The following is a 72089-nucleotide window of genomic DNA, read 5'->3' on the forward strand; positions in this document are numbered from 1 at the left end:
TGTTTCACAATAAAATTCAATATAGTATGCGTATGCTCAATATGTACATGTATTTATTAGGAGATTGGTGTGATAAATTTATTTCTTGTTTACTACTTTTGTAATTTCAATGTTTCTTATCTTGATTGACATTTTTCTATGCATGCATGCTATCACATACTTGATATTTGACAAGAAAATTCAATATAGAACATGTGCACTCAATATGTATGTATACATTAGGAGGTTGGTTTGAAAATTTATTTCATGCTTACTACTTTTGTAATTTCAATGCTTATCATCTTGATTGATAATTTTACTTGTGCATGCACATTGTCACATACTTGATATTTGACAAAATAAAATCAATATAGTATTTGTTTACTCAATATGTATATATTTATTAGAAGGTTGGTATATTAAATTTATTTCTTGATTATTGGTTTTGTAATTTGAATGCCCCTCATCTAGAGTGACGCTTTTAAGTGCATGAATGTAATCACAACTTGATTTTGACAAGAAAACTCAATATAGCATATGTGCGTTCAATGTGTATGGACTTATTAGGAGATTGGTATCAAAATTTTATTTCTTGTTTATTGCTTTTGTAATGCCAATGCTTCTCATCTTGATAAATAATTTTGAGTGCATGAACACCATCACATACTTGATGTTTGACAAGAAAATTTAATAAATTACATGTGCTCAATACATATGTATTTAATATATTCTCTATTTGTGAAATTGTTTGATTCTCACAAAATATAAAACATGTATTAGTTTACATATATTTATCACATGGAATATTTTTACTTGTCAAACACACTTACACCAAATTGTTTTGTCCAACATAAATTGATAATGAAATTTTTTATTTATAGAATAGGCAAATTGGAACTTATAAAGAAAAACATCATTCTATATATTTGTCTTCATCTATTTCAATATTATCTCTCAATTTTTGTGTCACATACTGATCTTTTTCTTTCATAGTTATGACATTATATTATATAGGAAAGCTTGATTAGACTTTTAACGGTGTCATGTGTTGATCTATGTGTGATGTCATGGATGACAATTATATGTATTTGATTTTGATGCATATGTTAGATTATATGATGATATAATGCACATGTATCACTTTGTCTATTGGTTTATGCATTGATGTGAAATTCAGTGCAAATGAATGTAGGTACAATGTTGGAGTAAAAAATATGGCCAAGGTAGGGGTGTTTAGCCAATTGGCATATTTGAATATGAAGGAATCTTGCGCACACCATATAGATTTAATCATTCTTGCATTGCATTTAGTTGGCCAAGTATGTCTGTGAATGTATGTGGTGTTTGATTCAAAAATGGGAAAATAGTTAGTCTTTATGCATTTAAATGCGTTAGCTTGATTTAAAAAAATTAATATTATGAAAAATTAAAAAGGATAAATGTCTTCTTGTTTGACAAGAAATTTGTTTCTAATATATACTTTAGAATAATGAAAGCTATTATTGTGTTATTTATTATTAAAAAATTAAATGAAAAAATGTTATAAATTAAATGTTTGAATTAAAATGTGTTATTTCAATTTTTTTTGTAAATTAAATGAATAGAAAATAAACATTAATGTTTATTTAAATATAGATTTCTAATTGAAACATTTTATTTAATTTTTTTTAAAAATAGAATTTAGATATGTAATATTTTAATCATTATTATATTTAATATTTAAAAAAGCTTAACTTTGTTCTTTATATAAAATATATTATAATATATGTTTTTAATATATAAACTAAAATTTCTTTATTTAACTCTTCAAATTTTCGCCCCATTATGTAGGGGGACATCTCGAAACATGGCTGGGGGGATGAGGCGATTGCAGATCCTCTACCACCTGTGGATCCCTTTGGGATGCAATTGGGCCACATTCCTTAGTGGGTTTTTCGAGGAGGGCAATGGGTGGATATGGTGATTCAAAAGGGTTCTCGACTTGGTAATCTTCAACATGGTGTTCCACATGGTAATGAGGGTTTGCATTGGGTGGTTGATCAGTGGAAAGATTTTTCATTATTGCCCTGTTTTTGGTTATTTCCGTAGTTTTTTCTAGCACAAGGGCGGACATGGTCACAAGTTTGTCAATAAGGCTTCTGGTGTTCGATGGCAAGGTTTCGGTGCTAAAATTTTTAGGGCTTCCAATGGTGACATTAAGGCGAAATCCAGTTTAAATGTGGTGCCACATGAGGGGGCTAGGGTTTCCTCCACTAAGAAGACCCCAGTTGAGTTCCAGACAGTGATAAGCCCTAATATTTCTTCACCTCATATTTCGGTTGACCTACTGTTGGCAGTGGTCATCCTTTGGCTAATCCAGAGGTGGACATTTCAAAGCCACAGTCTGGTTGGCTTCCAGTACCCTCGATTGATGCCTCTATTAATTCTTTGGGTAAAAAAGCCTGTGATCTTTAGGCGCTTGCACTCATCTTTCAGGTTTGGGGTGATGATATTCCTCTTTCAAAATTACAATGCAGGATTCATTCGCACTACTATGGTACCTTGTATTTTCAATTTCTATCTGCTTGTTCTTTCATTGTTGTTTTTGATTCTTCTAAAGCTAGGGATAAGGCTTTAGAGGTTCCATTTTTCTAGTTGGGAAAGAATTTGTTTTTTGTAGAAAATTGGAAACCTCTCTTTGAGCCTTCTTGGGTCTCCGCCAAATAGGCTCCTCTCTGGTTTAAACTTCCTCAGTTGCCCTCTGAATTTGTTGATTTTGATATCGTAAAAAAAATTGGGGATTCCTTTGGCAAGTTCTTACTATCTCATTTGGTATTTGAGGATGGTTTATTTTTGGTTAAAATTTGTGTGTTAGTTACTTCAAATATTTCCCCTCCTCGGACCTACAATATTAAGTCTTCTGCTAGTATTTGGCGTCAAAACATTGTTAAGGATTCTATTGATTTTGCTCATTCCTTGGTATCTATGGATTCAAATTTATTTTTCGATATGAAAAAGATTAAATCTGCCTCTAAAATGATTGACTCTTTTGATAAGAGGGACCTCGAGTCTCTTTCTTGGACTAAAATCCAGACTGTGTTGAAGAATTCTAATATCCCACCTTTTATTCTTCCTTTGGATAAGAATGCCTTAGTTGGTGTTGGCCCAGATAAAACTAATTGTTCTGTTCCTATAAATTCCTTGGATCCTCATAAGGTCATTTGTGCTGATAATGTAAATTCATTACCCACTGGTGTTGTTAATCTTTCTTTGAAATCTATGGAGTTTGACAAGGTTAAACTTGTAGATAAGGTTAATTCTCTATCTTTTGCAGTTGTTAAATCTGCTAACCTAGTTAAACCTTCTTATGAGCAAGGCAGATCAGAGTCTATTAAAGGTTTGGATAGTCCTCTTATCATGCCAGATGATCATCTCATTGACCAAGTGCAAAACATTGTTAACATGAATAATATTGCTCTTAACTCTGAGTTGGCAGACAAAGTGATTACATCGATTGATAATGATTTAGTGAAGCTGGATAAAGATTTATCTTCTTTTCCCACAAATAATCCTTTTGAATTGCTTGATCTGGATAAGGATATGAGTCCTTATGTTCCTAATGTTCCTTTGGGTTCTAATGGCTTTGAGGGTCTGGATCAAGATAAGGATAGGGTCCTTGATGGAGTTGCTCTTTTAGGTTCCAATGGTGGATTGCCTTTGATCCAATCTCCACTCTCTCCTATATCTCCTTTTAATACTCTCGCAAAGAGGGGTCGTAAACCTAAACATATTAAAACCCAGTTGGAAATTGATGCGGGTATCCAATCAACTCTTCTTTCTCCTTTGGATTCTTCCAAAAGGAAAAGGAAAAAGAAGCCTTTTAGTCCGCTGGTTACAAGAGCTTTGGCTTCTAAAAGGAGTCTCTAGAAGGATTTTTTTGAGGGAATGATCTCTTAGACTTCTTATTGTGAAAAGAGGGGAGCCACTACCTCCCCTCCAGGCCAATGAAGATCTTATCTTGGAATGTTAGGGGCTTAAATGACCCTAACAAAAGATGCTTGATTAAGTCTCAATTGGACTTAATAAAGTGTGATATTGTGATGGTGTAGGAAACCAAGTTAAATTTGTCTTTTGCTGAATTATTGTCTTCCTCTTGGAAGCCCTGGAAAATTTGCATTTCTTCCTCTATGGGGGCTACGGGAGGGCTTGTTTTTCTTTGGAATGATTTTAGTTTGGATATCTCTTTGGTTTCCTCTTCAACCAATTGGATGCTTGGGTTAGTAAATAGTAGACTTTCTAATACAAAATTCTAGCTTTTTAATATTTATGGTCCTATTAGCATTGTTGAGAAAAAGAAACTTTGGGAGAATTTAGGTTTGATTGCTTCTCCATTGTTGGGTGCATTTTTGTTTCTTCGGGGTGAATTCAATGCAATTTTATGTCTTGATAAGAAAGTTAGGGGTATCATTCCAAACAAGCATATTATTGCTGATTTTTGTCATTTTATCAAAAAATTGAATTTAGTTGATTGTAAAACTCAAAATGGCCCCTTCACTTGGACTAATATGAGAAAGGATTTCTGTCAAATTGCTGAAAGGTTGGACCATTTTTTGGTATCGGAAAATCGGTACAATTCTGGTTGGGATTTCTTTTCCTTAGTCTTGCCTTTTACTGGTTCAGATCATTTCCCTATTTTATTTTCTATTCTTGAGGATAGGGCCCCTAGGAAGCTTCCTTTCAAATTCGAGTCGATGTGGTTTAGGGACCAATCTATTTTTCCCGTATTGAAAATGTGGTGGTTGTCTGTTCCACATGTTATTGGATCTTAGATGTTTCATATAGTTAAGAAATTGGCTTTTCTTAAAGGCAAGATTAGAGATTGGAATATTTTGCATTTGAAGAATATTTTTGGGGAAAAGGCTAGGATTTAGGAGTAAATTGAGCATATTAATGAGGGTATTTTGGTTTCGAGTATGGATTCTTTGTCCTATGATAGGCTTAAATGTTTGAAAGCCCAATTTGAGGAAGTTTTGGCTTGGGAAGAATCTTATTGGAGGCATAAATCTAGGGATCTATGGCTATCAGAAGGTGATAGGAATACTAAGCTTTTTAACTCTTCAACTAAGCTAAAGAGGCACCGTAATAGAATATCTTGTATTCATGATTCTAATGGGAATTGTCTGTCTAATGATGGTGAAATTGCTTCAGAGGTTGTTAAATTTTTTAAGTCTTTGTTGTCTGCTGAATTTGTCTCTTTAGTAAATAATTTTGTTAATTCAATCCCTTCCCTTGTTAATAAGGATGATAGTAGGATACTTATGGCTCCTTTTACTGTTGATGCAGTAAGAGAGGTGGTCTTTTCCATGCATCCAGGGAAGGCTTCGGGGCCAGATGGGTTCACACATTTGTTTTTTCAGAAATGTTGGGACTTTGTGGGGAATGATGTTTTATTAGCCCTTGAAGAGTCCAGGTGGAATAGAACTATTTTGAAAGAACTAAATACTACTCTTAATGCCATTATTCCTAAGGTGGACAATCCTAACTCTTTCTCTAATTTTCATCCTATTTCTCTTTATAATACTTTGTATAAAATCATTACTAAGGCAATTTCTATTAGGTTGGCTAAGCTCCTTCTAGGATATTGTCTATTGATCAAGGTGGTTTTGTTCCTGGAAGGGAAGCATTGGAGGGTGCAATTGTTTCTCATGATATTCTGCATTCCATTTCACTTCAGAAGACTCTGGCTATGATTCTTAAACTTGATCTGCTTAAAGCATATGATTGGGTTGATTGGCATTCCTTAGTTTCTGTCCTCAATCACTTTGGGTTTTCTCATAGTTGGGTTAAATGGGTCTTTTCCTGTATTTATTCTACTCATTTCTCAGTTTTTCTTAATGGTTCTCCTACTGGTTTTTTCTCTTCCTCTGAAGGGGTTAGGAAAGGGGATCCTCTTTCCCCTTTTTTGTTTATACTTTTGGCTGAGGCTTTAAGTAGGGCCATTTCTGATGCTAGATCTTCAGGTTTGTGGAATGGTATTAGAATTGATGGGTATCCTACTTCACAATCTGATTGTCTTTTTGCAGATGATACTCTCTTATTTGGTTCATCCTCTTTGGAAGAAGCCAGAGTTATCAAAAAGATCATAAATGACTACTCCTTTTCTGGGTAGTAAGTTAATAGTCTCAAATCAAAGGTGTTTTTTCTTAATGTTTCCTCTCTGGTTAAGAAACGATTGACTCATTTTTGGGGTTTTCAAGTGGGGTCCTTCCCTTTTAAGTATTTAGGCATCCATTTTTTTGTTGGTTTAGATAAGGTAATGTTTTGGGATAAAGAGGTTCACACGATATCTTCCAAAATTTATTCTTGGAACCATAAATGGCTCACTTTAGCTGGTAAAATTCTTCTGATTAAATCAGTGCTTAATGCCATTCCTATTTATTTGATGTCTATTTTGAAAACTCCTTCCAAGGTTCTTCATGATCTCAAGGTGTCTTTAAGATCCTTTCTATGGAATGATAATATTGGGGGTAAAAAGAAGATTCATCTTTTAGCTTGGGAAAGGGTGTGCCTTCCTAAGGAGTTGGGGGGTTCGGGTATCAGAGACTTAGTTTATCAGAACAAAGTATTAGGGAATAAACTTGTCTAGAAATTATATATCGACCCTTCTAGTAAATGGGCTTCCATTATGTTTGCTAAGTATTAAAGGGGGCTCTTAGAGAACGACTTTTCACAACCTCTTCTCTCCCGAAAGGATTAGCTTTTTGGAATTTTATTGTTAGTTGCAGATCAGTTATCCTTCGTCACCTCTCTTCTGTAGTTCATAATGGGAAGAAGGCTCAATTTTGGGATGAAGTTTGGAATGGTAATGCTACCTTATCTTCAATTTGGGATTGGTCTCCTTTTTCTAATATCTTTTCTGGTTTCTAGGGTGTTTTTGTTGCTAACTATTGTGATATTGATACTTCCGGTCTTTATCCAGTCTTTCGATGGAAATCTATTGATTTTTTGCCCATTAGTAAAGACCTCAAAGTTTCTTATGAACAGGAGCTTGAAAAAAGATTTCTTGTGTTTCAAGATCAGGGGGATGCTTTGGTTTGGACTAAGAGTGCTTCAGGTTCTTATTCTATAAAGGAAGGGTACAAGGTCTTGTCTCATTCCTCTTCTTCCTCCCCTTGGCCTTCTTAGCTCTTTTGGCATTCAAATTGTCTTCCTAAAGGTGTTTCTTTTGCTTGGCTCACAGTTCAAGATAGAGTTCTCACCAGGTTGAGATTAGATAGGCTTGGGATTACTGTGGTCTTTCCTTGTGTATTTTGTGGTTTCTTTATGGAATCCATGGATCACGTTTTTTCTGCATTGCCCATTTGCTTTGGAGTGTTGGTATTGGCTATTTGGTATGCTTGGATGGTCTTCTTTCATTGGTCCTAATTTATTATCTCATTTTTTGGCTTGGCCTTTGTTATATTCATCCTCATTTTACTCTTCTCTTTGGGTTGTTGCTCCTTCTATTGTCATTTGGAACATCTAGCTTGAAAGGAACTCTAGGATCTTTAAACAAAAACAAACTTCATTGTCGGATGTGCTTGAGAAGATTCAATCTTCCATTTTTGAGGCAGTTCTTTCTTACATTTATAAAAACTTGGATCATTTGTGCTCCTTTTCTCACTGGGATAATTGGGTCACATGAAAATGGAATTCACTTTGACTCATTCCATCTCATGGGACTGTAGCATCAGGATTTTCCTCTCTCACCAAGCGTAGGCTTGCTAAGTGGTCTCCTCCCTCACAATTCTCATTGAAATTAAATTTTCATGGGGCTGCTAAGGGTAATTCAGGAAAGTCAAGGATTGGAGTTGTCCTTTTTTATCACAATGCTAAGATTGTCAAAGCTATGTGTAAATTTATTGGTGTAGGTTCCAACAATTCTGCTGAATTTCATGCTTTATCTTTTGATCTTGATTTAGCCATCTCATTGGGCATTAAGGATATTATCATTGAAAGGGATTCAATGCTAGTTTTTCAATCGGTCTCTAATAAGAAATGTGTTTCCTGACACTTACAATACCTTTTAGATCAAATTCTTACTCAATTAAAGTGTTTTACTTCCTTTACTATTTCTCACTACTATTGGGAAATAAATTGTCTTGCAGATCATCTTGCTAATAAGGTTGTAATTGAAGGTGTTGAGTATTTGGAAGTCTCCCCTCAAGATATTACCTCTTCTTGCATGAGTGTTCTTTTTTAAGCTTTTCGTTGGTTCAAGTTTAGGATCAGGGGTCTTGTTTGATTTAGTATGGCAAGTGTATTCTGATCTTTAATGGATTGATCTTTCCTTTGGTTGGGTGTTTTTCCTTTTTTGATTGACTGTGGTCTGTGGCTTTCATCACATTCCTTGTTGGTTGTGGATTTTCTTTTGTGTATTACATTAGGGAGGATGTTGTCTGGCCTTATGGAAACATTTTCACTAATGGCATACTCGGTAAGTACTTCCTTAATGAGTAAGGAGGGTCATGGAGCTTCATCCATTTGGTTTGGATCTTGTCTGTGATGAAAAAGTTGTTTTTTCTCAGGCTTTGATGCCCTCACACACTTGGTTATTATCAGTGACAGGCACTTTGTTTCGTAGGTTAGATGTTTTTTATTTTGGTAATCATGGTGGGAAGCTTTCCTTTATCTTCATAACACTAAGGTGGATGGTAACTTTATTTGATGACATGACATGTACGACAAGTTTCTATTTTTTTGACTATCTAGTAGATTGGGTTTATTTGGCTAATCATACATTTGATGCCCAAGGTATATCTGGCTAATCATATTTGCCCACACCTCTCTTATTCATTTGTTCATTATTTCGAGTTGGCATTTGCTTAGCTAGTTTTGTAGCTGGCTTCTTGATTCGGTAATCATGGTGAGGTGAGCTTGGGTAAGTTGGCTTGCGGCAACTTCTCTGTGATATACCATGTTTTGGGCAGTTATCTTTATTATGGGTGGCAATCTACTTACTTGATTGACTAATCATGACTGGTTGTTCTTTGTTCACTCCCTTGGCAAGTGGGTTTGGTATTTATGCTTCGATATGTTAATTCTTACTCTTTCCATGTTGTATCATGCTTTTCCATGGTTGCATTCATGATGATCTTTCTTGCTCGGTTTGGCTTATATACGGGCTCTGGTTCTTCTTTTTCCATGCTTTTCTTTTATGTATTTTGGTGGTTCTTCTCATATATTAAGGTGATCTGTTTCATTCAAATGATTTTGTTAAGAGTTGGAAGATGGTGGTTGTCTTCGAGGCCTTGGAAATTGCAGGTGGTTCGGTACATGTGGTGGTTTCTCATCTCTCTTTTGCTAGCTTGGCTATTTCTATGGGCTATCCTTTGGCTTGGCCTCATTTTGGTTCCATCGGGTTTACAACATCCCCTCCTTCTTCTTATATGGATTATTCTGTGTTTGCTCATAGTTTTTGTCTTGGCAGGCTCACTTGTAGCAGTTTCTCTTCTGGTTTTTTGTCTCATGCTAATTAGTGGCTTGGAGACTTTTTCTTTATAGGCAGGGGTGGTTCGTGGTCGACTTTTTTGGCTGCTCTTCCTTTTTGTGGTGGATGTTGATCATCCTACTGATTTGAATGACAACTTATGCTTGTATGCATCCCATGGGAACTTCTTTTATGTCTAATGAAAATATTATATAATATGGGGTGGGTTTTTGGTGGTATGTGCCCAAAAGGCTTTTGTAATGGGTAGGTAGGCTTTATGATTTTGAGCAATACTGAAGGGTTTTCTTACTAGTTCTTTCCCTTCAGTGCTCTTTGAACCAGACACCTTGTAAAAAAAAAAAATATTAATATATTTCAGTGGTATATCCACTTTTATCAAAAAAAATAAAAATTCTTTATTTAAATAATTATATTTTAATATATATATTCATTTATTTTAAAAGAATGAAATAAAATAAAAGTATTGCATTTTTAAATAAAAATATACTTTAACTTACAAGTAAAGTTTTTTTTAGAAATAAAAATAATTCTTAGTGTTGAATATAATAAAAACTTTCAAACTAGTATGATTTTCTTTAGAAAGAAAACAAGTCTATGCATACCAGTAAGTGAAAGTCTATGCTTACTTGTAAAAATAAAATAAAAGTAGCACTTGCACCTAAATGAGGTGCAATGGTTATGTCGATAGTAATTTATATAATTACAAATTTGACAAATGACTTATAATTGAAAGTATAAATACTTTATCAATTTCTTGGCATTGACATTGAGACTACTCACATCATACGCCAAGAGATATCTATTGAAGAGCATAAATTTTTTTAATCCTAATTGAACCATAAAGCTAACTCTATACCTAATTGAATCTCAACCCTAATTGAAAAACTAATCAAGTGTAAACTCATTTTGTGTATATCTTGCATGTTGTTTTATTTGCATTGAAGGCCTATTTACATCAATGGTAATAAATGGCATAGAGGGAGCTCTCTCAACACATGTTGTACAAACATCATTTAAAATAATATGAGAATTTTATTTAAAAGACACACTAAGAGATATCATTATGTTGATGACTATATTATTTATTCATTATTCCACTAAAATTAAATAATATGTCATATCGTAGGTCTCAAAGATATAGAATTTGGGTGGATTTATCCTTTTTGAACCCTTAATTTAAGAAGAATAACTTGTTTATGAACCAAGGAGTGCAACTGTCTCTACACATTTTTTAAAGTTTTTTCTAGTATCCCATTGTAAATGCATTTATGACACAAAGGATTTTCTTCTATTCCACACAAATTATAATGTCCACCAAAATGTAGAACCCTTCATTCTTACCTTTACCTTTGCATATCTAGATCTCAATTCAATGCCTAAAATAAAGGTAACACACTGTTTGTTAATGGCAATTGAATTCATTCCAACTTTAATGATATTTAACATTGTGGAAAGGCAAATCCAACCTCTAAAAGTTCCATGGAACACTCGTCTATGTCTTTCGAATTTCCTAGCTCTTTGGGTTCAATTTCATAGTACTTGGGATTATATGTTATTATGTGCTTGAAAGTTTCTAAATCATTTTTAATAGTTCTTTTACAATCTCCAGGCTTCCATATTTTACATGTATACCATTTGAGTTGCAACTACAACATTTGAAAAAAAAATCTGTATGTTATCATTTGATGGAGGCCCATACCCTATTCCAAACATGCCCTATTGGAAGAGGGAGTAAGGATGATGGCTAAGGTTGTGGAGTTTAGGTTTGTGCCTACCAAATTACATTTGTTTGAAAGTTTTTGAAGCCTTCTCAACAATTCACTTTGTTCATATTTTGCAATAGTTCAAGTCCATGAGATCATAGTTATTTGATTATTCTAGCAAATAAGTCGCGTGCCTTGTCAATAATTCTACATTTTGTATACATCTACAAAGAATTTTTAACAATTATTTTTGACAAATATCCTCCCATTCATTATGCTTTGATGGATCTATGTATATCTTGTTTGAAGGCTTCCACTAGTACTATTGTCTCTAGAAATAGGGTTCACAAGTTTATCTATGTAAACAAGGAATTAAACCTATTTCACAAGAATCACATTAAAAGGAGAATGAAATCAATAGATTCAATCTCAATTTTATTAGGAATAGGGTTGAAAATAGACTGAGTTATACACTACTTTTTATTGAGTTGAAAATGGAATTAAAAGGATGTAATTTGAATGCTAGATCTAGGGCAAATTATGGAAAATTGGCATAAAATAACATAAACAATATTTACAAATGCAGTATGTAGAAACAAAGTTGGATTTGAGGTGAGGGAATAGAGAGGAACCTATGCCTAAAAGTACAAGACTGAGGAGCTTAGGTGACCCTATCCTCCAACTATCGGATGCGGACAAACAATAAACTATTAGAAGTAGAATGCTTCGTAGAATATATGTCAAAACTTGGGGCAACTTGTTCTAGGACCGGATTAATTGGGGTGACTCAATCCAAGTTCAAGTCACTTGGGGCTACTCAGTTCAAGACTAGGTCACTTGGGGTGACTCAGTCCTTGACTTGGTCACTTGGGGTGACTCGGTCTAGGACTAGGTCACTTGGGGCAACCTAGTCCTTTTCTTTTCACTCCTACAAAATATGGATTTGGTCATCTCTATCTACTCTACTTGATTTTGTAATTGCGGCTCCTAAACCTATCACATACACATAAAAAGAGAAGAAATGGTATTGTTGATAGGGTTTTCCTAAGTCAAACTTAGGTTTGGAATTAATTCAAATTGAAATTGAATTGAAAACACTTGAATTTAAATGATTTATTTAATTGATTATACTTCAATTGATGAAGCAATGTATTTAGGGTAACTCCTCTATGTGTTGATACAATAACATGATAAATCACATAAAATCCATCATGAAATCAAAATTAAAACATAATTGAATTTCCCTAATGTAGTTTTCTGCTCCTTGAATCAAATCTACTCTTGAAGTGTTTCTCTTGAATTGGAAAGATAGCATAATAATGAAATGCAATAATGAGATGATGAAATGAATTGAGAGGAATGCCTTATATAGGGATTTCATAATAAAATCATCTTTAGACTGACTTAGATTCTTTAGTTTTTTTGCATAGAGCTAGATTTGGATAGGATAGGAGCTCCTTATTATCCCCCCAAAATTTGGGGAAAAAAACCTCAAACTGGGATGCTTGGGATATCTTGGTCTTGACAATTTCAGCCTAACTTTGTGAAATTATTGGATCTTAATTACAAAAATAGGTTTCTCTGAATATATATAATTTTTTAGATGGGGGAAATGTGTCTTGAGATTTGAAATGGGAAAGATGTATAATAAATTAGGATAATAAAATATAAAGGGCATACCTATAATTGAGGGCTCAAATAATAAAGTGTTGATGTATTAAAGTGGAATAAGACTCAATGTAATATTTAATTAAATATTAATTAATTATAACAAAGTTCTTATAATTCATAGGGAAATGGAAAATACTAAAATGGGTGCTACGAGAGTGTGAAATTAGACACCCTAATTAAAGATGCACAATTTATGATGCTACATTTAGCCCCCACTTTAGCGGAGTATGATCTTATGGTCATAATCACAATAAAGTACAAATGTAGAGATAGAGAATTTGAGAACAAGACAAACTACTTGGATATGAGAATACTAAATCTGATGATTGATCAAGCTCTCAAGAATAGGATCCTATGAATCCATGCAAGTAACCTTCAAGTATACAAAAAAGAAATAAACATTAGTACTAAAACAATTCCAAGCCAATTAGTTAAAAAGACCTCAACATCAAAATGTCTCAACCGTTAATATCATTCTTGACATATTGCAAGAGAAAAAGTGGATTTATAGAAAGAACACTTGAACATATACCAACTTAAAGGAGATGAAACCATGATCCAATGCTAACAAAGTATGTTATGTTATGGGTTCAAGGGAGATAGAGAAAAGAACATGGATTCCATGAGGTAGCAAGTTATGTTATGTTAGGTGATCCATGTGGAGAGGAAGAGTCGAAATAGTCTAGCAAGTTGTGTTATGCTAGTTCCACTCACCCTGAGAAACATATGAAAGGGTTGTGTTATGCTAGTCAACCCACCCTAAAAAATTGACAAGAAAGAGTTAAAAGGCCAATCAAGATGTGTTATTCTAATCAACTCATACTAAATAATGGTGAAAGAGAGTTGAAAGGTCTAGCAAGTTGTGTTATACTATTCATCTCTTCTTGAATTTTAGTGCAAATTGAATAGGGAGAGTGTTATGCTGATCAACTCAATCTCTTTATATAATATTGATAGTTTAAGGAATAAAGTATGAGGATGCAACAATACCGTGTATGATAGTTTGACAAAGATAACTGAAAAATGCATCTAGGAGACCACATATATACCCCCCCTTAAGATGTCAATGTAGTCGTATGTTGATATCTTAAGGTTTAAAAGAACAAGGAACACATATAAACACATTTAACATCAAGGAGATATCATATAAGCAACAATGTACATGCAATTCAAGCCAAAGAGGGCATAACTCTTTTGAGGAAAGGAAGAGAAAGTTGTAAAAGGGATATCTTGCAACAAGTGTAAAGGGATCCTTTTGAGGGATTCATAATTGAAAAAGGATGAAGATATCTACCTCCTAGAGTAGATCTTTAATAAAAGACAACATCTTCAAGAGGGAAGGAGACCAAGAATGCACACCTTCCCAATTGCTAGGAAAAGTGGATTCTTAGTGAAGGATTGCATAATTTCTAAGGAGAGATCATTCATAAAATACATATCATTTCAAGCAAGGAATAGGTCCTAACCAAGAGACATATATGTACTCACATGATGGATAATTTTATGCTATACAGGACATCAACCTATGAAAGATGCAACTCAACAAGGAATAGATTGCAAAATGGCTTTAATTGAGATGACCTACCTATAGTTTGGAATAATTTTATATAGATTTCAATGAGATACATTACCCTTGAAGGCCACTACAAAAGGTTCCATTCTTACCTTTTTCGTATGGTAAATCACTTCAGACATAATGTTAAGATGAATATTGTATTCTAGTTGTTTTCCTCTCTTGATTAGTCCATTAAAAAGTTATTTCTAGTGATAAAGCCCTTCCCCTTCACCAAGGGTTCATTTATTGTCTTTATCTCTATAATATATCTCTCACCTTATCCCATTTTATTTTCCCTCATATCTACAACCAAACTCTAACCAAGATAGAAGAGGATCCTACCCTTAAGAAGTTGAAATATAAAAATCGATCCCCTAATGGGATTCATGTCACTCCATAAGAGGATCCTATTATTGTCCACTTTTTGGACTCCTCTCCTTCCTCTTTAGGGGCAAATAAAGTTTCTTTTGAAGATCACCTTGAGGGTTTCAATTTTTTTGTGTCCAATGAAAATTCTACCTCACCTACTATCCTAGTCAAGAATATGTCCCTGATTCCCCTCTAACAATTTCAAACCCTCTTTTAACCCTTCCCAATGCATTTTCACATTAGAGAGTCCAATCCTTCTATATATCTAAAATCTTATATATGCACAACCCCCACAAACCCAAACCTATAAGTCCTTCTAAGACCTCTAAATATTTCACTCTTTGTACCTAGCTCAGTGAAAAAATGAACAACCTCTACAAGGTGTACACCATTCAAAACGATATCCTAAAATGGAAATTAGCCTAGTGGTATGTTGCAAAGAAAATGAGATCCATAAATTAGAGTCCCTTTTTTGGTCTAATTCCCTGGAGAGGCAAGATGAGGAGATCAAAGATGGTGCGTGAGATTCTTTTTAAAATATGGGTACTAAGTTCGACAAGTAAGATCAAATAGAAAGGGAGTTGGTATATATGATGAAGGTGATTGAGAATATTGATGAGAGGAGAAATTTTGAAAGAAATGTGGTGAATCTTAAAGGAAGATAGGAGAATATCCTCAAGAACGTGAAGAATATTATGTTTATTACAAAGAATATATGAAAAATACTACCACAATATGCAAGTATTTCAATCTTAGCTTGAGAAAATAAGAACCAAACATAAGGTGAAAGAGTCTATTGCTCAGGCTTCCTCTCCAAACTCTACTGATAAAACTAACAATAAAAGTGAGAAAGAAAAGGGTAAAGCCTTGGTACAACATGATATTCCTCTTGTTACTAATGAAGAATTGAATATTTTTCCTAAAGAGCTATTATTTGAGGAAAATTAGACTATCTCAATAAGGAATGGTGGGCAATCAAATACCTAAAATTTCTTTGGCTATTTTGTATTGGGTTTGGGCCCTTTCCCATGTTTATCTTAATCAAAACCTTAGAGTGTTTTATAATTTCAACTAATTGAATTATTTTGTAGCCACAAACTCCTAATTATTAAAATTGACTTTATAATGTTTTACAAAATTTTAATTGGTGGTGGGGCCTGTACTTTATCTACAAGCATTAGATTAGCATATCCTATTCAAAGTAAATTTGTCGTTATTAAGTTAATAATTGTCACTGATATTGACAATGGCAATGTTTTCTCTCTTTCTCTATTATGTCCTTATTACTATTACCATATCATATTGTTTAGGAAAAAATGTTACATATGAAAGAAATAATTTGTGATGTGAATTTAAAAGATTTCTAATTGTTTAATTGTTAAATATAAATTAATTATATTTTTAAAAAATTGCAAAAGCTATCAATTTATATGAAAATAAAAAACAAAAATTATTAAGAAAAAAAATAAAAGTTATCATCAATAAACATAAAAAATACTTATTAAAAACAATAAATATGTTTAAAATATTATAAAAAATAAGTATTTTCCATATTTGTAAATATCATATTTTAGTTTTATAGAAATATTTAGAAAATATAATTTAAATCATTCTATCTTTGAAGTGAAATTAGCATGATTGATTTATTATTATATCACTTTTATTTGTCCACCAAATAAGATTAGAAAAACATTGACTAACAAAGAGTTGTAGTTCAATTCATTGAGAACAATTAGTGAGGGTATGGTATGGTCATTGATTACATCATCCACCAAGACTCAAACCTCCATAGATATGATAAAAGAGATGGGATTGGGGTTATGTCTTGAATCACTGGCAAAATGTATACTCTAAGATTTAAACCTCATAAATATAATATAAAAGGTGAGATTGAAATCATGTCCAAATAAATTTGATGAAATGTATACTCTATCTCTAAAAAAAATATACTCATTATGAATTAGACAAAAAAATATCTTCATATCATCCCGGATAAGAAACAAGAAAGACAAGGATAAAATGGTTAAGATTGATGACCCCAAACACTAAAATTCAAACCCTAAAATTCAAATGTATATTCTACTATAAAAACATGCTTACTACAAATTAGATTAAACAATCTCTTCATCCGAATCTAATAGACTACTCAAATAACCAGATAGGCTACTCAAATAACCAGAACATTCCTGAGAAAATACGAAAAAATCAAATTTGTTGTTTCTGTGACTAGAACATTCTAGAGCATTCAGCCAATGTCTGTGAAATAGGTAAGCACCATTAATGGTGCACATGAGCCGTGTAGAAGAGGTAACATTATGTGACCTGTCAGATATGCTGTCTCAACTCTGAAGACGACCTCTCTTTCAGATATTCCAGTTAAAAGTTAATTAAACTGGACAAAAGATTTTGTCAGGTTTTACTAGTGTTAAGCCATATAACCATGAGCTAATGATTTCAAAACTGTGGCGGCTGATTGAATAAGTATTTTCCATGACTAAGCTAGTAAGCTGGACAAATAAAGAAGGTTGGTGAGTTTGAGGGATGAGCCTCACCATCTTAAAATCAATACGATAGATTTCTATCAAACAGTAAAAGCTGTGTATTCCCATCACAATCAATTTAAGCAAGAAATTCTTTTGTTGTTTCAGTGTATGAAATCTAAATATTTAGGTTTTAGGATCATATTTTGTGTCTGTAGTTTTGTAAATGTAAAATCAGGTGTATAAATTATCGTTCTTAATTTAAAAGATTTTTATTTAATCATTTTAGATTTTTCTTAGATATTATATTTTCACATTTTACAATAAAAAATCTAAAAGCTTTTGGATTAAATATGGTATGTCTTCTTTTTGTGATGGTGCATCATTGAGTGTGATCTAAAATTCTGATATGAAAACTATCACAATTAATTCAAGAAACAATCTTTTGAAGACTAAATGGATTGTGGAAATCTTATGCCAACATCATACCTTTTTTGTCGGTAAGTTTGCAAATGTGATATCAAGTGTATAAATTATTATTATTTTTAAATTGAAATACAAATTTGATGTATTCTAATTTATTTAGAAGGCAATTCTAGATTTCTTTGAGATATTATTTTGTGGGAAATGATGTTTTATTGGCCCTTGAGGAAGCTAGAAGGAATAGGTCTATTTTGAAAGAGCTTAATACTACAATGATTGCAATTATTCCTAAAAAAGAGGTTACTAAGACATTTGCTGATTTTCGCCCTATTGCTTTATGTAACACTTTGTACAAGATTTTTACCAAGGCTATTTCTTTAAGGCTGGCTAAAATTCTGCCTAGGATCATTTCTTTAGAACAAGGTGGTTTTGTTCTAGGAAGGGAGACGATAGAGGGAGCTATGGTGGCGCATGAGGTTCTACATTCTATTTCTACTCAGAGAATCCCGACCATGATCCTCAAATTAGATATGATGAAGGCATATGATAAAGTAGAATGGGGGGCTTTGTGTGTTGTTCTACTTAAATTGGGTTTTTCCAAGGCATGGGTCAAATGGATTCGTGCTTGTATTTCTTCTGCAAGGTTCTCGGTTCTAATTAATGGCTCCCCTTGTGGTTTTTTCTCCTCTTCTAGGGGTTTGAGGCAAGGGGATCCCCTGTCTCTTTTCTTATTCATTCTCCTAGCTGAAATGTTCAGTTGGGCTATTATAGCCGCTAAGATGAGAGGGCTTTGGAAGAGAATTAGGATTCAGAATGTTCCACAAAGAATTTCCCATTGTTTGTTTGCAGATGATACCTTGTTATTTGGTCAGGCTTCTTTGGGTGAGGCAAGAGTGATAAAGGGGATAATACAAAATTATGCATCCTTTTCTGGTCAAAGAGTAAATGTTGATAAGTCAAAGATTTTTTTCCTTCATACTTCACAATTGGTTCAAAATAGATTGAAGATTTTTTGGGGATTTGCATCTGGAAATCTTCCTTGTTCTTATCTTGGTATACCTTTCTTCATTAAGCAGGATAAAGTTGAGTTTTGGGATAAGATTATTTCAGTTATCTCTAGAATGGTTAACTTTGGCTGGTAAGATTGTTTTTATTAAGTCTATCCTAAATGTTGTTCCTATTTATCTCATGTCTATTTTGCAGTCTCTGAAAGCGGCTATTGTTAGTTTGCAAGATACTCTTAGGTCCTTCCTTGGGAGTAATAATAAAGATTGTAAGAAGAAACTCCCTCTGGTAGCATGGGATAAAGTTTGTTTGCCTAAAAACCTTGGGGGCACAGGTATTAGGAGTTTGGAAAGTCAGAATTTAGCCTTAGGTGCTAAGCTGGTTTAGAAATTGTATGAGAGACCGTTCTCCTTTTGGGCACATATTATGTTTGCTAAATATTTAAATAACGGACCAAGAGAGTATGTTTTTCAAGTTTCTAATTTACCGTCTGGTTCAACTATTTGGAATTTTCTATGTAAATGTAGATCAGTGATTTTGCCTCATCTCTCATGGATTGTTTATAATGGTAGAAAGGTTAGGTTTTGGGAGGAAGTTTGGAATGGACACCCACCTCTGGTGAATACAAAGGATTGGTCTCCTTTAATTTCCACTCTTTCTTCCCTTTGGGGTGTCTTTGTGGCTGATTATTTTGAGATTGAGTATAGTGGAAATCTTAAGGTGGCAAGATGGAAATCAATTGAGTTTTTAGATATTGATCAAAATGTGAAATTGGAATATGAAAAGATGTTGGGGGAGAGAGTAATAATTCTTTTTGATGCTAAAGATGAACTTATCTGGACAAGAAATATCTCTGGTAAGTACACAGTTAAGGATGGCTATAATTCTCTCTTGGTTGCTAAAGATTTATCTACTTGGCCATACAAGTTGTTTTGGCATATGGCTTGTCTCCCAAAGGCTGGTGCTTTTGCTTGGTTAGCAATGTAGGACAGGGTCCTTACAGGTATGAGGTTGGACAAGTTGGGTATTACTGCAGTATTTCCTTGTGTTTTTTGTAATAAAAATTTAGAATCCTCTGCACATTTGTTTCTTCACTGTGATTTTGCCTATGCTTGCTGGCAGTGTTTGTTTGAAAAGCTAAATCTATCCTTTTTTATTGGTAAGGATCTCCTTTCCCACTTCAGATCGTGGCCTCTCCTGTTTGCTTCATCTTTTTATGCATGTATTTGGATTATTACTCCATCTATTGTGATTTGGAATATTTGGTTAGAGTTTAATAATAGGATTTTTAAACAAACAAGTTCTTCCTTGGCTGAGGTTTTATTTAGGATTGAATCTTCCATCTCTGAAGTGGCTTTGTCTTTTATTTATAAGAATTTGGAAAATCTTACCTCTTTTTCTCATTGGGATAGTAGGGTAACTTGAGTCTGAAGGATGTTATCAGTTTTACCTACTCATGGATCTATTTTGAATAAGACTAATGCTATAAGTAAGAGAAATTTTGCTTGCTGGAAACCTCCTCCGCAAGGGCACTTTAAATTGAATTTTGATGGTGCTTCTCGTGGGAACCCTGGCTTGGTAGGGGCAGGTATGGTAATTTATGATCATAAGGTAAGATTTATTTAGGCTCGTTGTCATGCGATTGGTTTCAAGACTAACAATTGTGCAAAATTCTATGCTTTGTCTTTTGGTTTGGATATGACTATATCTTTGGGAATTAAGGACTTGATAATTGAAGGTGATTCTATGGTTATTAAGTGTCATGAAAAAGAAGTTGAATTGTTGACAATTACAATATATACTTGGTCATATTTTGCAAAAATTAGATTTTTTTGATTCCTTCTTGATTTCCCACTGTTATAGAGAAGTGAATAAGATTGCAGATTTCTTGGCTAGCTTAGCCATTGATAGTGATGCTAATATGCGGGAGGTAAGTGTGGAAGAGATCCCTTCCTTGGTTTTGAAATATTTGAAGTAAAGGAGGTAAGCTTACATGGTAAATTTAATGGTTATCTTCTGACGTAACCAATAAAGATGGATAGTGATAAGGTTTAGGGGTGGCGGTGTGTGTGTGGTTTCTATTTGATGCTTGTCATATCATCTTTGCTTAGCATTATGGTTAAGTGGTAAGTATGCATTGGAAATGAATACGGTTACCTTCTGATGTAACCAACAAGGATGGTTAATGATAATGATTAAGGGAGGGCGATGTGTGTGGTTTATTTGATGTTTGTCTTTTCATCTCTGCCTCACACGTTTCAATTTTGTTTTGTTAGGAGTGTTGAGAGATTTTATTTCACTTCGTACCAAGATCTGTCTTTTGAATTTGGGCTTATAGTGGCTTGCCATTTGGTTGGTTTTATTTACGTGTATTTTTTAGAAGCTTTGATATGATTGTGGGCATTATAATAGGTGATCTTCGGCATTAATTATATTTTGATCAGCCACCACTGTATGTTTCCATTATGAATCAGGGTGCCTTCATTTTAAGTCGAATATGTCGGCACGAGTTGGTGAATTATGGTCCAGATAAGGGATTTTTTGTATGATTATTCTGAAATGGCTATTTATTCTTATCTACAGTGTCTTTGGTAGTATAGTGTCATCGATTTTAGAATTCTGTGGTGTCTCTATGGTTTATTCTTCTGCACTAGTTTGGCAGATGTCATCGATAATTATGGGTTTAATTTTGAGAAACTTAGCAGAGTTTTTATTTTGCATTATGAAGAAATGGAGTATGAAATTCGTAGGGTGGTGGGTAATAGTTGGTTGCTCTCTCATGTTTATATCTCTTTTTCTGAAGTTTGTGTCTCGTTTCTCACTGTATGCTTTGATGTGTAATTGGATAAAACACTGGTTTGGCTGTTAGCAGCTACATTCCTGGCTCCTCCATTTCACATTTTGGATAATATTGAGTCAGCTTTGGATAATTACATGTTTGATGTGGGTTCTTTCCCTTATGTTGGTTTTCTTCCTTGTCATGATCTATTGGATAATGGGTGGTGTGGAGAGCTGTTATTTGAAGTTAGAATGGGGTTAATATGTGATAGCATAGATAATGCTTTGAAAGGTTTGAAAAAATTGTGAGATTTTGTTTCTCCTCATATTGTGTATAGGGCTCTCGATGTGTTAAATTTTTGTTTTGTTTCATTGGCTCCTCCTCTCCCTGTAGCTCCACTATAGGTTCCTCCTAATTTGCCAAGCACTCCCTCGGAGGAAAGCTCGAGTTCTTGGTATTGAATTATGATATAATTATGTTGTCTTCAACAGTTTCTATTTGACATTCTTTTTTGGCAGGATGAAAGATGGTGTTGGGAGTATGGCACTTGGAGTTTCCTGTGCATTTTGGTTTGATCTGCATATATATATATATATATATATATATATATATATATATATATATATATATATATATATGGCATTGAAAGAACTCATATGTTGCAGATTATTGTATCATCCCTTAGAGGGGCTGAGTGTATATTCTCAATATTTTGTAGGATTTAGGGTGGGGGTTTTGTATATTTGAAAATCTATGTAAAATATGGATTTAGACAGCTTTTGTATGGGGGATCTTTGGTCAGTTTTTCTTTTTAAGGGCCGTAACCAGAGGTTTTCTTGTGGGTTCTTTCTTGCCAGAATGCCCTTTGAACCCGTTGTAAAAAAGTATATTTTGAATAAATAAAAAATAGTTTAGTGGTATGTCCACTTTTATTAAAAAAAAAATGAATCTAAACGCTTCATGTATGCCTCTATTTCTTGATGATGGATCCTTGTGTGATCCAAAACTTTGATACAAAAACTTTCTAAGTTAATTTTAGAAGAAATCTTTTGAAGACTAAATAGATTGTGGAAAACTCATGTTAATATCATTCTTTTTTTGTCTGTAGTTTTATGGTAACAAGTATATAAAGTATCATTATTTTTAATTTAGAATCTAAAAGATCTTTAATTTGTCAAATTTATTTAAAAGATGATTCTAGATTCTTTGAGATATTATATTTCCACAATCTATAATATTGAATCTAAATGCTTATAAATTAAATTATGTATGCCTCCTTCATAATGATGGATTGTTAAGTGTGATCCAAAACTTCCATGCAAAAAGTTATATAGTCAATTTTAGAAGTTATCTTTTAAATAATAAACGGATGGAAAAATCACACAACTAGCATTGCATTACATGGGAGGGAAATTGTTTTTTTATGCAAAAATTATTGAGATGGAGCTCTTCAAACAAATGTTCATATTCTTAATAATGATCACTGGGTGTGATCTAAAACATCCATGTACAAGGTTTTGGATTTTATTCCGTTATCTATCATCACAATCACACTCTCTGATCTATCATCATCTTCTATCTCTCTTAGCTGAGAGACAAAAAATGATGATAGATCAAAAGTATGATTCAAAATGCCACATACATTCTAATAAAAAAATGACAATAATTAAATTATAAATTATCGAAATCTGATATACTAATCTTTTGAATCAATAAATTAAACTCTCCTAATAAATACTCCTATTCCTAATAACAATAGATCGCTGAATACGATCATCCGAAATTACTATACAAAAACATATACATAAACGATCTCTTGAATACCAAATCTTGAACTTTGTTTTTAAATAGAAGTTAAACAGGCTCAAACCTTTTGACTGCCAGAATTAAACCGGATAGATCTAATTCTGTCAAAAAGAAAAGAAATGTTATGAGATTTGCAGAGCCATGAGATAACTTTCCAAGTGGAGAGTAGGAACGTGTAGTTGACAGACAAGTTTTGCAAGTGTATATCTGTCATTATCAACTGCGTTGACAAAAGTACGTGCGCACAGTTTGTGTAAAGCCATTTTATAGTACGACAGAAATTTGTGGGCCCAATGGGCGAGGGAAAGAAAGTGACAAGTAGCGAACCCAGTCATCTGACACGTAGACGAGACGATGACGTGGACGTGGCGGTACGGGTTTTCTGTAACGGCAGGGAGCGCGGAATGCATGAATTGTCCGCCATTTTAGTGATGGTTCATCACGCTTCAATCATCTCTTTCTGCTTTGCGGAAGAATGTTGCTGCCACGTGTCACCGCCATTCTTTTGATCTGCACACCGCTCCAAATTCCATTCTCTATAAATGAATGATTAGAGTGCTCCAACTATCTGGACTGCGCATTCTTTCTCTTCTATTCTTTCTTTTTTTTTTAACTCTCTTCAACTCAAAATTCATACAAATGGGAATTTTCAGCCTAAATCATCCCATTGTTTTGGCCCTTGGCCTCCTTGGTAACGATTAAAGGATTTTTTTTTTTCTTTGTGTTTCTATTGTAAGTTCAAGTTCAAGGAAATGAACTGACTTTTGTTTTTGTGTTTGATTCTCAGGGAATATCATTTCGATTATGGTGTTTCTTGCTCCATTGTAAGTTTAATTATAATGAAATCCATCAGTTTTCTTTTATGTTCTTCTGGTGAACGTTCAATATTAATATGCATTGTCTTTCAATTTAGTTTTGTCAGTGTTTTTATCAAAATCTATGATTTGTTATCAGAAGGAGAAATTCAGATCATTTTCTGATGATGAATTATGGAATTTGATCAGAATTTATTTTTCTTCTCTGGCTTTCTGTTTCTGATGATGTCACTTTCTCCTTGCTGATGATAGATCGTAGAGTTTGATTAGTATGCATTGTTCTTTTTTCTCAATGCTTCCAATCAAATTTTGTGATTCATCATTAGAACACAGAAAGTGGGATCATTCTCTGTTTTCTGATCATAAATCATTTTTCTTCTTTCACTAGCTGTTTTTTGAAAAAAGATGGACGGTGGTGATTAAAGTTTGATTAGTATGTATTGTTCTTCTGTCTCAATGCCTTTCAATCAAATTTTTTGATTCATCATTATGGATCATTTTCTGGGTCATACAGTTTGATTGGAATTCATTTTTCTCTTTTCTTGTATTAGCTGTTATCTTGTTCTATTGTAAGTTTCAGCACAATGAAATTCATCAGTTTTCTAATGTTTTTTTGGTTTTCTCAAATTTACACGTTTAATATTAATATGCATTGTTTTTGGGTCTCAACACTTCCAATCAAACTCCATGATTCATCATTAGCAATGATAGATTATAGAATTTGAGTAGAACCAACTTCTCTTCTCTCATTTTCTGATTCCTAATGATTAATCATAGAACTTATTCCATCCAAACGAAATAGCATCGCTGGCCCAAGCCCATCCATTTGATTTTCTCTGAGAACCTATCTAGTATTTTCTTTCTTTCCTGTCCAGAGCCATAATAGTAATGATAAAAAATGCCAAGAAAAAATATGAATAAAAAATCACAGAAAAAGATATGTATGCTGTATGATGGGAAGCATTCAATTTTCTTTTGATCCTCTGAATAGAATTAGGATTTTTATGTGGTCTTACTAATATTATACTTTGACCTTCTCTTGGTTTTTTTTTTCTCTTTTCAGGCCAACTTTCATTCGGGTGTACAGAAAGAAGTCCACTGAAGGTTTTCAGGCAATTCCATACGTAGTTGCATTGTTCAGCGCCATGTTTTGGATGTACTATGGCGTGATGAAACCTGACTGTACTTTAATTGTGACTATCAATTCTGCTGGTTGCATTATTGAGACTCTCTACCTTTCCATATACGTAGCCTATGCTCCCAAACAAACCAAGGTATGTATGCATATACAACAATAACTATTTTGCATTTTAACAAAATTTTGAGAAAAAAGGAAAAGATCTGACAGATTTTGTGTGTATACAGATATTGATTGCAAAATTGCTCATATTTCTGAACATGGGTGTTTTTGGATCTGTGGTATTATTTACCCTGTTGTTTTCGAAAGGAAAGAGACGAATCGTCATAGTGGGTTGGATCAGTTCAGCAATATCTGTCACAGTATATGCAGCTCCATTGAGCATACTGGTAAGTCAATCAGAAGTCTTCATAACATAATTATTCCATTGAATACCCAATATTTTTTGAAGGAATACCTGATGAAGTTTCCCAATGTTTGTTCATGGCAGAGATTAGTAATTTGTACAAAGAGTGTTGAATTCATGCCCTTTTATTTGTCCTTCTTCCTGACTGTCAATGCCACAATCTGGTTTGCCTATGGACTTCTGATCAGAGACATGTTTGTTGCAGTAAGTATATTAATACCAACTTAGCCTACACAGTATATATCTACTTATTTTTAAGATTTATCGGTTTGGGTTATGACCTAATGAAATTGTTTTTGCAGCTACCCAATGTGTTGGGATTCCTCTTTGGAGTAGTGCAAATGGCAGTGTACATTTTATATAGAAATTCAAAGGAAGTGAAAGATGACAAGGCAACGGATCTTGCAGGAATTAATGGAAAGATGAACCCAATAAGTTTAGCAGAAATTCATCCCATTGACATTCCTCCCTGCAAACATAATGGTGATGAAAATTCAGGAAACCCAGTGCAGATGAGTGTTTGTGAGGTTGACAGAAAACAGTCAGAATTAACAGCTGTTTAAGCTGAAATTAGTGGCCTCAATGGCTATCTGAATTTTTAATGATGCTTCCATCAGGGAAGACAATCATAACTGCTGATCCAGCTTCATTGGCAGAAAAAAATCATAATATGCAGATCTGGTGATAGAAAATTGCTTCCAGGGGAAGTGCTGACCATGATTTATGTGTAGGGTGTGCATATTGGCTTCTTGGATCGTTTTTTTCTTCATTTTCAGTGGTTCAAGTATTCATTGTTTTAAAAGTTTGCAATAGTTGTGATGGTGGTCACACCTCCATCAGAAATCTAATTCTAAATCTACTCTTTGATTGAGGATAAATTTGAAAAGAAATTAAAAAAAATAGTTTGACAAAATGGTATTAAATTTTCTATTTTGATCTTTACTTTTAAATTTTTTGAAACAATCTATAAGATTGTAATTTAATTTAATTTTTTTATTATTTTTAGCATTTTATTGTAAATGAAATAAATTTATGTGTTTGTAATGTTGATCACTTAAGTCACCTTTCTTCCATAACTTCTCTATATTGACGCATCTTATTTTTTCAGAAAGAGTTAGATAGGCAGACACACATTATTTAATATAAAACTCATAAGAAGGGGGACTTAAGTGATCAACATTGATTGATCTTGAAAGTTAGCATGGCTAAATGTTGTTTTCAAATAAAAAATGCAAGGAAATGTTTATCCAAATTTTGGTATGTAATACGGTAATTCTAAACTATTAAACCATACAACAATATTATACAATAGTACGCATTAAAGTGATCAAAGAAAGCAACCACCTAATAAATATCACCCAAAGTGATATTGAGGCTCAGTTAATCCTTAATGCAATATTGTTCTCAAATGTTTAAAATCTTGTGGACCAAATGACACTTGGTAATTACCACATCTCATTTCTCCCAACCACATTTAAGGGGATTCCATATGAGACAAAGGCTCAACATCATGAGTATAATAACAAAATCATATACTTGAACCTAACAAAAGGTCTTTGGAAAAGCCTAGAAGGATGAAGAAACATCAGAATGGGTGGACAATAATATCTTAGAGGGATAGCCCATAGTGATGTTTACTTCTATAATGGTGAAATGGAAGATGCTCAAAATAAGCTAGAAGAAGTAGAATGCAAGGTTGTTGACCTCAAAACAAAGTGCAAATGATGTTGCAGAAAAAAATAGCCTCTAAAAAATGTGGGTATCTATTGACATCACAAATGATGTCTAAAAGGGACCTTAAGATTCGTAGACTAGAACATGCAACATTGAAATAAGGTTTGGATGTAATTAGGGAGGATCATAATTTGAGAATTTATATTTCAAAGGAGGAATCTTACAATTTGACTAGTTTAGACAACTCTTATGTTGTTACCACATCCTTATGGACTTAAATAAACAACTTAATTAGAAGCACACTTTTTATTTAATATTTCAGTATGTGATGAAATTTGTGCTCAATATGTGAATGATTTAGCAATATAACCAAACAAAATACAAAAATCAAACAAACACTCAAGATGAGGCAAAATAGGTTAGACAAGAATAAAACTTAATGAAATGAAACTATATAAAACTCCTTATTGTGTAGATTTGCCCTTGATGTTCGATTTATATTTGTGCTCACTCAAGATTTTGGTAGCATAACAACTTCCAATGTAAAATGGGTGATATAGATAAAATGGTTAAGGGTTGGATTTATAGGATTCTGGATGAGATAAATGGATGGTTGATATTTCTTGATGAGGATCAAGGGTTGAGGATGAAGGAGAGGAATAAAAGAATTAAAAATTCCTTTTAGGGCACTTGAGGGGACAAGCCCATGTGCTTGTGTAAGAAGTCCATGTGCTTGATGTGATGGGAGGAATTGACCTCACTTAATCAAGGACTAAGTGGTTGCACATGCTTACTGGAGTGGGTTAGGTGGAGACTATGATTAGAATTAGGATGGAAGTAAAAATGTAGAAGGATGCAAGTGGATGAGGGTAAATAAAATTTTTGAATTAATTTTAATTTCAAATTGGAGGAAAGGGTAGATGGGGATTTGATTATATAAACATGAAGTTTTATTTAATTAAATAGATGGTCTTAGAGGTAGTGCTGAATAGGTAAATTAATTAAATTTATTACCTTAGGAAATAGACTAGAAAATAGAGTCCAATAATGATGTTTAATTAAAATAATGAATTATTTAATTAATAGAAGTAGCCAAAATAGATGAACATTGGGAATAAATTGCTAAAACACAAGTGATCAGTTTTAGGTGTCCACATTTTTCCCTTCTTTGAGAGAGTGCTATGAAGTAGTATCTTTCAAAGAAGATTAAGACATACTCGAGTGAAGAAAGAAGATGTGAGTGTTGAAGGAAAGGTTGAGTTGGATCCATAGCCTCTATTCTCTCCTTCCAAAAACTAATCAGTGGTGCACTGTCTAAGAGGGAGAATTGAATGCAAATCTAGTGTGCCCCCCACTCATGTTTTGGGTGTTGAGATGTCCTCAGCATGGCAAAGTGTGGGAAGATCTTTTGGGGAGATTTTTGGATGTTTTTGGAGGTCCACAACATAGCTATTAATTGATGTGCATCTATCTAGAGGAGATTTATAGTTAATATATTTTGTCTCTAGATTGATGTAGTGGCTTCTCTTAGGGGGGGCAATGATATGGTTGCAGTTTGATGAATTTCTCTTGGAAAGTTGTGCAGTAATTATATACACATAAAATTGGCTATGAGCAATTAAATAAATATTTTATATTTATTTAATGATTATTCTTCTGTTAATTAATTGAGTTGAAACATTTAATTAATTCATTCATTTATATCCCTTTCTTCTAAGCCAATAATTAAATATCTAATATTTAGTTATCTCCTATCTACTATCCTATAGTCTCATCAATTAAATAATATCTTAATTATTTAATCTCCCTTTTCCAACTCATCTCATCTCCACATCATCTTCTCCTTTTCCAACTCATCCATCATGTGGCTAAACATATTAATATTTTTAAATATTAATACATCATTATCTTCAACCTTCAAATCTTTCTTCAAATAATGTGTACATACACGCATTTCTCAACTTCCCTATATTTTCTCCAACCTTCCTACATCTTTGGAGGGAGTTGAGTCCACTTGTCCTCTTATCCCTAAATCTTCTCCAGCTATCCTAGATTCTCTTAGTCTTCATCCTCAGTCAAGGTGAGCCTTCTGACACTTGGCTTTTCCTTCCACCTTTTCCTCCATTCTATAGGTGTAGGAGGAACATATTCCACCTTTATCTCTCACATCTCAACCTCTTGCTCATAGCCATCCAAATTGCAAGATTTAATCATGATTGTTGATCTCTGCCACCTAAGCTTATGCACTGAAAAATCTATAAATAGAGGTCTCCTAAGCCATTTTTGAAACTAATAGCTAATCTTATAATAACTAGAAGTATTAATCTTTGCATCCATGAGTTCATTTGTTTAAGCATTTTTAGAGTTTTTGAGAAATTTAGCATAAATCATTTTCATAGCATTAGCTTTTGCATATCATATCATCTATCAGTCCATTCCACACTTGCCATCTTGGAAGCCCCCAGTGTTTGTCTAAGAGAAAATCATATGCAACCAAGGAAAATGGGGTTAGGACACAATGAAACATAATCCATGTTGAAGGTATAATCATTTTATTTTCTTTTATTTCATGTTGTTTCATTAGGCTTGAGTTTCCTGTAGTTTTATATTTTCATGATGGACTAACAAGTTGCAAGCTACTTTTGAGGTGAAACTTAAGTCAATACATTTTTGGTGCCCACTATGGGGCTCAGGCCTCACACATCATTTTTCTAATATCATGTCTAATTCTCGTTATAACATAATAAATTAACACATTTGTAAACCTATTTCACACTTGTGTGAAATGTGGTAGCGCTTTTACAGCCTAGGTTAGCACTTTTGACACCCAAGTTAGCGCTTTTGTTCAATAGGTTAGCATTTCTATCATTCAAGTTAGCGCTTACACTTCATAGCTTAGAGTTTTTGTTTCTTAGGTTAGCGCTTTTGTTGGAGAAATCACACATTCATTATGTAGGGTGAAAGCATAGTGTTGTGTCGCACTTTTGGCTAAGTGGAAGAGAAAAATAAATCCTACTTGGTCGAGTCTGCGTGGTGCCACATGGCGCCTACGTGGAGGATGGGTGGTGGGGTCTACTCGGTCGAGTAGTACTCAGACCTACATATACCTGCCGACTGCACTTAGCCCCCCATTTGTATAGTTTGAAATAGCTAAAGTGGGAGGGGACCTAAGAAGTCTTTTGGTCGAGAAAGGTAGGGCCGAAAGGCTTTTTTTAATTTTTTTAATTGTTTTAATAATTTATATGTATAGATCTTTACTTTTTTAATTGTTTTAATAATAATATATGTATATATATTATTTTAATTTTTTTAAATTAAGGTTAGAGGGATTTCAAAAGCATCTTCCAACAATAGTAAATACATTCAATGATTTTAAATGGCTCAATAAATGTATCCTCAAATGGAAAATACAACCAAAAAAGCATATAATTATAAACAATATAAGAGAATATAATTTACAAACAATCTTTCTAATTACATTCAGGCATCCATGTATACCTTCCAAGAGTTTAACAGATCTTTTAGTTTCATGGAGTACCAAAGAATATCATATTTAATAAAGGTAAGTTTGATAAGATCATATTTGAGACATCGGGATAATGTCAAGGTTTTGGAAAAACATACACATAATTGGGAAGTAAATTGGACTATACATCAACCCATCACCTTAAGATTGATCAACAAAAAGAGAGTGAACCAAATTTTTGAGGACTTGTGAACAAAAAGATGGGAACTTACTTACCATTAATGGAGTTTGCATATGATAAGACTAACCATAAACACACTTCTCATTTCTTAATTGGAGGTTCGTAAGCTCAAGTATTATATGCTTAAAAACTAGGCTCGGATATGGTAGTTGTGGATTCAAATGAACTAGAAAAGATGAAAGACCAAACTTGATTGATTAGCAATTGGGAAATGTAGTGGATTTTTAGAAAATTTATAAATGACAAAATTATATACATCAAAATAGTCATGTATCGGAGAGAGTGTTTCTAATAAATTAGCCACTAACAAGCTTGATTAATTTTTGTCTTCGAAACTTGCATATCATTTTGTGGAACCTTTTGAGATCCTAGAACCCTTTGGTACATTAACTACTATATAGTGAACTTCGTCATTTCAACTTATAATTATAACTTTAGTTATCTAAGTCTTGGCTCCATATATCCCCTACTTCTCTCAAGTTCTACCCCCAAATCATGATTCTAAATGTTGGTTCCCTCCCATTAATCATTATTCTGATTAGAATTCTTAGAACATTTTAATAGCTTCATTGACATTTCCTAAATGTTTTTGGTCCTTTGATCTTTGGTTCAATCCTTTTGTGTGAGTTTGATTTTGTTTGTCATATTACCATGGTTTTGGGAGTAGGCTAGTGGGTTGATTGGATAACTATAAGGTAATATGCTAGAAAATGGGATTTTTTTTTAACAAATATCCTAAAGGGGAGAATTTTCTATAGCTGGGGTAAAGATTTGAAGCACTTATAGATAGAATATTAACATGGTGTAAAAATGTGAAATGTAAAATTTTATATCTAGTTTTAAAATGTTCTTTTTTGATCTAATACTTAAATGATAATATAAGGTATTTAGGTAAAGGAAATAAATTTATGATATTTTTTCAAATTACATCATAGGGAAACACGTGCATGGTCGCCACATAAAAAGTAGTAATTTATAAAAGTATTCTTCAAAATTACTGTGTAGATATGATGTAGGAGCATCTCAATGTAGCTTATCACATTTCACCACATAACATCACTTTGGATTCTGATAGTGAATAAAAGTTTAGCAATAACTCATATGAATTATATCCAAAGATCAAGAGTTTGGTATCAAATTGTGAAAAGTTAAACTAGATTAACTAGATTACATTTTACACTAATGAATTTGCTTATAAAAGCAAAATGGAAACCCTAGATAAAGGAAAAGGAACCTAATTAATGATTTATTAATAAATTAGGTGATTGTCTATTTTACTCCAACATTATATACCTATTACAAAATTTAATATTTGAAGTACAATTATGCTAGAGTGATTATTATTATTGATATTTGGCATTACTTTCTAGTTTAATAAAATGATCTCATAATAATTATCTATAATGGTGTAGTCGCATATGCATATTATAATTTTTATGTTAAATAAGTTCATGTGTATGTTCATGTAATTAGTTTTGCAATGTAAATCTTTAAGTTTCAATGTCTATAGGTCGTAGTTCATTTAATTCATTTTGTTTATAATGTTTAACTCAAGCATATTTCTACAATGTTTCATCTTGTTTGTGACATACATTGTATATGAACTTGTTTTTTATTCAATTTAATGTATACATGTAGATTCACACACACACACACATATTCATACATTTCACATCACATCTAGATATGGCTTCTAGTGGTTCACAATATTTTTCTTCTGAGAAGAGTGTGCATCTTGATCCTCAACAGACTTCACGTAGGTCTGAGACTCTTGAGAATTCAGAGACTGCTCGTACTCATACTATTTTGAGAATGCAATCCTCTCTAGCACAGTTACAACCGACTTTAAATAACACTCATGTGTTGGCCAATAGAGATAAATTAGAATGTATTAGAGATGAGCTGATGTGTATGATTGAGCTTGCTCGATCATACAACCCATATGATGACCCTCACATTGAGCATTTTTATAGGACTTTATCTCACACTATCTATGGCATGGTTAAATGGAAAATAATAGATAGAGATGTTTCTGCAGTGAATGTGAAATTCATGCTCCCATTTTACATGGAAATGGTTGTGGTTAGAGGATATTGAGTCACTAGATGTGAGGATCCTATTGTCGCACCATTCATATATCCTAGATGGTTGGAGACACTTCAAAGGTGGCCGTAGAAGGATGAGATACCACGATATTTCTGCAAACAATTATATATAGAATTTCATCTAGGATATGATGTTGATTACGCAGACTTTCCACAACATGCTGGGCAGGGTAGGGGAAGATTTGCAAATAGATTTAGACACCATGATACACATCCCCCTAGTAAGAGGGCAATGATGGGTCAGAACCTTTTGGTTTTTCTGAAAGGTTTGGATTTGGTCATAGTGTGGATGTAGCCCATCTTGGGTGAACCACATTAAATCTCTATGTTATCTGTGTTATGCATTTTTCTTCATGTTTTGTTTTTGTATCTGCATATAATTGTTAATTTGTATTTGCTCTGGATCTGCCTAAACCCTAATAGATTTGTTGAAATTTTCTTAGATCAATTTCCTTTGTATTTTTTTTTTGTAAATTAGACTTGTATCAAGAAATTTTGGCTAATATTTATATTAATTTGGTTGATCACTGTCAGAGTTTTTGGTATTTGATTTGGTCAAAAGTCAACTTGGATTTAGCATCAAATGTCTCACATCAACTCTATTTTTGGCATGAATTTTTTAGATCAACTTTGATCTATTGCCTTTAGCATGATCAACCTCATTTTGGTATCAAACTGTGGGACTTTGGTATTGAATTGAATTTCATTGACTCTCCCTATCATATCAATGTGTATTATAGTGTTCATTTAGCATATTCATATAGGATGAGATTCACTTTAGCATAATAGTAACAATGACTTGCATAGTCAACTATTTACAACATCCTTATGTGTGAGAAATCAGATTCTAGAATAGTAATGCAAACTAAGATCTCAAATCTCCATTTGTGCATATAATTGGGAATAATAAATTAGGTTCAACTGCAATCCTAGTAGGAGAGTTGAACACTAAGTGGATTTATGACTCCTTTTGATTTGTAATGGAGTTGAGAATGTGCAATGTATATAAATAAATTAGATCGAATGATATGACATTAATAAAATTTAGCATAAGCAATAACATACGAAACTAAAAATTGACACAATAGTAGAGATTTGAAATTAGGAGATAAAGAAGAACTTGTAGCTACAATCTAGAGTAGAATATGTTAAACTAGTCTATTGGGTGCACCAGTCTTACGGCGTGTTCATTAATAGAAGGTTGCATATTCTGTATTTATTGGGTGAATATTTTATAATAAACTAACTAATTAAAAAATGGTTATATTAGCCACAGTATCATGAGATTAAATCTCTCCTTTCAAAAGGGGAGGTTTTTATTATTATTGCTAACTTAAACAACTCGTACTTAATTAAGTTTATGTATACTAAACTATTCATTGGGTGTTACATTCATCCTATTCTCTTTTTACAAAACAAATATCTCTTCTTTACAATAATTTACAACTACAATCCCTTGATAACTATAGTGTGTAATTGTAGCATCATAAATTACAACCCTATGAAATTTATTGCTCAACTAGGCCCTCTTTGGGCATGTATGGTCTCCCACATCTGGTCCCCTTATCCATAACTCAATTCAATATTTCCTTTCAGCATCTCCTTCCCAAATTAGACCCTAAGTCCCACTTTGGGGCCATGTTAAGGGGAATATGTTGAGTAGAACAACCAAGACCTGGGACTAGACCGATCAGTTTGACCCAGTCCCCAATGTTTGGCCCCAAATTTGAATCACATAACACTTGAAGTGGTTGGGTGGGAAATATTTTCCTGTGTAGGCCTACTCTAACTTTTCAACCCCAAAATGCTTGAGACATGTATATAAGAAAGTGATGCAGGAGCATCCCTGGTTCATAGCAATCTTGCATCAACCAAAAACATTTTCCTTTCTATTTTACTTTATGTTTGCATTTTCACTATTTCTTTGTGTGTGCCTCGGTTTTGGCTCACCAGATCCTATGGAGTTGGATTCTACTTAAAGAATTGATCATCTTCCTTTTTCCCAAACCACAAATCATTTGGATTATTTTTTGGCAAGTTATTGCTATCGGTTTCCATGACAGTTTCCTGCTACTGATTGCCTGGACTTATTTGCATTTCTGATCTACCGGACCACTTTCAAAGCTTGTGGAGCCCTGATTGTTGATTATGATGTTTCTTGGTGCGTGATCGACCTTTTCCCATGATCTACAGTTCATCCTTTTGATTTTATGGAGGAATCTCTTAGCGGAGGCTGACCTTGTTGGTTTTAAACATTAGGTCTTGTTCTTCAGGTTTTGATCCCTTTTTGGGCCGACTAGATCCCTTGGATTGTATAAATCATTGTATTCAGCATTAGAATGTAATAATCAGGTAGTTAGATTGAGCGTAGAAGATGGATCTTAAGATTGAAGGTCCCAGTTTTGACCTATTCTGTACTTTAAGCATGTTTTAGCAGGCATGTGAGCCGGTTTCTATAACCCGGTTGGTTGTAATAATTTTTCACGAAATAAAACAACCTATTCTGCATTGCATCCATCATATCTTTGTGTTTTCATTATGTTTACTCTTTCTGAATAGTTTGGATTGATCTCTTTGAGGTCCCTTCTAACGAGTGACTGCTTCAAGTGGTATCACAACGAGTTTGTTCAAGAGGTTGCGTAACCTGAGATTTTTGTTGTAGGGTGGCGGACTGTGGATCCAACCTACAGCTGCAGAGGAATGGCGTAAACGATGGTGCAAAGAGGAACTAGAAATGGTGGAGCGCGTGGAAATGCAGACCCTATTGTGATGGAAATGTTGTGAGGGATAGTAGCCCGGTTGGAAGCCGTGGAGATAGCCTAGAGAAGAGTCTGACACATCAAAGATGTAAGTGAAGATGAAGGAGAAGAAGCCTCATTAGAACAAGTAAACCCACCAGCAATTGATCCAAATGAGAAAAGGTTTGTTGTTCACCAAATCTGGTTAACCCAAGATCACCTGCAAATCAATCTATGAGAAAGCTAATCTCAATCAATGAAACACTTCAGGGCTTGGACAACATAACATAGGATCCTAAATGATCCTCCTGCACTTCAGGTTTTGCTAGAACTAGGAGGGACACCCTTTTGATGCACTAAATCAAACTCATTTACTCACCATGACAGAATCAATGAAGCAGATAAACCATTCCACAAACTCAACAAATTAGATAACACATACAGATTGGCTAGATCTTGTACAAATAATGGGTGAAACAATGCTTGGGAAGGATAGAACACAAACCCCTAAACATGAAGGGAAATAGATTTGTCTTTGATTTGTATAGATCTGAAACTATCCCCAAATCTGCAAGACCAGTGCCTTGTTCATTGGGCAACAGAGTCACACAAAGAATTGCAAAAGTGTATCCTAGTCACAAATTGGTTTTCCTTAAACAATATTCCCGCATTAACACCTTATAATAATGCATTACTCAATTCCATTCATAGAATTATCAGATCTGGGACACATTCCATTTATTCATGACTGATTATAGAGTTTAAAACCTTCATTGAAGGATACCTATAGATAATCACACAATCTCCTTGAAATTGACAAATTTCATCCTCCTTAAGGATTCAATTCATAATAATGGAAATACATACACAAAGACAATAATGTGGGAAATTTACTCACGCCTGACACAAGTAGATCTACAACTAGAAAACATCTCCAAGACTGCAATGTAATCTCTGTACCCTAAAACAAACCAAAGAATTTTACAAATTTGGGTCAAGAAGTTCAAAGCTGGAAGCCATGAAAACTGGAGCACTTCCTCCAGAATTCTGGAACCCTTACAATGAGAAGAAAATTGGAATAAGAAGGAGAGGGAAAAGATTAGGTTTCATCAAAACAAGCCAAGTGTCCCCTTTCTCCAACTGAAATTCATTCTCTACTTCCTTCCCATGGAAACTACTCTCAAAATATCCAAAATTTGTTAAAACTATTTGCATGATTGGATTCCTTATCCCGAGAGCTTTCCGGTGATATATGATGCTTGGTATTGACTTCCGTACTCCACTTTACACTTGCCATACTGCATTTGCTAAGAGGTTTTCTACTTTACTAGACACCATACCATGTAGAGGATTTCATTAGTTTCTACGTGAGGGAGAAGATGTCTAGCAAGGGAGCTCCACCTTATCTCCAACTCACCCATCGCGTGAACTTCCAATTTGCATTTGCTGCAGTCTGCTGATTGCATCGCTTGAGTTTTCAGAAGTGTCTTTTACCATGCCACGTAGAAGATAGGATGGGAGGATGTTGTTTGCATTTAGTGATAATTTATGCATTTTACATGCCATGTGAGAGGAAGTTTTCCATTTAAATTGACAATGGCATTTAACTTGTTTCAACGCTTCCCTCCACCATACAAACCATGCAAAGGCTGCCATTATTGCATTTTACTTGAAGGTTTTACTGCAGCTGCTTAACCACATGCCACGCAGGAGGAGTTGAAATGACATCAACACCACTTGCATTTGTTTCAAAAAAATTGTATCGCTGCCCTCCAAACTCCACATTCTATTCCATGCAGGGAGGAGGCAACAAGGTTGTTTGCATTGGCTGAAAGCTTCAATGCCTACCATGAGTATCACATGGGGGAAAAGAACAATGTTTCTGTTTGCACTTGAAACCTTAATGTTTTGTCATCCAGACTACCACGCAGGGGACTAGCAAAGGGTCGTGGGACTTGGTTGATACCTCTTCTCCAATCTAAAGAAGAGGGAGAAGAATGGTTGTTTACATGGTTAAAAGTCTCTGCATTCTTTCAACACAAGGAGGGAGGTCTGCATTAAATCACTCATTTGCTTGGAACTTTAAACGCCCTTCTCCAAACACCAGGCTCACAACAAGGAAGAATAGAGTTACACCTAGCAATTGCAATTTACATTAGGTTTCTTTTAATGATGCCCTCTCTAGCATCTGGTCTATTCTAATGAGGCAGCTGTTGTTTCTATTGCACTGAAAAGTAGAACAAATATTATTGATTTGATGTCAAGACTATCATCAGTCTCAGCCATGTCCAAAAGGGCATCCATGACATCTTCCACAATGGACTTCTGACTACTCTTAACATCACCATGTTTATCAATTACATTTTGAATAAGTATATCAAATGAATCGTTGGCCTCCCTCCAATTTTAAGAATATACTGCTCTGGTGTGAGGTCAAATTTTGTCCCCAATTGTAAAGGAAATAGTTGGCATGCTCGACATTTTGTCACAATAGCATCCCCCCTACAAACACAATTTCTCCTCCTTCCTTGTTTTACTTTATACTTCAATCATGCAAACATGTGGTTTAAGATATCAATTTAAATCTTGATTCAAAAAGAACATCGTGAAGCAACAAGTCGGGTCGGGCCCCTAAGTGGGTCCGACTAAATTTTTTTTTCGTTTTCATGCAACTGACCTTCCAAATGCCTCAAGAACCTTAAACTTACCTCTAGAATCGATCAGCATCATTTTCGGATCATCAGACTGAGTTTTGCAACTTTCAGGCACTTGCGCCACATTTTCGCATTTAATCGCGAAGACGTAATTTTCAAACCTGTCAAAACACCTTTCTGGACCTCGCCATCTGACAGGCGTGTACTCTGATATACAAGCATGAACTCTACCAAACATTTTTTCACAACAAATCCTGAGCGAAGAGATATTAATTGTCGAAAATGACCAACTGGCTTTGTCGACACTGCGGACCTGATGAAGTCAATGTTCAGGCAACTCATGATGCCTTTCTTAAAAATATCGAACGACCTCCGTAGACCCTCAAATCTAAGACATAGGTACCTTGAAGTATATATCAAACCTTAGAACACTTAGTTTGACCAAAAGACTAATTGGATGCAAATGGTGCATTCATGAAAATAGCAACTTTAACTGATATAACACTGAAAGTAAGGATCACTGAAAGAGATGGCTCAAGAAACCCCTTTGAAAACAGATCAAATGGATTGGCAGAGGATTGAAACTTGAAACATAGCTTGTCATTTATACCAACAATAGCCCAAAATAAACATTCTGGCATAACACTCACTGAGGCAACTTTTACACTAATGCAAAACAGGGCTCCGACTAGGTCCTGAAACAGGGACTTGTCAAGCAACACAAACTGCCAACAAATTGAGCTTGGAAAACTGAGCAAATGGATTGCTAAAGACTTGAAAATTTACACGGAGGCACACTTTTATACATAGAATTGAATCCGTTTTGAAATTCTTCATGAAAATCAACAGGGCAAAAGATATAAACACCCAAAGTAGGCTACTTGGTAAAATCTGCATATGTGCCTAAAATGCACTGTCAGCTCACCCCTTGAAATGGGTACCTGGTAAACTTATCCAAACTGAATTCTGAAAGTTACAACACACTGCATAGGCCAAAAGAAAGGTGTACAACAATTTTCCAAGCCTTACCCTTTGAAGATCAACTAGCTCCATTTTACCCTCTCTCTACTAGGCCATTCAAACTGACTTATTTGGGAATGCAGAGAAATTTTTTGAAATGGGCCTCTAAAATTGACTCAAATTTAATGAGTCCCAACAAGGTTTTGAGGGTTTTGAGTAGGGCGAATACTAAACCTTATTTTACCCCACCGAAATATGATAGATAATTGGATTTAGATGAATTGATGGATTGGATCTCGAAGATGGAGAAATATTTTGATTTTGAAAACACTGCAGAAGAAAGGAATGTGAAATATGCCTATACCCAGTTGAAAGGTCATGCATCTCTTTGGTGGGAACTGTTGGCATTTGCATGAAGATTTTATTAATGATATGTTATCTTGTCATTGATGTCAATTAACTGGTAATGATATTGTTGAAATGATGTTTTGTAACTGGTAGGAAGAATTTGTGGAGTGAACCGTTGTTGCTATATATTCGAGAGTTGAACCGGTAACCGGTAAACCCTACCTATTGTTTTTGATAAACCCTAACTAATTAAGTTTGGTGAATTAGTTATATTGGTTTACATTCTGATGATGAGCAGTAATAATTATGACACGTATGATTATTGTATGAAGATAATTTCAAGTGATTTTGGTGCATTGATGTAACGGTTTTTGTCTAGGGAATGAGCAAGTATACTACATATAATGCAAAGCATGTGATGAGTTACTAAGATCAATGAAGTGGTGATCAAGGAGCGATCGAGGTTTTATTGATTGATGTGCAGAGATTGCTATGTAATCTAGCGATCATACTTGAACTGACTTGTTTGTAATCTCTATGAGAATTAGTTTTTTGTTGTGTTACCTACCTAATTGATTTGTTTATAATGTCGATGAGTTGTTTAGTTTCAGAGTTGGCAAAGATCAGTTGAGTGAGTGGTTGCTGATCCAGATGATGTATCTGTAGTTTGAGTAAAGGCAGATAGAAGCATGAAAATGATCTGATCAAGCAAGTGTACTACTATTCAGACAGATCGGCAAACTCCTGTTGTTTTCTAACAATTATAGCAGAATTAAAATCCCTTAACTGGGTAAGCTCTAACAAGCTTGGTGCTATTCAAATCCTCTAACAAGGTGATCCATTAGATTGGATTTTCAAATCCTCTACCGAGGTTACTCCTTAAAAGGTATTGCTTCTAACAAGGCATTGTAGTCAATCCCTTAACCGGGTGGTCCCTAACAGGGTTTGTTCTTAACAGGACTTTTGTAAAGCTTTAACAAGCTAGGCTCCTAATAGGGCGAACTTCAAAAGAGTTCAGATAGTTATCTTGTGAGTCTCATCTCATTGTGGTTTTTCCCATTTGGGTTTCCACGTCAAAAATATATGTACCAAGTGGTGAATGTTATTGTGGTTATGTTCTTATGGTTGATTTACTTAACTACTTTGATAAGTCATGATAATCAGAAGCATTGAGAAATTAATTTTGTTGACATATGAAAAAGCATTTGGATGTTTATGAGTTTGAAGTTGTTTAGTGTTAATTTGTTGTAACAGTCAACCGGTTTATCTTATGAGTTTTTATCTTGACAGTGGTATTACATTGATAGTTTACTTTGAGAGATTGATCTTGAGATTGGTGAAGTTAGTATGAGTTTTTCTATCTACTAATTCACCCCCCCCACCTCTCAGTAGTTGACCAGATACTTATTCTTTCATCATACCATCAGGAAAATTTGTAGGTTGATAGACAGAGAAGAGGTAATGAGAAGATTAAGACATGTGATCAGACGATTGCTAAGTTGAAATCAAAATTTATGCCAGTTGATTATCAAGTGAATCTGTTTCGGAAGTTGCAGAGTTTGAGATAGAAGGAATCTAGTGTGAAGGAATACACCAAAGCATTTTACAAGTTGAATATCAAATCCGAACATGTTGATGATGAAGTTGAACAAGTGGCAAGATATTTGATTGGATTGCGGGTGTTTATACATGATGAACTTAGTTTGATAAAATTACAGAGTGTTGAAGAGGCTTATCAGTATGCCCTAAAAGCATAAGAGAAGCTAAACAAAACACATGAGAAGAGGCAAAGAGGTAGAGGTGGAAGGTTTACCGAAGGAGGATTTCAAGGAGGAAGAGGATATACCAAAGGTAGAGGAACCTGTACAAATCATAACAATGACAAGGAAGTAAGTAAAGAAGGTAATTTGTACCAGAAAGATGATAGAAATTTCTACCGGAGGAGAGAATCGGATGGCTACCAGAATGAGAATTTTGGAAGACAATACAAGAGAACATTTAGAGGAACTTTCTTTAAGTGTGGAGGAGAAGGACATCATGCTTTCGAGTGTAAGAAGATAAAGAATACTGGAAGAGAAACAGTGGTGGAAGAAAACCCCATTGGATCAAATAATAAACTGGAAGATGGAGAACTGTTGATGATTATGAGAGCTTTGTGTCATACTGGGAGAGATGAAGAACCCTTGCAGAGGAAGAATTTGTTCAAGACAGATGCAAGGTATCTGATAAGTGTTGTAAAGTTGTTATTGATAGCGGTAATTAAAATAATCTTGTTTCAGAATAGATGGTGAATAAGTTGAATTTAGAGAGATTCAAACACCCTAAGCCTTATCAGATAGCATGGATTTAGGATGAACATAAGTTGTTAGTAAGAAAGCAATGTTTGGTGAAATTGAAAATTGGGAATTATCATGATGAAGTCTTGTGTGATATTATGCCTATGGATATTTGTCATCTTTTGTTGGGTAGACCTTGGCAGTTTGATAGATAGGCAGTACATGATGTGAGGAAGAATACATACACTATTGTAACCAATGGGATGAAGCAAACCTTGTTTCCCTTGGAGGAACCTTTGAAGAGTGAAGTCTGTTCGAATGTTAGAATTTGTTTGGTAGGGTGAAGGAAATTCCTGGATGGATTGAGACATGAGAACGTGTGTTTTGCCTTAATTCCTAAGAAGACTGAGAATCCAGAGCATGAAGAGGAACAACTAGAAGAGATAAAATATTTGCTAACAAAATATGAAGACAAAATTTTAGATAATGTACCTGATGGATTTTCACCTATGTGAAGTATCATTCATTGCATGGACTTGGTTCTCGAAGCTAGTTTGCCTAACAAAGCTGCACATCAGATGAAGCTGATAGAGAATGAAGAATTGAATAGACAATTGCAGGAGCTGTTGAAGAAATGTTTGATCAAGGAGAGTATGAGTCCTTGTGCAGTACCAGTAGTATTAGCACCTAAGAATAATGGAGAGTGGATAATGTGTACTGATTCCAGAGCAATAAACAAAATCATAGTGAAATACCGGTTTCCTTTGCCTATGATGGATGACATAATGGACTGTTTGAGTGGAGCCAAATATTTTACAAAGATAGATTTGAAGAGTGGATGTCATCAAATCAGGATCAAAGAAGGAGATGAGTGGAAGACAACAATCAAGACAAATGAAGGACTTTATGAATGGCTGGTGATTCCTTTTGGGTTGACTAATGCATTGAGTACTTTCATGAGGTTGATGAATGAGGTATTGAAGAAATTATTGGGTAAGTTTGTTATTTTATATTTGGATGACATTCTTATTTTTAGTAAGACAAAAGAGGAGCATTTGTTGCATTTGAAACAAGTTTTGCATAAAATGAGAGAAGAAAAGTTGCTGATAAATATTAAGAAGTGTACTTTCATGAAGGATGAGTTAGTCTATTTGGGATTTGTGATATGTGAGGATGGTTTGAAGATGGACCCTGAGAAAGTAAAAGCAATTGTTGAGTGGCTTACACCGGAAAGCATTGGAGAGGTAAGATCATTTCATGGATTGGCTAGTTTCTACTGGAAGTTCATCAGAAATTTTAGTTCAGTTTTTAACCCTATGATTGAGACCATGAGGGGAGATCGGAAGGAATTCAAGTGGACCACCAGAGAAAACAAAAGTTTTGAACTATTGAAGAAGAAAGTGACTGAGAAACCTGTGTTAGCTTTACCAGATTTCAATAAAGCATTTCAAGTGGATTGTGATGCAAGTGGAACAACAATAGGAGCAGTCTTGAGTTAGGAAGGGAGAGCAATAGCTTATTTCAGTGAGAAGTTGAATGATGCCTGGGAGATATTCAATGTATGATTATGAGCTTTATGCCAGAGTTCAAGACTTGAAGAAGTGGAGACATTACCTGTTACCTAAGGAGTTTGTGTTGTATACAGATCATCAAGCTTTGCAGTATTTGAACAGTCAGAGTAAGTTGAACCAAAGACATATAAGATGGGTAGAGTTTTTGTAGAGTTACACCTTTGTGTTGAAGCATAGAAGTGGGAAATCTAACAAATTTGTTGATGCATTGAGTTGGAGAAGGAATTTGTTGACAGAGATGAGAGTGACAGTATTAGGATTTGAGGAATTCAAGACCTTGTATGATGATGACCCGAATTTTGCAGAACTTTGGAGTGCATGTAGAGAATTGGTTATGGTAGATAGAAGAAAGTGGTTGGATTACTTCATTTAGGATGGGATGTTATTCAAAGGAGTTCAGTTATGCATACCTAAGAGTTCTATGAGGGAGAATCTGATAAAGGAGAAACATAGTGGAGGATTAGCCAAACATTTTGGTATTGACAAAATAGTAGTATTGGTGAGTGAGAAGTACTTTTGGCCCCAGATTCATAAGGATGTTAATAAATATATGCAAAGTTTTAGATTTTGTCAAGTTGCAAAGGGTAGTAATCAGAATGTGGGATTGTATCAACCTTTGACAATATCGGTAAGACCTTGGGAAGATATAAGCATGGATTTCATACTTGGATTGCCCAAAAAAATGAGAGGGAATGATTCTATATTTGTGGTAGTACATATATTATTGAAGATGGCTCATTTCATACCTTTTAAGAAGACATCAGATGCATTAAATGTAGCAAACCTATTTTTTAAGGAAGTAGTGAGATTGCATGGATTACCTAGGAGCATAGTTTCAGACAGAGACACTAAGTTTGTTGACTATTTTTGGAGAACACTTTGGAAGAAGATGAAGATAGATTTGAATTTTAGTTCTACTTTTCATCCATAGACCGATGGACAGATAGAAGTAGTTAACCAGATCTTGGGAAATTTATTGAGATGTTTAGTTGGAGATAAGACCGGAAGTTGGGATTTGATCCTTTCACAAGTAGAGTTTGCCCACAACAATTTAGTAAATAGAAGTACCGGAAGAACACCTTTTGAGATTGTTACTAGAGTGAATCTTAGAGGTATATTAGAATTAAGAGATATTAGTAGTGATGACTAGAGAAGTTTAGAAGCAGAAGAATTTGCAGATCACATGGCAGCCTTGCATATTCAGGTTAAGTAGCACTTGGAGGACATGAACAACAAGTATGATGAAAAGAAAGGTGAGAAGAGGAGACATTAGGAATTTGAAGTTGGCTATGAAGTGATGGTATATTTAAGAAAAGAAAGATTCCCAATTGGAACTTATAACAAATTACAGATGAAAAAGTTTGGACCTTGCAAGATTTTGAGGAAGTTCAGTTCTGGGAATGCATATGAAGTGGAGTTACTGGATAGTCTGAGTATTTCGCCTGTGTTTAACATTGCAGATCTTCATGAGTATGATGAACCATAATTTAGTGCAGAGAGTATTGTAAAATTGGAGAAACAGTTGCCCTGGAAGGAACCAGATCAGATAGAATAAATTTTGGACAATAGGATTGGGCGTAGTACCCAGAGTAGTCAGTATAAGGAGTATCTTGTGAAGTGGAAGGACAGACCAGTTGAAGATTCATCTTGGATTTCTCATTAAGAGGTAGACCTCCTTGGTTTTCCTCTGACCCCAGCAAAGTGAGAGACTCACTTTTTCAATAACCTTGGATGTCTGATGGAGGAGCATCCCCGGTTCATAGCAATTTTGCATCAACCAAAAACATTTTCCTTTTTGTTTTTCTTTCTGTTTGCAGTTTCAACATTTCTTTCTGTGTGTCTCGGTTTTGGCTCACCGGATTCTGTGGAGTTGGATTCTACTTGAAGACTTGATCATCTTCCTTATTCCCAAACTGCAAAGCATTTGGATAATTTTCCGGCAAGCTATCACTATCGATTTCCATGATAGTTTCGTGTTACCGGTTGACAGTTTCCTACTACCGGTTGCCTGGACCTATTTGCATTTGTGATCTACCGGACCTCTTCCAAAGCTTGTGGATCCCTGATCATTGATTACAATGTTTCTTAGAGTGTGGCCAACATTTTCCCATGATCTACACTTCATCCTTTGGATTTCTAGAGGAATCTCTTACAGAGGCCGACCTTGTTGGTTTTACACATTAATTCTTGTTCTTCAGGTTTTGATCCCTTTTTGGGCCGATCAAATCCCTTGGATTGTATAAAACATTATATTGAGCATTAGAATGTAACAATCCGGTAGTTAGACCGAGTGTAGAAGATAGATCTTAATATTGAAGGTCTTGGTTGTGACCTATTATGTACTTTGAGCATGTTTTAGGAGGCCTATGAGCCAGTTTCTGTAACCTGGTTGTTACTAGTTGGTTGTAATCAGTTGTCATGAAATAAAACAATTTATTTTGCATTGCCATCATATCTTTGTGTTTCCGTTGTGTTTACTCTTGTTGACCAGTCTGGATTGATCTCTTTGAGGTCCCTCCTAACCAATGACTGCTTCAGCAAGGTATCCTCCTCATTTGGGTAAGTTCACATCAATCAATAAAGTGAATTTGAGATCAAGCATTCAATGAATTTCATCTCATCATATCCTTCAGTGTGACAACCTCCAAAAATATTCATGCAAGCATGTCTTTTATAATTTCATTTTAGGTCTTTTGTGTGGAGTCATGTTATTGCATTAACATTTGTGGTCATCTTCAAAGAAGCATTTGCATCATCAAGGTACAAGAAATTTTTATTCTTAGATATAGCCTCTATTATATATCATCATGTTTTCCTTTCATGTTCAATTGAATTCAATTTTAAAGTTGATTCCAAAACTGGGGTTTGACCTAGGTAAACTCCTTTCTACCCAAAATTTTCTCTCTTTGGTGAACCTAGAAAAATAGTTACAGGTTGATCAAGAGGAGAGTTAAAATTTGCAATTTGTCAGAGTTTAAACTGTCGGGACTCTGTTGATTAGATCAACCTAATCTCAAGACTCTATTCATTAGATTGACCCAGTCCTCCCATTTTTTCCTCAAATTTGAACTACAAGTCGATCTCAGTCTGCTTTAATGTCTCCTTTTAAAAAATCTATTTTCCAATTTACTATCTCCCTGTGCATGATGAAAGTTCTTCATCTTAGACTATTTTCATTCATTTACAATTGCATAGTAATCTTCAAGTACCACACTAGAGGGACAATTGAATCCACTTTGTGCTTAAGAACATCTTGGGCCAAGTGGATCATCCTCCCTCTTATTATAATCAAAGACATAAATAGGTCTAAGTTTACTGGTTTTCCCATACAAGATAGTGAACCCTATTTCCCCACATTATAGTAATCAACCACAAAACACTAGTTGGAGCAATAATGATTGATATGCAATCTTGGTTAGACTAAAGAATAAGCATAAAGATACCAACTAGTTTTAGCAATCAATAAGTTTACGTATGCCCAAATTATTCTGTTACACCTTATGGGAATTTAGAGAACAAGGTTGTGATATATAAGTAGCTCAAAGTCTTCAACACACACCACAAATAAATCACTGAAATGTAGATAACAAAATTCATCTCAAAGTCTCCAAGTTATTACCAGTTTGTACATATAACAAGAGCTCCAAATTTAATAATGTAGTTCTCAAAGACTACTGAATCAGATTTAGATCACCTTCTAGTCAAATGATTTCCCACACTACACAATTTAATTATTTTCAAGATAATGTGATAAGGACATAAGAAAAATCTCACCACATAACAAGCTAAATCCAAGACAAAGATTGGATGCCAACTTGCTTCTTTAATTAATTAAATGTTGATTTATACCTCAAAAACAAAGTTTCAAAATGCTTCTCAAATCAATAGATTTTTCTTGCATAAGCTAAAAGAACTACTTACAATAGATCTCCCTCCTATAGATAGAGAAAAGCTAAGACAAAAAAGTGGAAAGATACACCTATTTTGATTTACTTAACAACAAAGTCCAATTTGATTTAGGACATGTTGTTTTTCAATGTAATTACATATTCACAAAATACATGAAAAATGTCTTTGAAAAATTGCAAAAAGCATAAATAGAAAGCATGAAAAACAAACTAAGTGTTTGGAGACACATCTTCATCATCTACATTCTTCTTAAAAAATTCTTCATATTTTTGTAATTCGACTTACACCTTAGAATCATTGGGTCCTAGTGTATGGCTAGAAATGGCTTGGATCCATGTGATGGAATCTTCTATGTTGGTGTAACCCTTTCTATGTATTTTCAAAATGGTCTCTAAGTTATCCAGAGTCACTTAAAAACCCACCAATTTATCAACAAAAGATATTGAGAAATCCTCTAATTAAATTTCAGCTTGAATTAGTGAAGTGAATTATTGAATAACTATATCCATAGGAAGCATTTTATGGTCCTCATCAAGTAATTTGCATGGAATCTCTAAGAGTTTAGCAGTGATATCTAGCCTCTTATCAATACTTATTTCCTCTTCATTATGCAAATCTTTTATCAGTGATTCTAGAGCCTCCTTTCAGTGCTTCATTGCTCAGTGTATTTCTTCCTAGTAGGTATTATTCCATTTTCCACCAACACTTCCAACTTGATGTATTTTAACCTTGTCCAAGCTTTGAGGTCCTCTTGCAATTACAAATCCTGTGATAAAATATCCAAAGTCTGATCTAGCTCAAACTTGGAATTTTTCATGTTGTCTAGCAACTCAGTGGAGGATTTCAAAAGATGGGTACCTTATGAAATCAACCTATCAATCTAGGTACTCATAGCTCTTCCTTGAGCTCTAATCTATTCTACCTTATTGATAACATCTTCATCAATAGATGTTTCAACAAGCTTGATCATTTTTAAATATTAACTAATTTTCAATTATACAATAATAAGCTACTCCACTTTGAGCTTCAGTTGATCCTTTATTACCTTATCCCTATCATAACTTTCAACAAGTGCATCCATAGAGATACAAGTAAGTTATCCATGACACTTTCATGTATTTTCTTACTGAGCTCAATCCTTGTTACCACATAGTCTCAGACTTGAACCTCTTCAATTGTTTTGTCTAGAGGGGCCATGGCCACTTCTACATATTTATTCCCTGATTGATCCACCTTTTACACTTGAAAGTGTTTTGACCTTCTTTGCAACTTTTGGCTTTGCTGGAACAAGTTATTCCAAAATCAAAGTCATATAGAGAGATGACTTGTTTCTTTCTTTTTGGCAAAACTGACTACAACCAAGGAGAAAGACCAAAAGAATCCCCTTCAGCACTTGTAACCATAGCTTGTCTTGATATAGCTTGTTGTTGGATAGTAGCGGTTACAATTGGTGTGGTATGAGTCATAACTTTAAATGGGGTTTTCACAATTGATACATTTGGCAAGGATTCAAACATAAACTTATCCAAATTAATCATGGCGGCATCAAGCATGGTTATAGATACCTCATACTAACTAGGAAAAGAATAAAGTGAGCCAAAAACATTCTCAATATTATCATGAGGAGTATCTAAGATGGACTCAACAGTAGTTGAAGAGTAAAGGGAATGGATTGATAGAGTAGGCATAGTTGAAACAAGAAAAATATTAGTAAAATATTATATACTTGTATCAGGAGGAAGTATTGTGGTAGAGACAAGAGTAGAAACCTCTATAACAACCACTAGTGTAGACTCTTGCTTTGAAGTAGCTAGAGGTTCTAATAATTTTTCCTCTAGATGTTCTTTTCCTTTCTCCTCATCATAAGCTGACATTCCCTCTCAATGCCCAATCTTATATTTGCTTACTATAAAGTTATACTTGGTTTCCTTCTTGGTAATAGATGGATCTTCTTTAATCTTTGTTCTTAATTCAACCTTATTATTGGGAGGCCCTACAGTATCTTCTTTTGAACCTGTATTGAAAGGCTTCAATTTTATCCCCTTCCCCTACAACCAAGTATTAGTGTTTGAAAGAATTGGTTGAAATCTTTCTCTTATTGAAATCATATCTTTCTGTGACCATTGGGTTGGCGAAAGAGAAGTATCAACAATATTATTTTCTTCATATGTAGGATAAATTACATCTTCTCCATCCTCCATGTCTTCAATAATATTTGCAAAGTCAAGATTTTCAATTTGTTCTAATGTGGGCCAACTATAATCTAGCCTCCTCACATCTTATTTTTTCATGTAGTCTACCCATATGTCCTCAATTTTATGCACATTATTATAGCTCCTTTTGAGCTTCTCCTTCATACCTTAGTAGTCAAAATCTTTCTTTTTAATTTCTTCATTATTGCCCACTGCATCTTGGTTTCCATAGCTTTGGCCTTAGGAGATGTGGCCACTAAGTATCTACCAATGACAAGAGGAAATTTGAAACCAAACTTGTGTGATTCTGATTGTCTATCAAGTACAATCATGATTTGGTGGCACAATTCCATCAATACAATCTTATCACTTGGGTACTTGGGAATCATATAGGGAAATCCTTCAAAACGTCCTATCTTAATATATGTAAAGGTTGAAAACTGTAGGAACATACAACCATACTTGTTGACAGTATCCCATTCTTTTTCTGAAACTCTTCTCTTTTCAAGTTTCTTATCAGACAAACACATATACAAACCAAAGAGGGCATCATTAAATCTCCTAAAATGTTTGATGCTTTCCTTCAAAGTTAACTAAGAATAATACTTGTAGATAGTAACTTTCCTTCTATCACCCTTTGTGGTCAAACCAAGAAAATGCCTCATTGATGCAATAGTATAAACAAGATATGAAGTTATGTATAACTTCAGGGTTGTTGTGACCTATAAAAGTTGATCAAAAATGACATCACCAATTTATCTTCCCTAAAAGATATCCTAACTACCTTTCTTTGATTATATGATTGTAGTGATAGATCTATTGAAAGAATTTGGATGTAGGAAGGCCATTAAACCTACTATGAAGGGTTATCAAATCATTTACCTCATCTTTGAAGTCACTTCGGTAGAAATTTTTTGGCCATCTTGTGATTATTGGCCTAAAAGTTAAAAGCCAATTCATACTTTTATTCCTCTTACATTTGTCAAAGAACTTGGCATAATAAGCTTGTGTTGACTCCACTATAAGATCAACATATTCATCTACATTAAGATATTTGAAAATTTTATCAAGGAAGTACTCATCTAGCTTTAAGATTACCTTCCCATCTGCATCCTTTACATTTATGCTCCATTTGTCAGAGTGGACAAATATTGTTAAACAAACTTTGGATCAGGAGATGACAAAGGAAAATAAGACGCCAAGTGAATATTGTTATTCAGAATAGGTTGCATGTGGGATGACACTAGTTGCTGATTTATTTTGTCTAAGAACTCTAACATATCCACATGTCCAATCTCAATGCCTTTGATGTTACCGATGTTGGATGATACAAAGGTCTTCAGTAACACATTATAGTACTTGTACTTCATATTATTCTTGCTTGAAGAAGGCTTTGACATGTTAGAGAAAGCAACAATGCTGAAGTGATCACTTTTCTAGAGTTAGCAAGATTTGCAATAACTGTGTAGTTGAGAAAAAATTTGACACTTCTGCATATTTGAGTGTTGGTGTAGGTTAGAGAAAATTCCCCAATTTGCATAAAAATTCCTTCATTGTCATTGGTGTCAACATATTCTTGCTCTGGTGATTGCAAATTTGTTTATTGGATGTATGGTTTGGTGTATGGAGTATTTATAGTGTCATTATATTCTTTTGTTTTGGTTTTGGTGATCCAAGAAGCTTAATTGATCATATCATATAATTCAGTTTTGCAGTTTATTTTTTCTGATTAGTGCTTTGCAGAGTTTAGTATTTCCTCCTATATATTCTAGTGTGATCAGATCTTGAGCTGCGTCTTTGGGAGACTATTTGGGATGGTCTTGTGTATCTTTGTTTTAGATGGTTCGTGATTTGGTGCTTTGCAAGTTATCTTTCTTCGTGACAGTTATTGATGACTGAGTATTCTCAAGTTTCAGATGTTGATCGATGAAGATTTGATAAGTGGTGTTGGTACAACTGTTACTGATGATTCTAACATTCTTGTTGGTGTTTCCTAATTCTTTCCTATTTGTTTTTATGATCCACATTGATCATTGTGAGAGCCTTTGGTGATTTTGTTGAACTAGTGATGTTCTTCATGTTATGCAGTTTTCCTGGTGGTATAGCGTGTTGCAGTTGATCTTGGCATGATTTTTGGTGGTGTTGTGTGTTTGGAGATTGTATTTAGGCCCATGTTATGTCATGAATATCATTGTATTGGTCTAGTGGTTGATCTTTTTATCATGTGATGTAATTTTGTAATTGTGATTTGACGGTTGAGCCGACCTTGTTATCAAGGTTGATGAATTGTATAAATAGGTGATATTGACATATAACTTGGGTGTTGAGGTTGTGTCTACATTATCAAAGAGTGGTGTATGTGCCAACAATTGATTCATCCTTTATAATTGTGATTGAGTAGATTGGTGTTGCAGGGTAGACAATTGTGCTTAATTGGAACTGTCATCAGGAATTTGGAGATGTTGTTATTGTAGTTCATTCCTTCCTAATTGTAATTCAAATCTTGTTGTAAGTAAATGAGATTTCCCTGAGGGTTGTAGCCTTTTGGGTCATTATCTTTTGAGCAGTGAGCTCTAGGCAGTATGCCTAAATGTATATGAATTCCCCATTGTAATATTTTCACATACTACTGTAGAGTATCATCTTATTGTGGGTAGGTTCCTACCGTGGTTTTTCCATTAACCAAGTTTTCCACGTCAAAATCTTGGTGTTCTGTGTTGTGATATAAATTTTCTTATCTTTGTTATTACTATAGGTCATCAGATCTATATTTGTGGTTAATTTTGTATATCTGGTGAAAACTGATTCACCCCCCTTCTCAGTTTTCCCTTCATCATTGTTGCCAAACAATTGGTATCATAGATAGATCCTCCAGAAGAAGCTTAACCACTTAAGGAGATCTGGGATGGCAACTGGAACTGGAGGTTTTACCTTTAAGAAGGAGAGTCTGAGATTTGATGGAAGTAATTATGCTATATGGAAGAACTGGATGAAAGTGCATTTGAGATGTCTTGGAGAATATTACTACAAGATTACAAAGAATGCCTATTCTCCTCCTCCGAATATACCAGTTACTGTTGATGAGATCAAGGAATTTGAACATAAAATTATAGCAAAGGAGGTGTTGTTGAGTGCCCTGACTAATTCAGAGATGACCAATGTAATGGGACTTCAGACTGCACATGAGATCTAGGAGAAGCTTTAAACCCTATATGAAGGAGATAAACAAGTGAAAGTTGCTGAGTTGCAGAGTTTGAAAGGTAAATATGAGATGCTGAAGATGAGAGAAGATGAGAATTAAAATACCTTTATGGCTAAGGTGAATGATCTTTTCCTAGGTATCAGATGTGCCGGTGGAACTCTTGAAGAAGATGAAATTGTTGCTAAGGTATTGAGATCTTTTCCTCTTTCTTACAAACATAAGGTAGCTACTACTGATGAGATCTGGAGTGTGACCACAGTGACAAGAGATATGTTGATTGGAAATATTGCTACATTTGAGTTGAGTGAGTTTGGTGAATCACATGGAAAGTTTGAGACAATATTTAGTGCATCTATATTTGGAAAGTAGAAGTATGATCTTGAAGAATACAGAATATACAGATATGAAAGAGAAAGGAGAGAGATAGAAGAGGAAGAAAGAGAATCAGATGAGCTTGAAGCATTGATTGCTTAGAGATTTCCTAAAGAAGCTAGTAAGTATGATGGAAAATTGCCCTTGAAATGTTTCTCTTGCAATAAGGTAGGACATTTTGCTTCTAGGTGCTCGAAGAGAATGGCTAAGTATGATAGACATGATAAATTTGATAAGCATGATATAAATGATAGATATGAGAAGCATGAGAAGTATGATAAATCTTACAAGTCAAACCAAAAGTATAAGCATCAGAAGAACTACTATTATGTTGTTGATGAAGGTGTTACTAATGAAGAATTAGAAAGAAATGAAGTTGTGTTTCTTGCCATTAAAGAAGATGGACTGGTACTTGTTGATTCCACTAGTTGCACTATTGAGGAGAAAGCTTTGGCTGCTAATGTTGAGGAAAAAGATAAATGGGTGATTGACTATGGTTGTTCACATCATATGACCAGTGATCAAAGAAAATTTGTGAGTACGGAAAGATATGATGGTGAAATAGTGAGATTTGGAGATGACAAAGCTTGTGTGATCCATGGTAGAGGTTCTAAATCCTTTGATGGTAAGCATAATAATGATGATGTTCTGTATGTTGAAGGTTTGAAGCATAATCTTTTGAGTGTTGGACAGATGGTTGACAAAGGTTATGATTTACAATTCAAGAATGGTAAATGCAAAATCCTAAATGCCTCTGGTATAGAGATTGCATCTGGAACTAAGGCTGGAGGTAACATTTTTCATTTGAATGTTGGTGAGAAAAGTTGCTTGATTTCTCAGATTGATCAAAGTTGGTTATAACATAGGAGAATGTGTCATTTTAATTTTGATTCAATGATTAAGATAATTTCTAAACAAGTTGTTAGAGATCTGCCTAAGATTGTTAAGCCTACTAATCCGGTATGTAAGGAATGTCAATTGGATAAGCAAACAAGAATTTATTTCAAGAGAAAGCAGTATACATCTGATGGATTGCTAGATCTTGTGCATACTCAACTATGTGGACCTACAACTGTTAGAAGTGTACAGGGTGATAGATATTTTATGTTTCTAATTGATGATTATTCTAGGATGATATGGGTTGTCTTTTTGAAGGAGAAATCTAAAGCATTAGACAAATTCAAGATATTCAAAGCAAAGGTTGAGACTGAGTCTATATTGAAGGTGAAATGTCTGAGATCTGATAGAGGAGGTGAATTTTATTCCAATGAGTTTAATTCATTTTGTGAGAAGCATGGGATTAGAAGACAATTATCTTCTCCTAGAACCCCTCAACAAAATGGAGTTGTTGAAAGGAAAAACAGGCCTGTCTTGGATGCTGCTAGGACTATGTCGATTGAAGGGAATATTCTAAAGATCTATTAGAGAGAAGCTATTAGCACTATTGTTTACACATTCAATCGATTTCATATTAAAGGCAATACCAGTAAGACTCCTTATGAGATATGGTTTGGTCATGTTCCTACTGTGGGATATTTTAGAGTATTTGGTAGCAAATTTAATATAAAGAGAGATGAAGGAATTTTATGGGGATATTCAACAAAGAGAAAAGCCTACCGGTGCTATAATAAGAGTCTGAGAAAGATAGTGGAAAGTGCAAATATGAAGGTGGATGAGAACCTTGGAAAAAAAATCAAAGTCTATGGATATGATGATGGTTAGCACATTATTCTGAATCCTATTCATACTGAAGAATCAAAGTAGAATGATCCGATAGAGATAGTTAATCCAGGTGTTTTTGCTACCAGTGGAGAGGTGCAGGAACCTGAAAATCAAAACAATCAGAAGACTCTAAGGTATGTAAGAATGAATCATTCAAAAAATCATATTATTGCAGATAAATATAAAGGTGTGATGACTAGAAGAAGGCTAGTTGCTGAAGAGGTATGTTTGATTTCTAAAATTGAACCTAAATATGTTGTTGAATCTTGCAAAGAAGAAAATTGGATGAGAGTTATGGAAAAAGAATTAGATTAGATTGAAAATAATAACACATGGGAGCTTGTTCCTAGACCTAAAGATGAGAATGTGATTGGTACTAAATGGGTATTTAGGAATAAATTGAATGAAGTTGGTGAAGTTGTCAGGAATAAAGAAAGACTAGTATGCAAAGGATATTCATAGAAAGAAGGGATTGATTATGAAGAGACTTTTTCTTTGGTAGCCAAACTTGAAGCTGTTAGACTATTGCTTGCATATGTTGCCTATAAATATTTCAAGGTATATCTAATGGACAAGTCATCTTTTTTGAATGGTGGTCTTGAGGAAGAAGTCTACATTGAGCAACCTGATGGATTTACATTATCAGATGATGGAGACATGGTATGTAAATTGAAGAAAGATCTTTAAGGATTTAAATAAGCCCCTAGAGCCTAGTATGCTAGATTGGATAATTACTTGTTGAAATTGGGATTTAATAAAGGGGTTGTTGACAATAATTTGTATTTTAAGATTGAGAATGATAACATCTTGATTGTTGAAGTCTTTGTTGATGATATTATCTTTGGAGGTGATGATAACTTGAGCAAGAAGTTTGTTGGTGTTATGCAAAAAGAATTTGAGATGTCTATGATAGGAGAGATGAAATTTTTCTTAGGTTTTGATACAAGAGCGTCCATGGTTCATAGCAATCTTGCATCAACCAAAAACATTTTCTTTTCTATTTGCAGTTTCAGTTTTTCTTTCTGTGTGTCCCAGTTTTGGCACATCGGTTTCCTGTGGAGTTGGATTCTTCTTGAAGACTTGATCACCTTTCTTTCTTTCTAACCGCATCTCATTTGGATCAATTTCCAGCAATATATCGCTACCAACTTTCCTTGGTAGTTTCATGTTACTGGATTGTTCCATTGTTTCCAGTTGCTTGAGACCTATTCTGGCGATCTACCAGAACCCATTTCGATGCTTGCGGGGCCTTGGACGTTGATCTCGATGTTTCTTAATGTGTGGATGACCTTCTACATTTCATCCTTTGGGATTTTATAGAGGCCGACCTCATTCATTTCTGCACGTTAGGGTTTTGATCCTTTTGGGCCAACCTAATCCTTTGGATGAATATATATATTTGTAATCATGCTTTGTAATGTAGTGAATCAATTCAAAGAAAAGGAGTATCAGATAGATCTTTCGATTTAAGGTCCCTATGAGACCTATTCTACTAGGCTTGTGTGTCGGTATGTTATAATCCGGTTGTTGTCGGTTGGATGTATTTGACTTTCATGCAATAAAACAATCTGTTCTACATTTTCCTCCATCATATCTATGTGTTTCTATTGTGTTAATTCTTGCTGACCGGTTTGGACTGATCTCTTCGAGGTCCCTCCTCTTCGGTGACTGCTTCAAGTGGTATCAGAGCAAAGTTTGTTCCAGAGGTTGCGTGTCCCAAGTTTTGTTGTAGGGTGGCAGATTGTGGATCTGACCTGCAATTGCAGAGGACTAGCGTGAATCAATGGTGCGAAGAGTAACTAGGAATGGTGGAGCGCGTGGGAATGCAGACCCTACTATAATGGAGATGTTGTGAGCAATAGCAGCTTGGTTAGAAGTCATGGAGACATCCCAGAGAAGAGTTGTTAGGTCCCAGAGACAACTGAGAGGGGGGGTGAATTAGTTGTCAAATAAATTCAAACCAAAAACCAATTAACCAACTTGATGCTTAATACCGGTAAACCAGTTAAGTATGTCGGTAGACAGTGTTAACAGTAAATTGCTATACCGATAAAGATTAATGCATTAAACATAAACATAAAGTCATCCACAACACATAACACCAATATTTGTACGTGGAAACCCTGTAAGGGGAAAAACCACGGTGGGAAACCTTACCCACAATCAGATGATACTACTGCAAATAGTAAGTGTACATAAATAGGGTCTACACATGCAGAAAGGCCAATAGCCTAGAGCTCACTGCTCAATCACAAAATGGGAGTCACACTGACTATAGTTGGATGGTTAAATCCAATAAGAATGTACTGCACAAAATAGCATCTTCATATGCTGGATTCAGTACCGGTGTAATGCTGATATGCTTATACAAAAACCTAGCTTCACCTTGAAATGATGTCTTCATGTATACCTCTTCTTAATCTCGCGTATACCTTCACTCAATTCTTTTTCACATTCCACACTTGATCTTACAAATAAGATCTTACATTTATACCATAACCTAAGACCAATTTTAGTAGGTTAGCTCTACAAGATATTACAATAAACATTTTACATACAATATAATATCCGATGCAATAACTGATTAAACATGTTGTCTTAATACATTTACATCAATAATAAATCATCTCCATAGTGTGGCATGTTGATCTGGAAAAGATAAACCTGCTTGTGTAACCCTAGATAACCTTGGACCTATTTGTCGGTAGAAGCAAATATGCAAATATGAATATACCAATGATCAATTCTTCAAAACAAAGTGTCCACATGATGTCTTTGACATTACAAAGTGTCTTCCATATCATTCCAGGTACCGGTGAACATTATATCCTGCCAGTGAACCATATACCAGTAACTGTGCAATAGTTACTTTCTTGCTGATGAATGCTGCTGGATCTCCAAATTGCTTGTTTTTAGTAGGTATTGACATCAATGACAAAACCATACAAAAATACCAACAATCTCCCCCTTTGGCATTGATGGCAACACAAGATGGAAAAACCATTGAAGTGCCAAAATAAAAATGCCAAATACCAAAAACCAACAATCTCAATTTCTCCCCCTGGGAGCAACATGAGTTTATCCAAAGATTTATTTTCAATACCAATCTCTCCTCAAAAGATAATGTGTTTTTCCATAGATATCTCTCCCCCTTTGACATCAAATGCCAAAGTTACAAAAAATAAGTTCATACAAAATACCAACTACTCCCCCTGAGAAGTAGCTTCCTCATCAAAGACCGGAGTAAAAGATTTGTCTTTTAATTCTATCGGTTGATGACAATCATCAACTGTCTAAGTCTCTACCGGTGGTGGTATGACTCCAAGCTGATCTCTGAGATATTCAAAAGTCTCCTTAGGCAAAGGTTTTGTGAAAATATCTGCAAGTTGTTCTTTAGTATTCACATAGACCAATTTTATCTCTTTTTCTTCAACTTTTTCCCTTAGAAAATTCAGTTTGATAGAAACATGTTTTGTTTTAGAATGTAATACCAGATTCTTAGATATATCAATTGCTACAGTGTTATCACAATATATAGTAATGGGTTCCTTGCATTTTACCTTTATGTCTTTCAACATTTGCTTAAGCCATAGTACCTGTGTATAGTTAGTTGTTGCTACAACATATTCTGATTCTGTTGTTGATAAAGATGTACAACTCTGTTTCTTACTCAGCCAAGAAACTAATCTCTTTCCAAGAAAGAATGCTCCTCCAGTGGTGCTTTTTCTATCATCCAAATCTCTTGCCCAATTTGCATCTATGTATGCACTTAGATCAAAATTTTCATCTCTAGGATACCATAATCCAAGATTTACTGTGCCTTGTAAGTATCAAAAAATCCTTTTTATTGCTGATTCATGATTTTCCCTAGGATTACTTTGAAATCTAGAAACAATACATATTGCATTCATAATATCAGGCCTAGTTTGTGTCAAATACAGTAAACCTCCTATCATAGATTTGTATCTAGTTGGATTAACAGGTGTAGATTCATCCCTTTGAGATAATTTGTCATTTGTAGTCATAGGTGTGCTTACCGGTTTAGAGTTCTTCATCCCAAATTTCTTTAGTAATTCTTTCAAGTACTTGGATTGACTTAAAAATATACCTTTATCAGTCTGTGAAATCTACAATCCTAAAAAGAATTTTATTTCTCCAATCATAGACATTTCAAATTCTTGCTACATTTTAATAGAAAATTCCTTACATAATCCATCTTCTCCTCCAAAGATTATATCATCAACAAATACTTCAATAATCAAGATGTCATCATTAGTTATTTTGTAATATAAATTGCTATCTGCATTTCCTTTAGTAAAACCAATCTTTAATAAAAGATACTTATCCAACCTTGCATACCAAGCTCTTGGGGCTTGTTTTAATCCATACAGAGCTTTTCTTAACCTGCAAACCATATCATTGTCATCTGTCAAGGAAAATCCATCAGGTTGTTCAATATATACTTCCTCTTCAAGATCTCCATTCAAAAATGCACATTTAATATCCATTTGATAAATTTTGTAGTCCTTGTGAGCTGCAAAAGCCAAGAATAATCTGACTGCCTCAATTTTGGCTACCGGTGCAAAGGTTTCATTGTAATCAACTCCTTCTTTCTGAGAATGTCCCTTACACACTAGTCTTGCTTTATTTCTGACAACCTTACCATCTTCATTAAGTTTGTTTCTAAATACCCATTTGGTTCCAATTACATTTTTATCTTTAGGTTGGGGAACTAATGTCCAAGTATTATTTTTCTCAATTTGTCCTAATTCTTCTTCCATAGCTTTAATCCAAAATTTATCTTCACACGCCTCATTGATAGATGATGGTTCAATTTGAGAAATAAGACATACCTCTTCATTTGCCAATCTTCCTCTTGTCATAACTCCTTTAAATATGTTTCAATTATCTGATCTTCAGAATGATTCAATCTTACATACCGGGGTGTCTTAGTTTGTTGTTGTTCTTCAATTACTGTGGAATCCTTTGATGATACTGGGGTAGCTGGATCTTCATTCTATACCAGTGGATTCAGTGTAGGTTCATTTGTCACAATTTCTGTTGTCATTTCAGAGTCTATATACCTTGAAGTTCCTCTGAATTGTTCATCAATCTTTACATTTGTACTCTCAACAATTTTCTGCAATCTTTTATTAAAACATCTATATGCCTTGCTCTTAGATGAATAACCAAGAAATATTCCTTCATCACTTCTAGGATCAAATTTGCCAATATACTCATCTCTTCTAATATAACATTTACTTCCAAAAATTTTGAAATACTTAAGAGTAGGAGTATTACCAAACCATAGTTCATGGGGGGTCTTACCAGTTTCACCTTTGATGTGAACTTTGTTGAATGTATAGACAGCAGTGCTAACTACCTCTCTCCAATACACATGTGGTAGATTTGCTTCTGATAACATACTTCTTGCTGCATCTAAGATAGTTCTATTTTTCCTTTCAACAACTCCATTCTGTTGTGGTGTTCGAGGTGCTGATAACTGTCTTTTGATTCCATTCACTTCACAAAATGAATTAAAGTCCTTAGATGTGAATTCTCCTCCTTGATCTGATCTTAAACATTTGATTTTCTTACCGGTTTCATTCTCAACCATTGCTTTGAACAGTTTGAACTTCCCAAGTGCTTCTGATTTTTCTCTGAGAAAAGTAACCCAACACATTCTAGAATAATCATCAATAATTAGCATGAAATATCTATCACCTTGTAAGCTTTTAGTTCTAGCTAGACCACATAAATCAGTGTGAATTAAATCAAGAGCATTATTGAATTTTTCTGGAATACTTTTGAAACTAGCTCTAACTTGTTTTCCAAAATGACATTCCTTACAAATTGTATTATGAGGTTTCACAATTTTAGGTAGATCTCTAACTACCTTAGAAGTATTGATTTTTACCATGCAATCAAAGTTTACATGACATAGTCTCTTATGTCATAACCAACTTTCATCTGTGTGCAAGCAAGCATGCCTTTTCACTATTATTCAAATGAAAGATATTACCTCTAGTCTGATTACTGGTTGCAATTTCCAAACTAGTTCTATTCATGATTTTGCATTTTCCATTTTTAAATTGTAACTGAAATCCTTTCTCAACTAATTGACCAACACTTAAAAGATTATGCTTTAATCCTTCAACATAGTAGACATTGTCAATGTTATGCTTACCATCAAGAGATATTGAACCCTTACCTTTGATTGAATAGGCTTTGTCATCTCCAAATCTTACTAAACCTCCATTGTATTCTTGAAAGTTCAAGAATTTACCTTTGTCTCCAGTCATGTGATGTGAGCATCCTGAGTCAATGATCCATTCATCCTTTGTTTCAAGTTTAGCTACTAGGGCTTGTTCTACCGGTTGAGCAGTAGGTGCCAGTTGATCCTTTGTTATAGAAATAAAAACCCATCCATTATTTGCTAGATCCTCATTAGAATCATCAGTCACACCTTCATCAGCAATGTAACAAGATTTGTCTTTGTTCTTCTTAAATCTATATCTCTGATATTCAAGATTAGGCTTGTACGTTCTTCTAGCTTCTTCTCTTAGTCTAGCATGTCTATCAGGGCATCTCGAAGCCATATGACCAATCTTATTGTAGTTAAAACATTTAAAGGGTGCTTTACCTTCATACTTACTTCCAACTGGACCTTTTGGCATTTTTCTTGCAAATAGTGCTTCAAGTTCTTCAAGCTCTTCATTCTCCTTCCTAGTTTCTTCAAGTTCTCTTGCATAAAAGGCTTTCCAGTCTAATTTGTCAAATGATGGAGCAGATGATGTTGATGCTTTAAAGGCCAAATCAATTTTTATAGTAGCAATAGGACCAAATTCCTCAATTTCAGAGGCTAAAAGTTTTCCAATCAATGTATCCCTAGTTACTGATGTATTAGGCATTGTTCTTAACTCATTTATAGCAATAACCTTCATTTTGTATGCCGGTGGAAATCCTCTTAATATTTTTGAAACAATTTCATCCTCACTCAGGGTTCCTCCACAACATTTAATACCCAAAACAATTTCATTTACTCTTTCCATAAAAGCAAAAATCCTTTCATCTTCTTCCATTTTCAGATGTTCATACCTGACTCGGAAGCTTTCAAGTTTTGCAATCTTGACTGTGGAATCTCCTTCATTTAGTGTTTCCAAATGATCCCAAATAGCTTTAGCAGTAGACCTATCTGATAATCCCATGATTTGTTGATCTGATAATGTGCTCAAAAGTGCTTCTCTTGCTTTTCAATCATTTTCTTCATCTTTAGCTAAGGTAGTTGGAGCAGTCTGACTAGCTACAACAGTAGTATAACCATTCTTTGTAACTTCATAGATGTCTTTACCAATGCAATTCAGATGTGTCTCCATCCTGATCTTCCATATCCCATAGTTGGTTCCATCAAGTTTAGGACTGTCCTTCCTGAAGTAATTAGTGTTGGCATATGGACACTCCAATGAGACATTGTGTGTGATTGAAGGTTTTGTCATTGATGGCAACCTTGCAATCCTATGGAACTAGAAATACATCATACCCGCAAAACATTACACAAGCAAGATAGTGCACCGGCATCAACAAGATCACTCTACACCGGCACTAGCACCGGCACAGAAGAAAAGATATATACTAGCATAGAGGCTGATAGGATTTTTGATATGTAATATTTTAATTATTATTGTAAGCCGACTTGGAAAATTGTAAAATGACTCTTGTATATAAAAGAGATCATTGTAGACATTTGTAAGGGTAAGGAAGCAAGCATAAAGAAAATTATTAGGCAGACCTAATGTGCGAATTATAGGTCAAGGGTATATGTAAAGAACAGAGTTAGAACCGGTACTGAATCTAGCATTGGAGATGCTATTGTAAAGCAGTACAAGTCTTTGGATTAGTATAATCCTCATTGTAAGTCAGTGTGACTCCTCATTGAGCAGTGAGCTCTAGGCAGTTGGCCTTCCTGCATGTGCAGGCCCCTATTGTAAGTAGTATTCTCTTATTGGCTAGTAAGTGAATATTGTGGGTCACAAATCCCACCAAGGTTTTTCCCACACTGGGTTTCCTCGTTAAACATCTTGTGTTATGGTGTTCTTTTCATGTGGATGTTTCTGATTCTGTTTATTACATTAGTTCTTGCATACCAGTATACTACTATTTTATGTTCTGCATGTTTTAATTTAAGAAATACTACTCACCGGTTAGATACTGATTCACCCCCCCCCTCTTAGTATCTGTGGGAACCCTAACAATTGGTATCAGAGCTTGGTCCTCTATTTTCAGAAGCCTAACAGCTTGAGGAAGATCTTGACACCGATAAAGATGAAAAATCTGATGAAGCAACTTGAAGGAGCTCTTACTGACTATGATGTAGAGAAGTTGAAAAATATCAAATTAGAAGATGACTTAAGAGCAGCTCAGGATATCATTCAGGCACTTCAAGAAAATATTACTATTACAAGTAATAAGAGAAGAGAACTTTGTGAAAAATTGCAAAATGAGAACGATGAAAATGAATCACTTAATGACATGATAAGCAGGCTAAAACAAGAGATCATGACAACAAAAAATGAAATGCAAGATATGACTATGAGATTTTACAAAGAGATTGAGGATAGAAAGAAGAATGAACAAGAATTGACCAAAAGACTAAGTGATGCAGCAAATGAGAACACAAGACTTAGCTATGAAAATGACATGTTGAAGATAGATCTGATGCATACTTAGAATGACTCAAATGAACTAATGAGACAAAAAGAAATCTTGGAAAGGGAATTGGAAACTACAAATCAACATAAAGAAAAATTCAAGAAAAGCTCAAAAGAACTTGGTACCTTATTGAAGAATCAAAAACCCACAAGTGACACTTCTGGAATTGGCTTTGAAATTGGAGAAAGCTTTGGTATTGCAAATACTCAGGATCACAGCAAACCGGTAAGACCACCTAATACTTATAAATTCAATGGAAAATGATTTAACTGTAATAAATATGGTCATAGGGCAAATGAATGTAGATCTAGGAATTATCAGAATATCAATCCACCCACCAATCAATGTTCCAAATGCAACAAAGTTGGTCATAACTCTGAAAACTGCAGAATGAATGTGAGATGTTATGTTTGTGGAAGATTTGGACATCTATCTAATCAATGCAGAACACAAACTGGCATAGGTTATGGGAAAGCTATTCAGAAAAATAATGTAGCTTGTTATGCATGTAACAAGATTGGGCATATTGCTAAATTTTGTAGAAGTAAAGGTACACCGGTAGACAACAAAAGTGCTAGCTTGAAAGGTAAAGAAAAAGTTCAAGAGGTTAAGCAAGAATTTTCAAAGTAATGGATTAGAAAAGCTAATCTAAATATTGGGAATACTCCTCCACTGGTAGAACCAACAAATGCTTCACCGACAAGACAGAGTGATGCTTCACCGACAGGACAGAGTAGTGCTCCACCGGTAGGAAGTTCTTCATCTAATTGAAGAAAATTTTCTTGAGGGTTTGGCAATCTAATGACACATGTGCTATTATTCCCTCGATTAGAGACAAGAAGTTGAAAATCACTTATTACCGGCAAACAAATTTTAGTGAATACTTAACTGGCATGCAATTAATGTGGTAGATAGGGAAAAAGACTTTATAAAATAAGGTTTTGGCACCATTTCATTTCACCATGATTTCAAACTTTCAGAGAGCGCGAAGATTTCTGAGCTAAGGCATTTTGAGCAAGAAGCAAGCACACTCCAAGCAATCATCCATCCAAGACAGAAAAATGTATTTTATCATGGCATCCACCTCTGCAATTGAATACATAGCGAACCCTACTATTGTGGAAGTAATTAAAAGACCTAGGCCTATATTTCAGTTGGTCCCTGAAATAGCAAAGAAGGATGATACCTTAGGTGCATTTTCTCAAATCCCTAAAGATGTTGTATATGCTGAAGACCCTAGAATGTATATTCAATACAATATTGAAGAGTTAGGAGATGAGGAAATCAAAACCATGTACAAAACCAAGATATGTGATGATACCGGCAGTGTTAAAGCTGAAAACAAAATCATTGAAACCCTAGGATTCACAGAAATCCTTAGCATTCCTGAATTTCCTAAGGTTGTGATTAGGATAGTGTTAAGCAGAGTTCATGGAGAATTTTTTTGGTTAGATGCAATTCATAAGATCACCAAGCAAGCAGTAAAGGCTGTCATAGGGTTACCGGCCACCGTTAAAAGACCAGACAAGAACAAGAAAGTTTCAAATGATTTAGTCATAGACCTAACAGGTGCAACATTTGATAAAAGATCTCTAAGGGTTAATGATGTAAAGGATACAAATGTGAGATTCTTAAGTATGATATTAGGTTACAAAGCCACTCATGCCAATAGACTTAACTCAGTTTCAAGTTTATGCATTAAGAGTGCTTATGATATGATAGCAGACAATGCAAAAATTGACATCTGTGAATGGTTAAAGGATGAACTGATAGACAATCTTGGAAAGATAAAGAAGGATAAGAAAGGAACTTTCAGATTTGGAAATCTATTAGTATGTCTAATGCTTCATATAACAAAACAAGTTCTCGGTATAGGATATAAAGAACTAGGATATGACATACCGGTAGGAAAGCAATTGACAGAACTGTTCAATACCATGGGTGAGAACAAAGAAAATAACATTCATGACCTTTTCCAAGCACTAAAGACAAAAATGAAGAAAAGGACAAGGTTATCTTAGAAAATTGTAGATAAATACAAAAGATGATATATGCTTTGTTATTAAAAAGGATGAAATATGGATGGAAGCAATCATCCCAAGGACAATCTGGGTAACAGAAATGGGCTATGAGACAGATGACCACACAGTTGAAACTTATGCCAAAGCACTTCTGGAAGCCCCCAATGAACCTAAGGAGGAAGTATTTGGTAGTGCTGAAACAATAGAAAAACAAATATAGTCCAAGAAAAGAGTGAAGAAGGTAGAGGCATTTGTGAGAAAAGGATCCAAACAAGCAAAAGTCATTAAGGAAGATGTATTAAAGAAAACCGACATAACTGAAGATGAGTTGGCAGCCCCACAACCTGAAGCTCATCTATCACTGGTAGGTACTTCTTTGGATGGAGACATGCCAGCAACCTTTAAAAGAGTTGTCAGGAAAAGAGATCCCTCACTGGAAACCACTCCTTCACCTAGAAGGACAAGGCAGAAGCAACAAGCTATGAGATCTCTGGTTAGAAAGGTCACACCTAAAAAGAAGCTGACTCCTAAGAAAAAGAAAAAGACAAAAACTGACTTGGCACCTCTAGACATTTTGTTAAATGAGATCACAGAGGAAGGAAAACTGAAAAACATAGGGAAAATTTATGACACCCTATCAGCTGATGAGAAAGGGCAAGTTGAGGAAAGTGTAATATTACATATGGACATGTTCAAAATTCTTTTGATGGAAGTTATAAATGAAATTCCTGATGATTTATACAAAAGACTTGAGGCCAGAAGGCAAGGAGTAATAGAATTAGACAAGAAAATAAAAATAGAAAAACTACTTGTTGTATATCCGGTTAACTCCCCAAAGGAAATTGATGATCTAATAGCTTAGGCTAACCGTACAGTTTTTTCCACTGCACACCGACATATTTCACTAATGGCAGGTAGAGTTATAGATGTTTCAGAGGAAACAGAAAATGGTTGGGACATATTTTTTGTTGAAAAAGAGAAACAAGAAGAATACAAGAATCCCAAGCCTATTAAGGTATATCAGAAAGATAAGGAGAAACGGAAAGGAAAAATTGGTGGACCTCCAAGCATAAAGGTTAAAGATAACCTACCTCCACCTATAAAAATTACAATCCCTGAAAACCAACCGACAACTGAAAGCATGGATGTAGAGGATAGCAATCCAAATCCTGAAGTCCTATACACTGTAAATGTTGATACCCAAAAGATCAACATAACAGTTGATAAAGATACTAGTGAAAAATCAGATATGGCTAAAGAGCCTCTGTTAATAGGAGATATAGAGCAACCGGTAGAGGATATAAGGAAAAAGATGGAATCTGAGACACAAACAGAGAAACCGATAGAGCTAAAGGCCCCGGAACAGATGCCACCGATAAGCAATGAAGCAGGAAAACCAGTGCTAAAGGAAATGCAGACACAAACTGACTTGCTAGAGGTCAATACAAGCATGGTCAGTTCCACCGGTACTCAGTTTGTTGGGTCATCATCAAATTCAACAAATGTAACTGAGGTATTACTTGAATCCATCAAGAAAATAACTGACTATAGTTCACAAGCTTACAAAACAATAGATGATTCAATACCAATTTTGAAGATAATTGCTCCTAATTGTAATATAGATAATAAAGATTCTTTTGGACAGTTGGAAACATTATGTAAATACATTTCTGGAAATATTGAGAAAATAAAGGAAGAATCTATAAAGGACATGGTAGAAAAGGAGAAACATAAATTCTTTGAAGAAGAAATAAAGAAGTGTAATAGAGACTTTGACACACTTCTACTGGAATTGTGTAGTTTGTTAAAAGAGTATAAAAACCTGTATAAAGACACATACAAAACAAACTTCTTGATTGTAGATATTGACAAGAAAATAAGCAAGACACAAGAAGAGATAAACAAGCTTGCAGACAATTTTGTCAACTCACCGGACTCACTATCTATTTTTGAAGATAAGTTAGCAAATTTTGAGAAAGAATTGCTTAAACAGGAAAGAGAGAAAGAGACAATAATAAACAAGGCAAAACACTTGAGATCTAAAGTGAGTCCAAGATTGGACTATCTAGCATCTCTGCAGAAGGAAATCTCAAAGGCATTAGCACAGGGAAGTAAAATATCGGCAGAACAATTGCAGCATCTCACCGGTACTGTGAAGAAGACTGAAACTACAATAAAAGATAGCAAAAAGTTTATGGACAGTATAAACTTAATTTTGGGTGATCTTTTTCAGATAATAACTACCCAACTACAAGGTTGAGGATATGGACCAGTATAACTACAAACTCTACTAACATCTTGACAACCTTTGCCATTGATGCCAAAGGGGGAGTAGAGTTCAAAGACAAGAATCATATGCTCAGGGGGAGCCCTTCATATTTTTGGTAAATTTTTTGATCTACACATTTTGGACACTTTTTGAAATTTCTCATGAGTGTTGCCATCAATGCCAAAGGGGGAGATTGTTGGCATATGGACACTCCAATGAGACATTGTGTGTGATTGAAGGTTTTGTCATTGATGGTAACCTTGCAATCCTATGGCACTGGCAAGACATTATACCAGCAAAACATTACACAAGGAAGATAGTGCACCGACATCAACAAGATCACTCTACATTGGTACCGGCATAGAAGAAAAGATATATACCGGCACAGAGGCCGACAAGATTTTTGATATGTAATATTTTAATTATTATTTTAAGCCGACTTGGCAAATTGTAAAATGACTCTTGTATATAAAAGAGATCATTGTAGACATTTGTAAGGGTAAGGAAGTGAGCATAAAGAAAATTATTAGGTAGACCTAATGTGTGAATTATAGGTCAAGGGTATATGTAAAGAACAGAGTTAGAACCGGTACTGAATCTAGCATTGGAGATGCTATTGTAAAGCAGTACAAGTCTTTGGATTAGTATACTCCTCATTGTAAGTCAGTGTGACTCCTCATTGAGCAGTGAGCTCTAGGCAGTTGGCCTTCCTGCATGTGCAGGCCCCTATTGTAAGTAGTATTCTCTTATTGGCTAGTAAGTGAATATTGTGGGTCACAAATCCCACCGAGGTTTTTCCCACATTGGGTTTCCTCATTAAACATCTTGTGTTATGGTGTTCTTTTCATGTGGATGTTTCTGATTTTGTTTATTACATTAGTTCTTGCATACCGATATACTGCTATTTTATGTTCTTCATGTTTTAATTTAAGAAATACTACTCACCGGTCAGATACTGATTCACCCCCCCCTCTCAGTATCTATGGGAACCCTAACAATTAGTAGACATTGGATCTCCTCAAGTTGTTAAACTTCTGCAAAAGAGGACTAGGCTCTGATACCAATTGTTAGGTCCTAGAGACAACTGAGAGGGGGGGTGAATCAGTTGTCAAATAAATTCAAACCAAAAACCAATTAACCAATTTGATGCTTAATACCGATAAACCAGTTAAGTATGCTGGTAGATAGTGTTAATAGTAAATTGCTATACTGATAAAGATTAATGCATGAAACATAAACATAAAGTCATCCACAACACAACACCAATATTTGTACGTGGAAACCCTATAAGGGGAAAAACCATGGTGGAAAATCTTACCCACAATCAGATGATACTACTGCAGATAGTAAGTGTACATAAATGGGGTCTGCACATGCAAAAAGGCTAACAGCTTAGAGCTCACTACTCAATCACAAAATGGGAGTCACAGTGACTATAGTTGGATGGTTAAATCCAATAAGAATGTACTGCACAAAATAGCATCTTCATATGCTAGATTCAATACCGGTATAATGCTGATATGCTTATACAAAAACCTAGCTTCACCTTCAAATGATGTCTTCGTGTATACCTCTACTTAATCTCGCATATACCTTCACTCAATTATTTTTCGCATTCCACACTTGATCTTACAAATAGGATCTTACATTTATACCATAGCTTAAGACCAATTTTAGTAGGTCGGCTCTACAAGATATTACAATAAACATTTTACATACAATATAATATCCAATGCAATAACTAATTAAACATGTCAGCTTAATGCATTTACATCAATAATAAATCATCTCCATAGCGTGCCATGCTGATTTGGAAAAGATAAACCCATCGGTGTAACCCTAGATAACCCTGGACCTATTTGCCCGTAAAAGTAAATATGCAAATATGAATATACCAATGATCAATTCTTCAAAACAAAGTGTCCACATGATGATTTTGACATTACCAAGTGTCTTCCATATCATTACAGGTACCGATGAACATTATATCCTGCCAATGAACCATATACCAGTAACTGTGCAATAGTTACTTGCTTGCTGGTGAATGTTGCTGGATCTCCAAAGTGCTTGTTTTTAGTAGGTGTTGACATCAATGACAAAACCATAACAAAATACCAATAGGCAACATGTTGAGGATGTGATTGAATATGAAGGAGAAGAAGCTCTGATAGAGCAAGTAAACCTATTGGCAGTTGATTCAGAGGAAGAAAGGTTTTTAAGGGTTTTGAGTAAGGCGAACACTAAACCTCATTTTACCCCACCGGAATATGATGGGAAGTTAGATTCAGATGAATTGTAGGATTGGATATCGGAGATGGATAAATATTTTGAATTTGAAAACACTATGGAAGAGAGGAAGGTGAAGTATTCCTATACCCAGTTGAAGGGTCATGCATCTCTTTGGTGGGAGCTATTGGATATCATTGTCATATGATGAACCAACATGTTGATATGATGATAATGTATGTTGTCATTGATGTCAATAAATGTAAGAGAACCGGTATGCAGATTGAAAGAAGTTGGTGAACCGGTATGAAGAGGCATGAAGAGATGTAGTGAACTGGTGTCAGGGTTTCACTAAGTGTGACTACCAGTTGGTAGTCTCAGCTCTATGGTTATTGGTTTGGTGATCCAGCTTGCGCGATGCAATCGATGATACTCTATGATGAGCTAGCTAAGAGATGTGAATGAGATCAAGGTGCCACGTCACCCTTGCATGCATGAAGGATTGAGGTATGAGAAGATCGATTGCATTTGGAGTCTACCTCAAGAATGATCATTCTTCTTAGTGGTATGAGAAGAAAGTGTGATGGGTTACTGATTCCCTTTTGCGGTGAAGAATGAACAATGCATATTTTTTGGTGAATTTGTTTGGAATTGTAATATTCTATTCAATGTGTTTAGAAGGTTAGGATTGGACCGCCTATGTTGTAAACCTAAGATGCTTAGGGTTTAGGGTTTATGTTACCGACCTAACTGTTTCCTATAAGGTCGATGATGTTTGTTATTGTAAAGTTGTTGGCAAATGTTGTGTGTGTGTATCCGGGTGATGAGATGCTTGATACTTGCTAGACTAGTAAGAGGGAAACTATAGAGTGTGATTGCAGAGTAGAGGATATGAAAAGGATCTGCCTTGGCATGTAGGGTTGTTATTAGATCAGAGTTTTACCTATTGTCTTCTAATCATTTCAACAATTGGAAATCCCTTTACCGGGTAGCTTTAACAGGTTTATTGTAAAACTTGTAACCAGGTGACTCAAGATCATTGAGTTCTTCAAATCCTCTAGTGAGGTAACCTTCAATAGGGTTTCAACCTTTAACAGGGTATATAGCCATCCCTTAACCGGGTGATCTCTAACAGGATCGGTTCCTAGAAGAACCTTATTGTAAAGTCTTTAACCGGACTAGGCTCCTAACAGGGTGAGCTTCAAAAGAGTTCAAAAACAAGCTTGTGGGTATTCATTCCCACTGTGGTTTTTCCCATTTGGGTTTCCACGTGAAAAATCTATGTGTTATGTGTTATGCATTTTTCATGTGATGTTTATGAAGTATTTGGTTGGAAGATTATGCATGCAGAGTTAATAGGTTATGGTATTTCTAGTATACCACATGCATATGTTTATGGGTGAAGTTGTTATCAAGTATTGATTGTATTTGAAGTGTTCAAACTTATCAGTTTATGGTGTCTGGTGTCTTACTATGTTTAACTGGTATTGTTGTGGTTAAGTTTAGTAATGGAGATAACCAGTTGGTATTGCTTTAACTAGATAAGTTGTTGAGAAAGGTTTTGCCTGTACTGATTTACCCCCGTCTCAGTACTAGTTGGGGTATCTAGTGTTTATCATTATTCATCAATTGGTATCAGAGCAACTCCAGGTCCTTGGTGATATAAGCTTAACCGCTTGAGGTAAAAGATCCTATTGTAATGATGAAGAGGGAAGGTCCTAAGTTCAATAGAGATAACTTTAAGATATGGAAGGACAAAATGAAGATTTTACATCAAGAGTATGGGTGCTCAACACTAGAGCTATGTTGAGAATGCCTATGTGACTCCCACTGGCA

The 72089-nt window shown here is 34.6% G+C and overlaps 2 protein-coding genes across 2 annotated transcripts; both read left to right on the plus strand.

The window, feature by feature from the left end:
- The first annotated feature begins 4931 nt into the window (after positions 1 to 4931).
- On the plus strand, positions 4932 to 6127 carry LOC131874443 (uncharacterized). The gene is made up of 2 exons (XM_059217825.1): positions 4932 to 5428; positions 5596 to 6127. The coding sequence occupies exons 1-2, from the start codon at positions 4932 to 4934 to the stop codon at positions 6125 to 6127; spliced, it is 1029 nt and encodes a 342-aa protein (XP_059073808.1).
- A 17579-nt stretch (positions 6128 to 23706) lies between these two features.
- LOC131035626 (bidirectional sugar transporter SWEET14) lies at positions 23707 to 26476 on the plus strand. Its single transcript, XM_057967357.2, has 6 exons — positions 23707 to 23930; positions 24027 to 24063; positions 25118 to 25328; positions 25420 to 25581; positions 25683 to 25802; positions 25901 to 26476. Exons 1-6 carry the CDS (start codon positions 23786 to 23788, stop codon positions 26159 to 26161), a joined length of 936 nt encoding a protein of 311 aa, XP_057823340.2. The 5' UTR covers positions 23707 to 23785; the 3' UTR covers positions 26162 to 26476.
- Positions 26477 to 72089: the final 45613 nt, after the last annotated feature.

The sequence above is a fragment of the Cryptomeria japonica genome, chromosome 3, assembly GCF_030272615.1.
Source record: "Cryptomeria japonica chromosome 3, Sugi_1.0, whole genome shotgun sequence".
Classification (NCBI taxonomy): Eukaryota; Viridiplantae; Streptophyta; class Pinopsida; order Cupressales; family Cupressaceae; genus Cryptomeria; species Cryptomeria japonica.

Excerpts from the sequence above, each read along its gene's own strand:
- LOC131874443 (XM_059217825.1), top strand. The coding sequence starts at position 4,932 with ATGGATTCTTTGTCCTATGATAGGCTTAAATGTTTGAAAGCCCAATTT. Across the intron at positions 5,429-5,595 it reads TTAGCCCTTGAAGAGTCCAG|GATATTGTCTATTGATCAAG; the intron begins GTGGAATAGAAC and ends AGCTCCTTCTAG.
- LOC131035626 (XM_057967357.2), top strand. The coding sequence starts at position 23,786 with ATGATTAGAGTGCTCCAACTATCTGGACTGCGCATTCTTTCTCTTCTA. Across the intron at positions 24,064-25,117 it reads ATGGTGTTTCTTGCTCCATT|GCCAACTTTCATTCGGGTGT; the intron begins GTAAGTTTAATT and ends TTCTCTTTTCAG. Across the intron at positions 25,329-25,419 it reads ATGCTCCCAAACAAACCAAG|ATATTGATTGCAAAATTGCT; the intron begins GTATGTATGCAT and ends GTGTGTATACAG.